General features: G+C 46.4%; 1 protein-coding gene across 1 annotated transcript; it reads right to left on the reverse strand.

Moving 5' to 3' along the window:
* Nucleotides 1-12,520: 12,520 nt before the first annotated feature.
* SKP1 (S-phase kinase associated protein 1) lies at nucleotides 12,521-38,888 on the reverse strand. The gene is made up of 6 exons (XM_069763840.1): nucleotides 38,570-38,888; nucleotides 19,793-19,889; nucleotides 19,403-19,476; nucleotides 16,949-17,092; nucleotides 16,423-16,563; nucleotides 12,521-13,693 (listed from the first exon to the last, which is right to left on the reverse strand). The coding sequence occupies exons 2-6, from the start codon at nucleotides 19,887-19,889 to the stop codon at nucleotides 13,658-13,660; spliced, it is 492 nt and encodes a 163-aa protein (XP_069619941.1). The 5' UTR covers nucleotides 38,570-38,888; the 3' UTR covers nucleotides 12,521-13,657.
* Nucleotides 38,889-72,089: the final 33,201 nt, after the last annotated feature.

A 72,089-nucleotide genomic window follows, 5' to 3' on the forward strand; every position in this document is an offset into this window, starting at 1 on the left:
CCCCCATGGAATCTATTGCCCATAATTATAAGAAAAATAAGGGAGGAAGGAGCAAGAGTTCTGTTGATAGCCCCATTCTGGCCCAAGAGGCCATGGTTTTCGTGGCTCAAAGCAATGTCAATTACAGAGCCTTGGATTCTGCCTCAGACCAAGGACCTGCTCTCTCAAGGACCATTCCTCCACCCTCAGGTAAAGGGCATGAACTTGACTTGTCTGGAATTTGAGAGGCAGTTACTAAATCTTAGAGGGTTTTCTAGAGGGTTAATAGATACCCTCATGAGGAGTAGAAAGCCTTCTACTACCAGAATTTATGTTAGAGTCTGGAGAAAATTTCTTGAATTCCATACCGCACACCTTTCTTCTGAGGTTCCCATATTCTCAATATTAGAGTTTCTTCAGAAGGGTCTGGAGTTAGGGCTCTCTGTAAGCATTCTGAAGGTTCAGATTTCAGCTCTAGGAGCTCTCTTTAATTATATTGCAGGCGACAGGTGGATATCCCATTTTATATCGGCATGTGAGCGATCAAAACCAATCAATATACCGCAGGTCCCACAGTGGGATCTAACTCTAGTCCTAGATGCATTAACACAGAGCCCTTTCGAGCCTCTTCATACAGCCTCATTGAAAAATGTTTCATTAAACACGGTATTGTTAGTAGCATTAGTATCTGCTAGGAGAGTGAGTGATCTCCAGGCCTTATCAATAGAGCCTCCATTTTTATCTGTAACATCTGAATAATTTTAAAAACGGACCCATCCTATCTTCCTAAAGTAGCCACTAGTTTTCATAGATCCCAGGAGATCTTCCTACCTACTTTTTATAGAGACCACTCAACTCCAGAAGTGAGACTTCATACCCTAGATCAGTGGTCCCCAACTCCAGGCCTCGAGGGCCGCCAACAGTGCAGGTTTTCAGGATTTCTTTAGTATTACATAGGTGGTAATGTGATCATCTGCACAGGTGATGATTCCAACCCCTGTGGAATACTAAAGAAATCCTGAAAACCTGCACTGTTGGCGGCCCTCGAGGCCTGGAGTTGGGGACCACTGTTCCAAGCTATGGAAGAGGTTTTGTTCTTATGTGGAGCAATCTATTTTGAATGCCGCCCACCCAGACAATCCCAGAATATTGGACTTTCTCCAGAGAGAATTTGAGATGGGCCTGAGGCCTAGTACACTAAATGTACAAGTCTCTGCCCTTAGCACCTTTATGGACTTCACTTTAGAGGACCACTCTTTGGTGGCAAGGTTCCCTCGAGCCATTACTAGGTTAATACCCACAGTCATAGAGACGGTTCCACCATGGGACCTAAACCTTGTGTTAGGTACGTTGTGCAGATTTCCCTTTGAGCCCCAGGAGGAATCCAGCATCAAGTTTCTCTCTATGAAGACTGCGTTCCTGGTGGCGGTCACCTTGGCGAAACATTTGGGTGAATTACTGGCACTGCCAGTTAGGAATCCCTATTTGCAGATCCTAGAGCAGTGGTCCCCAACTCCAGGCCTCGAGGGCCGCCAACAGTGCAGGTTTTCAGGATTTCTTTAGTATTCCACAGGGGTTGGAATCATCACCTGTGCAGATGATCACATTACCACCTATGTAATACTAAAGAAATCCTGAAAACCTGCACTGTTGGCGGCCCTCGAGGCCTGGAGTTGGGGACCACTGTCCTAGAGGATCGGTTAATATTTAGGCTTGACTCGTCCTTTTTGCCGAAGGTAGTGTTGGAGACAAATTTGAGCCAAGAGACTGTTCTCCCATCTTTTTGTCATCTCCCAAAAAATTAGAAAGAAAGGCTGTTTCACACACTAGATGTGAGGAGGGCAGTGATGCGCTATGTAGAGGTCACAGCTACTTGGAGGCAGGACTCAAATCTATTCATTCAATATGCAGGAAAGAATAAGGTTAAAAAAAGCATTGAAACTAACTTTGTCTAGGTGGATTACATCAACCATAGTACTAGCATACGAGACGGAGAAAAAAGATCCCATGCTTAAAATTAAAGCCCACTCCACAAGGGTGATTTCTGTATCCCGGGCCGAAAGAGCAGGGGTTTCCATAGACTAGATTTGCAGGGCTGCAACTTGGTCTAATATAACGATCTTTTGTAAACACTACAAGCTAGATGTGATGTCAGATCAGCAATTAGCTTACGGACGAAAGGTCATACAGGCAGTGGTCCCACCCTAGAATTCCTATTTATTGGTATTTTTCCTGTCATTCTGTCATGAGGGACGTCCTGGGTAAAATAGAAATTAGACCAACCAGAAATTGTATTTCCTGGATTCCATATTGACAGAAACATTACATTCCCTCCCCATAATTCTGAAACTGATGTGACATTAACATTTGTGTGTAAGAGATCAATAAAATAGTTGCATCCATCCTGTTGTAGTGATTGGTAAAAGACACCCGGGATGAGGTGGAAGGGGGGGGGGGGGCTTTTTACCTCTTGTGTGTTTTCTGTCCCTAGAGGATAAATAGGACTACCTCTTGTCATGATGGACTCCTGGAAATACACTTACCGGTAGGTTTAATTTTCATGGAAAAAAAATAATTTTTAATTGTCACAGCCTAATGTATAAAATTAAGTAGTAACTCTGGAATACTTCAACGGATCCCGATGCTTCTGAGATTGTTTTCTCTTGACATTGTACTTTATGATGGTGGTAGAATTTCTTCGATATGATTTGCGTTTATTTGCGGGAAAAAAAATGGGAATTTGGTGAAAATCTTAAAAATTTCACAATTTTCAAACTTTTTATGCCCTTAAATCAGTCATATCGCACAAAATAGTTAATAAGTAACATTTCCCACATGTCTACTTTACACATCACAATTTTGGAAAGAAATTTTTTTTTGTTAGGAAGGTTATGAGGGTTAAAAGCTGACCAGCGATTTTTCATTTTTTTAACAAATTTTACAAAACCATTTTTTTTTAGGGACCATCTCACATTAGAAGTCACTTTGAGGGCTCTATATGAAAGAAAATACCCAAAAGTGTCACCATTCTAAAAACTGCACCCCTCAAGGTGCACAAAACCACATTCAAGGGAACCTGTCACCCCCAAAATCGAAGATGAGCTAAGCCCACCGGCATCAGGGGCTTATCTACAGCATTCTGTAATACTGTAGATAAGCCCCCGATGTATCCTGAAAGATGAGAAATAGAGGTTATATTATACTCACCCAGGGGCGGTCCTGCTGCGGTCCGGTCCGATGGGCGTCGCGGTCCGGGGCCTCCTATCTTCATAGGATGACGTCCTCTTCTTGTCTTCATGCTGCGGCTTCGGCACAAGCATACTTTGTCTGCTCTGTTGAGGGCAGAGCAAAGTACTGCAGTGCGCAGGCGCCGGGAAAGGTCAGAGGCCCGGCGCCTGCGCACTGCAGTACTTTGCTCTGCCTCAACAGGACAGACAAAGTACGCCTGAGCTGGAGCCGCAGCATGAAGACAAGAGGACGTCATCGTAAGAAGATGGGAGGCCCCGGACAGCGATGCCCACCGGATCGGACCGCCCCCCTCCCCAGGTGAGTACAATCTAACCTCTTTTTCTCATCTTTCAAGATACATCGGGGGCTTATCTACAGCATTACAGAATGCTGTAGATAATCCCCTAAGGCCGGTGGGCTTAGCTCATCTTTGATTTTGGGGGTGACAAGTTCCCTTTAATGGAATGTAGAAGTAAAAAATTAACATTTCACTTTTTCCACAAAAATGTTTCTTCATCGTCATATTTTCCATTTTCACAAGGGTAACAGGAGAAATTTCACAACAAATTTTTTGGTGCATTTTCTTCTGAGTACGCCAATACCACATATGTGAGGGAAAGCTATTGTTTGTGCGCACGGCAGGGCTCGGAAGGGAAGGAGCACCATTTGACTTTCGGAACAAAAAATTGGCTGGAATCGATAGCGGACACCATGTCGCGTTTGGAGAGCCCCTGACGTGCCTAAACAGGGGAAACCCCCAACAATTGACCCCATTTTGGAAACTAGACCCCCAAGGAACTTATCTAGATGTGTGGTGAGCACTTTGAACCCCCAAGTGCTTCACAGAAGTTAATAACGTAGAGCCCTGAAAATAAAAATACCGGATTACTTACCTGTAATGCTCTTTTATAGAGCCCACGACAGCACCCACTAGAGCAGTGGTCCCCAACTCCAGGCCTCGAGGGCCGCCAACAGTGCAGGTTTTCAGGATTTCTTTAGTATTACATAGGTGGTAATGTGATCATCTGCACAGGTGATGATTCCAACCCCTGTGGAATACTAAGGAAATCCTGAAAACCTGCACTGTTGGCGGCCCTCGAGGCCTGGAGTTGGGGACCACTGGCTTGGAATATATCGTTGACATCAAGGGATACCTACTCGCCTGCATGGTAGTCACTGTATGATAACCCCCTGAAGCTTAAGATTTTCCACTCAGGATCCAGGCTGTCAGGTGAGAAAACAAGGGTCTTGGTGCCAGAGGGGACCCTGGGACAGCAGGTTGCATCTGTCTGGAAGGGGAACCGGATCCTTCAAGGCACACTGGAAACCAACTTCTCTTGGGACAGAAGGGGGCTACCAATATCACTGTGGCCTGTTCTCCGATTTTCCTCAGGACCCTCGGTATGAGGGGAAAAGGGGGGAATGTATACAGAAGACCTACTCAACTCTGAGATAGGACATCTATGCCTTCTGGGTTGTCCCTTTGGAGAAGAACCTTGCCACCTTCGCGTTCTTACAGGTCGCAAACAGGTCTATACGCGGTGTTCCCCATCTCTGGGTCAACTGGTGGAATACTTCCGGGTTCAATTTCCACTCGGAGGACCAGTTTTTGGCTAAGTTCACACTTTGCGGATTCCACTGCAGATTTTTCCGCAGCTGAATTCCAAAATCCGCAGTGAAAACCCGTTGCGGTTTTTACTGCGGATTTATCGCGGTTTTTACTGCAGATTCTTATGCGGATTTTCATCTGCAGTTTCCTATTGGAGCAGGTGAAAATCCGCAGAAAAGTGACATGCTGCGGAATGTAATCCGCAGCGTTTCCGCGCGTTTTTTTCCGCAGCATGTGCACAGCGTTTTTTGTTTCCCATAGGTTTGCATTGTACTGTAAACTCATGGGAAACTGCTGCGGATCCACAGCGGTCAAATCCGCAGCAAAATCCGCAAAGTGTGAACATAGCCTTACTCTGCCGAGAAAATCCGCTGTTATGTTATAGGAGCATTTCAAGTGCACCGCGGAGATGGACCAAACGCTCTTTTCTTCATTTTTGTAAAGATTTGAGGGACTGAGGAAAGGCCAAATGGAAGGCACGTAAACTGGAAATGGTGGCCCAAACCCTGATGGTCTAAAACGAACCTCCGATATTGGCGGTAGTCTGGGTGAATTAGCACGTGATAGCATGCATCTTTCAGGTCTGAAGTGAACATGGCGTTGCCTCTCTCTATTAACTGGATGCTTGATTTTATCGTCTCCATTTTGAATCTTCTCTACCTGACCCACTGATTCAGGGGCTTTAGATTTATGATGCTCTGATATTTGCCGAAGGCTTTTTTATTGAGAACATGGAGGTGTAGCGACCCTGACCTCTCTCAAACAGGTACTGGCTCAACTGCCCCCAATTCTAAGAGGTTCCTGACATCTGACCAGAGCCTGTTTTGCGCAGAGAGGGACTGGTGGTGCAAAAACAATGGGGTGGGAGATAGAAGTCTATCCAGTAACCTTCCCCTATGGTCCGCAAGATCCACTGGTTGTCAGTTATCGCTCTCCATTCTCCCAGGAAAAACTGTAATCTCCCTCCTACCTTCCTAACGTCAAGACCTTCTATGTGAGCTAGATGAGAACTGGATGGATATACCCTTACCTCCCTTTGGGTAACTCCACATGCCTGATTTTCCCTTCCTCTTATATTCCTGCCTAGGGGACTGACAGGGCCTACGATAGTAACAGAATCTCTTGGCTTTTTCCTCCGGGAACCCCTTCTTGACATCAGCGACCCCCTCTAAAATGTCGTCCAGTACGGGACTGAAGACATGTGTACCTAAGAAGTGGATGGCACAGAGCTCGCTTTTAGACTCCCCTGACCATGTTTTAAGCCAGATGGCCTGCTGCACTGAGTTAAAAAGAGAACATTACTCCTAGCTGCAAACCTCAGACTCCACTGAAGTATCAGCCATAAACTGCTTCAACATTTTTAACATAGGGAGGGACTCTGATATAACCGCTCTAGAGGTGTTAGATTTGATCAGAGTAGACAGCTCCAAAATATAAAGACTAAGATAAACCATATAGGGTTTCCAAAAGCAAAAATCATGTAAATACCCAGAAACTAGAAATATCTTTATTATTAAAACCAAAGGCAAACCATACCACCGGTAGTGACCAAACAAAAGAACAAAAAGTGTTCAACCCAATAAAATCTAAATGGTAACGCTAGAAATCCCTGGATAGGAACCTGGATACTCCCACAATTTCTTTGGCTGAGAAGGAATTGTTCCAGATTTGATGTTTAAAATCCAGGCAGCGGACATGTCTAATAAGTTCCAAGAAAAGGGCTATCCGAGACGCGTCATAGATACAGCGTTTAATTTAGCAAAAAAAGCGGAACGACAGAGCTTGCTACAGAAACGTGCCCTGTTTGTGTTCATTTTGTTTTTATGTCTTTTTGGGTTCTAGTGGGTCCTGCAGTCTGTGGGTAGAGGGTCTCACTGCAGGGTTTGGTAGGACCCTAGGGTCAGCCATCGTGGAGCGGGGGCACGATAAGGCTCCCCCCTAGGGTGTCAACCTCCGCTGACAGGTAGGGCGTAACCAGGTTCCTATCCAGGGATTTCTAGCGTTACCCTTTAGATTTTATTGGGTGAACACTTTTTGTTTGGTCATTACCGGTGGTATGGTTTGCCTTTGGTTTTAATAATAAATATATTTCTAGTTTCTGGGTATTTACACATGGATCTAGCTACCGAGGTGGCTGCTATATTGGTCTTAATAACCGCCGCCGAAGACTCCCAACCCCTCTTCAACAGTCCTTCTACTTTCCTATCCATGGCGTCCCGCAGGCAGGAAGAGTCCTCAAAAACGGCATAGAGGTCTTCTTTGCCACCTTGGCAATAGGAACGTCCACTTTGGGGATTTTCTCCCACTCCGTGATTTCCACTGGGTCAAAAGGGAGACGGGCCTTAAGTCCCAGGGGATGAACAAGAGCTTTTCTGGATCTTCCCATTCTTCCTGGATTAGAGCTCTAATGTGCTGGTTGACCAAGAACACTTCCTTTGCCTTCTCAGTCCCCCAAACATCTCATCCTGGATTGTGTGAGGGACCTCCGTCTTTTCAATTTTCATAGTCGCTCTTACAGCTTTCAATGTCCTCCATATTTTCGAGTGAGAAAAAAAAAAAAAATAATAATATACTACTTCCTCTCCTCCGACAGCCTCTGGGAAAAAAATTTCTTCTCCGTCCTCAGCATCTTTCTCTGAGTAGTATGAGTATGGGTACGGTTCCTCCAAGGACTCCTCCATCTCCCATCTGGCTCTCTTGTGACATGAGGTGCTTAGATCTGGCTGCGGCGGCACGAGACTGGCAACGGTGCTCTGGACCTCTTCCCTAATTATGTCCCGCATATCCGTTAAGAAGGACGCTTGTTCTTCTTTCATGAATTTTGCAAAACACTCCGCACATAACTGCTTTTTGTAGGACTCTGCTAATTTAGGGTTGCATGGTGGGCATCTCCTCATTCTTTTCCAATAAGAGGAGCCAGATCTTAAGGGAGTTCCTGTATCCTAATTCAAAAGACGGAATATTTGTATTCTTACTGAGTGACCAGTAACCTGTGGTGAAGCAGGCGCTATAAGGTTACTTACACTGGCCAAGTACTGCTTGGCTGGTGCTTCTGAGCGGGGCAGATTAACCTCCATGGTTCTGAATGTGCACACCACACCATTCTGTGAGTACCCTTTTAAAGGGTCTTACCTTGTCCAGGTGGCCTTCAGGTTAGCCCCATAGTCCTTCCATGCATTCCTGGTTGGAACTGTGCCTCCCCGATCAGAAGTGCCCCTCTAAACCAGAAGTTCGCATCCTCAAAAGGTGTCCCCCGGCAGGAAGTGCATTCCACGCTGGAACACACGCTCGCTTGTGCGACCAGAAGTCCACAGCCGACGTCAGTATGGAACGGAGAGCCCTCCGGAGAGGGAAGTGCCAATGTCGGGAGCTCCCCTACTCCACAGACAAGCTGAGGAATTCCCCGGCCAGTGAGGTATCAGCGATGGAGCCTCTTGCCAGCAGGAAGGGAAGAGATCCAGTCCCATATGGTCCCGCTGAGCCCCTGTAGGTATATCGTGCTCCTCTTGCGTGCCCTGAACTGCTAGGGACAGGAAAAACACTGGGGGTGAGGTAGAAGGGGGGGGGGGGTGTTTAAACTCGTGTGCTTTCAGTCCCTAAAGGATAAACAGGACTACCTCCTGTTGTGCTGCCAGGAGGGACATCCTGGGGAAATATTGCTTTAGCCTCAAATTTTTGAAAAGTAGAAACCACAATTCATTGTGCTATTTTCCTTAATATGCAGGTACCCCATTTGTTGTCAGAAACCACTGTTTGGGCACATGGCAGGGCTCAGAGGTGGAGGAGCTCCCTTTGACTTTTGGAGTGCAATTCTTGCGTGAATGGATTGCATTCGCCATGTCATTAACATAGTCCCTGAGAATGTTATACTATTGGCAGTGAAGACATTTTCGCCACTAAAATGTTGTTTCAGGGCTCTAGCAGGGGACACTTAAGAGATGTATTCAGCTGATAACAGCGAGAGCAGGCGCCAGTTGATGGGAGCATTCATGAGTCGCCGCCTGCGCTATAAATAAATTAAAAAAAGGTTAGGGGTGTGGTTAGGGTTACCGTTAGAATTAGGGTTAGGGGTGTGTTTGGATTAGGGTTTCAGTTATAATTGGGGGGTTTCCACTGTTTAGGCACATCAGGGGCTCTAGAAACGCGACATGGTGTCAGATCTCAATTCCAGTCAATTCTGCGATGAAAAAGTAAAACAGTGCTCCTTCCCTTCCGAGCTCTCCCGTGTGCCCAAACAGGAGTTTACCCCAACATAGGGGGTATCAGCGTACTCAGGACAAATTGGACAACAACTTTTGGGGTCCAATTTCTCCTGTTACCCTTGGGAAAATACAAAACTGAGGGCTAAAAAATTTGTGGGAAAAAAAAAGTTTTATTTTCACGGCTCTGCGTTATAAACTGTAGTGAAACACTTGGGGGCTCAAAGTTCTCACAACACATCTAGATAAGTTCGTGGGAGGTCTAGTTTCCAATATGGGGTCACTTGTGGGGGTTTTCTACTGTTTAAGTACATTAGGGGCTCTGCAAACGCAATGTGACACCTGCAGACCATTCCATCTAAGTCTGCATTCCAAATGGCGCTCCTTCCCTTCCGAGCCCTCCCATGCGCCCAAACGGTGGTTCCCCCCCCCCACATAAGGGGTATCAGCGCACTCAGGACAAATTGGACAACAACCTTTGGGGTCCAATTTCTCCTGTTACCCTCAGGAAAATACAAAACTAGGGGCTAAAAAATATTTTTTGTGGGAAAAAAAATTGTGTTTTATTTTTACAGCTCTGCATTATAAACTTCTGTGAAGCTCTTGGTGGGTCAAAGTGCTCACCACACATCTAGATAAGTTCCTTAGGGGGTCTATTTTCCAAAATGGTGTCACTTGTGGGGGGTTTCAATGTTTAGGCACATCAGTAGCTCTCCAAACGCAACATGGCGTCCCATCTCAATTTCTGTCAATTTTGCATTGAAAAGTCAAATGGCGCTCCTTTGCTTCCGAGCTCCGTCATGCGCCCAAACAGTGGTTTACCCCCACATATGGGGTATCGGCGTACTCAGGACAAATTGTACAACAACGTTTGGGGTCCATTTTCTCCTGTTACCCTTGGTAAAATAAAAAATTTGAGCGGAAGTAAATTGTGTGAAAAAAAGTTAAATGTTCATTTTTATTTTAACATTCCAAAAATTCCTGTGAAACACCTGAAGGGTTAATAAACTTCTTGAATGTGGTTTTGAGAACCTTGAGGGGTGCAGTTTTTAGAATGGTGTCACACTTGGGTATTTTCTATCACATAGACTCCTCAAAATGACTTCAAATGAGATGTGGTCCCTAAAATAAAATGGTGTAAAAAATGAGAAATTGCTGGTCAACTTTTAACCCTTATAACTCCTTAAAACAAAAAAATTTTGGTTCCAAAATTGTGCTGATGTAAAGTAGACATGTTGGAAATGTTACTTATTAAGTATTGTGTGACATCTCTGATTTAATTGCATAAAAATTCAAAGTTGGAAAATTGCGAAATTTTCTAAATTTTCGCCAAATTTCCGTTTTTTTCACATATAAACGCAGGTAATAGCAAAGGAATTTTACGACTATCATGAAGTACAATATGTCACGAGAAAACAATGTCAGAATCACCGGGATCCGTTGAAGCGTTCCAGAGTTATAACCTCATAAAGGGACAATGGTCAGAATTGTAAAAATTGGCCCGGTCCATAACGTGCAAACCACCCATGGGGGTAAAGGGGTTAAGCATTTGTATGGTTCTATTACTATACTGAAGCTCACAACCACATTCAATACAAGAAAGAACACAGGAGCAGTTTAGGAATTGTTTGATTTGTTTGAAACTGTAGAAGGCACAGTTGTTTTCTGGATGCCAATGCTAGTACAGTATGAGCACCTTGGGGTGTTACATTTGAATAAACTAGTATGTTTTTGAAAGGTGATCTTTTTATCTTTTAAAACAATCAGCTTCTTTCGAAACAGTACTAGTTTATTCAATATTTACTAAAGATTAACTTCTAAGATTTCTTACTTTTTTGAAAGTTACTCCTGATTTTTCAGGTAATTTAGGACAGGGAAAAGTAAGTCTAACTTTTGGTAAAGATTAATTATCTAAACCTTGCATCTTTCATGGACTTTGAAAATCAGGTCTTCTGTTGAAAAGGGAACTAGAAATATTAATGGCTACATTGATTTATTACACTTTAAAATGCATTGTGGCAAAACTATCCATCACCCGAAAGAGCAGTTAATTCTGTGAAAATGACACTTTATAAAAAATGAAGACCCACTTATTGGTATTTAGACATTATGCAGAAACTTTGGGCTTCTGGGTCAGTAACCTCCCGAATAAGGAATGTCATCTTTTTAAAAATGTATAGTTTTGGTCTGGTATTTTAGATCACCTTGGAATGTAGTTTCAAATGCCCCCAAAACACGTTTGTGAAACTTGGTGTAAAGATTCCCACATCTTTACAGCTATGACCCAGGTCAGCACAGACTTATCTTGGCAGAAGCCAGGCTGATCAGTGTGAACATTGGCTTGCTTATCAATGCTGTAAATGTCCACATTTGTTTCTCTCTGCAAGGTTTCCCAACTAAAACAGTATAATAAAAAATCATACATACTTCACAAACAGCTCTAAGTCATGCCCCATTTTTCCTTTGTTGTCTTCCATATTTAAAAAAGGTTTTCCACTACTAATGACTACCCCTGCCCAAATGCTGCGGTCCCCAATGTGATAAAATATAAAAATAAAATAAAAAAACACCTCATCTCCCACACCAACAGCCTTCCAGTAATGTCAGCACCATGATTCACATGACAATGGCTGCAGTGCACACGTGGCATGAAAAGTCGCGTCCTGCCGCTGATGTTAAACTTTGCTCCAACTCCCCTCAGGCATAACGACAGCCGATGGAAGTGTGGCTTAACATCAACCGAGTGCCAGGAAACTTCGCTGGAACAGCCCCAGTGCAAGTAATGTTGTAAAGAGTGGGAGAGGAAAAAAATAAAAAAAAAAATAAAGACCCTCTCCAAAGCCATGGGACAATGTTTACATCTAGGTATTGCAGCAGAGGCTCTAGGGCAGTGGTGTAAACCTATGGCACATGTGAGAGGGGGCGCACAGAACATCACCTCCGCACGATCAGGGCGAGGAGCCCAGCGACACACACTAGCCCCTACTTCAGCTGGATGCGCATCCTCAGACACACATCCAGCTGAAGTGTATTGCAGCACACGAACTTGCAATTCATGCTCCCGGCCGGAGGCCAGCAGCCGACATCAGCGTGCACTTGACGTCATGCGTTCCACATCACTTGGATGCTGAAGTCAGCTGCTGGGCTCAGAAGATAACACGGCGTGAGAAAGGAAGGAAGGCGAGGAGAAGTGTGCATTTTGTTTTGTTTTTCTATGCGTTGAACAACCACAGCGCTGGCAGGATGGGGGCCATATTCCTATCTGCAATATGGTACCCCTGCTCCTGTCTGATCTGTTGCCCCGCATGCTCTCTGTACAAGGTTTTTCTAAACTAAAACCTCAGTATTCAGACTAAATTCCCATGTTGTCACTTTGCAATAAGAGAGTGTTTTGGTTTGCAGTTTGGGCACGGTCTCTAAAAGGTTCGCCATCACTGAATTGCTTTTAGTAGAGAAAACTTAAAAACAAACAAAAAAAAAAAAAAAACAGCATTGGACAACAACATCCTTTAAATCTGATTTATTAGGAAAGTTTAAACCTGCTCTTTAATACAGATTAAAAAGTATAATGAACACTGAAAACAACACAACATATGCATATATAGAAGCTAGAGGAGGTTGCACAGATCTGTTAGGTGGAGGTGCGGAGCCTGATCAGCATGTCATTGTCAGCTTCACAGGAGTAAATTAAGTAACTGAGCACGTCACTTAAGCTTTTCTAGCCAAGCTCCCAATTCATAAATCTTCCAACAAAGAGCAGAAACGTTAGCATTTGTCTTCAAATTGCAGTCTATGGGAAACTTTGTAATATACCAGCATAGCAGAACATTTCTTTAGACAGTATTCCCATATCTTGTCAGTGGGTTCTAGTGCTGCATTCCCAGCAATGGTTTGTGTCATAAGGGCTCCGCCTGCACCCGAATCTGCAGGAACCTGCAGCTAGCGTCGTCACTTGAATGGATCGGTGCTGCAGTTCCCTGCACAGCCAGGTGGCTCGGTGTATGGACAGCGTAGGGGCCGCAGCACTACAGCCTCGCGATATACCATCAGGTTTAACATGGGAATACCTGTTAATAGGGTTATAATTTCCACTCTAACGAGCAAAAGAAGTCAGTCCAAACTGGTATTTTCCCAAAAGCACCAGCAAAAAGTTAAATAAATAAACTGACAACTGATGTGAAGGCCAATGTGTCTAAGCAAATTTACTAAAAATGAAAAAACAGCAGCACTCCTGCAAACTCCATTCACATCTGGTGATATGTGGTCTAATGAAGATCCACTGTTGTGTTCCCTGCTGTGGCGTCATGCAGCTCAGACCTGCTCCGCCGCTTACATCATGGCCGCATATAGTGGAGCAGTCCGCAATCTCTTGGCGAGGAGAGCATCGCATCTTCTGTCTTCACAGCACACAGATCAGAGTCATTATAGTTTATAGGAAGTCACAACAGAATACAATGGTAAAAACACAGTTTAAGGAGAGGAATTGTTACTCAAAAAAGAAAAAATATTTATATAGGACACAACATGCAGCAAAACGCCCTGCTGCTAATATGAGAAGCTGCTGAATTGTCTATTATAAACAGAGCAGTGCAACTATTTGGAACGATTCTTACAGTGTTCTAGTGACGAGAGGCACAGCGGTTCATTTCTCTTCACACCACTGGTTCTCTTTGCGTACCTAAAACAGAAAGAGCGTAATGGCATTAAATAAATTATTAAAATGCTCATGGGATGCAATTACAAAAGCTAGTGTTTGCTCTCAGGGGCTCATCTGATCAGACCATCATGAGATGCACCATTACCAACGGTTTCAGAGAGCCACAGTACCATTTACAGCCACTACACAGTATGGCGCTCTGTGCACCATGCCCCCTTACTCATGTGATCGGTAGAGGTTTTGGGAGTCCAATCTTCACTAATCTGGTACTGACCTAAATGGTAAAGGCTTGGAACACCCCTTTATCAGCAATACATCAGTATACACCATAATCTTTAATACAATGGACCCTTTGCACCAACACAAGTACATGCTGCTCCAATGTACTCAACCAAATCACTGTTTCACTTAAAGGGGTTTTCCCACAAACAAAAATACATTTTAAATTAGATTTTAAGCAACACATCTTAGAATAATAAATAAATAAATTGTTCCTGTGCTGAGATAATGGGCAGCACAGTGGCTCAGTGGTTAGCACTGCAGCCTTGGGTTCAAACCCCACCAAGGACAACATCTGCAAGTTGTCCCTGTGTTTGCGTGGGTTTCCTCTGCGTTCTCCAGTTTCCTCCCACATTCCAAAGACATACTGATAGCAGAGGTGTCAAACTGCATTCCTCAAGGGCTGCAAACAGGTCATGTTTTCAGGATTTCCTTGTACTGCACAGGTGATAATTTAATCACCTACACACATAATGATTACAGCACCTTGTGCAAAGCTAAGGAAATCTTGAAAACACGCATGGTTTGCGGCCCTCAAGGAATGCAGTTTGACACCCTGTTGATAGGGATTCTAGATTGTGAGCCCCATCGGGGACAGCGATGATAATGTGTACAAACTAAACATATCCAATCCCTTTCCACTTCAACTCAAAAATATTTCACGAATCTGTTCATTCCTCAACATGAATCAGTAAAAACCCTAGTCCATGCCCCCATCATCTCTCGCCTTGACTACTGCAACCTCCTGCTCTGTGGCCTCCCCTCGAACACTCTCGCACCCCTCCAATCTATTCTAAACTTTGCTGCCCGACTAATCCACCTGTCCCCCCGCTATTCCCCGGCCTCTCCCCTCTGTCAATCCCTTCACTGGCTCCCCATTGCCCAGAGACTCCACTACAAAACCCTAACCATGACATACAAAGCCATCCACAACCTGTCTCCTCCATACATCTGTGACCTCCTCTCCCGGTACTTTCCTGCACGCAACCTTCGATCCTCACAAGATCTCCTACGCTACTCCCCTCTTATCTCCTCTTCCCACAATCGAATACAAGATTTCTCTCGCGTATCACCCCTAATCTGGAACCCTCTACCACAACACAGACTCTCGCCTACCATCGAAACCTTCAAAAAGAACCTGAAGACCCACCTCTTCCGACAAGCTTACAACCTGCAGTAACCACCGATCGACTAAACCGCTGCATGACCAGCTCTACCCTCGCCTACTGTATTCTCACCCATCCCTTGTCCCATTGTGAGCCCTGGCGGGCAGGGTCCTCTCTCCTCCTGTACCAGTTATGACTTGTAGTGTTTAAGATTGTACTTGTTTTTATTATGTTCACCCCTGCTCACATGTAAAGCACCATGGAATAAATGGTGCTATAATAATAAATAATAATAAAGATCCTCATCATCCTCCTGGGAGGGAAGGACGCGAAAGAGTATACAGACAGCATCATGGGATCACAGCTGATTGTTTTGTAAACTAAAGCATTTTCCTGACTTTTTAAAAAATGTTTTACCGCAAAGAAAAAATAGTTTGTGATTCACTGCTGTAATATCTGCATTTTTTCTTTTGCTTCCTCCTGCCCAGGAGCTGTGGTATGATCAGACCATGATCCTGCACAGGCAGACAAAGCCATTACATAGCACACTTTTATAAGATTCTCAGCACAGGGACTTTTTTTTTTTTTTTTTTAAAGACATCCAATTGTGGAAGTTATTATTCTAAGATCTATTGAGTAAAGTCACTTTGTTAGTGGGGAAAACCCCCTTTAAATATGCTAGCCTTGTTTTTCACAGAACAGATACGGATTATAGTGTATGGAGCCATTCACAAACCTGAGTAATTTGGTCTAACAGGAAGAACACAAACAGAATTGTGAAGACTGTGGCCGATCAATGGTAGCGGATTAGCTGCAGTGGTCATGTGACTGTTACAAGACTGGCAGGCAATGCAAGGCTGAATATTTCTATGCTATACAGCAGTGAAGGAACATCAATAAGGACATAAATAAGGACTTGACCAGCTTCTTTAATGTGCCGAAGAAGCGCAGAAATTATTGTTTCACGGGAGAAAAATCAATGCTAAAAACAGATAGGGACCAAAACTGAAAGAAAATTGAAATCAAGACGCTAATGAAAAACTGTCAATATTCTTCTTGTACCCCCCCAAAAAAAAAAAAAAAAAAAAATCCAGATTACATGTCAATCCTTTACTTCCTCCTGTAATAAATGCCATGCAGCTGTTGGAAGCCTATTTAACCCCCTTGATCTATTAAAATTTTACTCCATGATAACTACGATAAAGCTTTTGTAACCTAGGAATAAAGCCATTAAGAACCAAGTCTTTAAGTGCTACTTTTTCTGGCTCTATGAAAAGGCGGCTTTATTGGTTGGGGCAGAGCTCTTTAGCCATGGGCATCACATAATGCCTCACTGTAATCTCACTATATTCACAAACAAGTTACCTGTGCCTCTTCCTCTTCAGTAAAGTCGTTTTTAATATTAAAGGTCTTCCGAATTTCTTCTGGCGTCTTGCCTTTAATCATGTTTGCCACGGTTTTGCATGTTACATCAAGCAGTCCTTTAATATCCAAATAGTTGGCAGCCTGGAAAAAAAAAAAAAATAGTAACTCAGAATACGTTATACGGCAAAATCTTTACCCAAGTCTTCTGCTACACGACCTCGGTAAATACACGAGGGAGGACTGTTCTGAACTTTAATCTCTTGCGCAGAAAGAGCATCTAGAAAGACATCCTCATTCTGGAATTTGCAGAAGTCACTTTTCACAAAATTTCTCCAAAGATTTCAGATGAGAAAAGGGGGTCCCAATGGGGGACACTTTGATTTATCTATCAACATGGGACCCTTTTAATAAGCTGGGGTCATCGAAAGCAGAGAACTCCTTTACTTACTAAGTTGTTATATTTCATCATAGTTGGCATCCAAGACATGGCATCAAAATCTCAAAAATGCAGGCAAAGATTACTCACCAGGATAAGTTCAAATAGAGTTCCTTGGTCTACTTTAAGAAATTCCTGGTCCCATACAGGAATATCATCTGTCCTCTTCTCCTTGTTCTCATCATCCTCGGGTGGGGGAGGGTCATCTTTGTGATGGGTGCACCATTGGATAACCTGCAAACAGTACAAAATAAGCGACTCAAAATGATGAAGCATAAATTGCTGAGCTGACAAAAAAAAAAAAAAAACACCCAGCGTTCCCTCTTACAAAACAGATGACACTTTCCCCACAGTCAGGGAGCCTAGTGGGGATAAAAATCCAGCAACGGCAGGTCTCATTTTAGCAAGTGCATCCTACACAATGGGGCCATTTCCAACTAATTGCAGCCTGTGTGCTGATCCATGTCTTAAATACCCAGACTGTTGTATGCCCGGATTATAGTGACCCCCCACCACAACACATGCACTTCTGGCATTGAACATAATGGTGGCACAAACTGACCCACAGAAGCTCAGCTGGAGACACGGATCCGTACAAACAGAACCGTGTGAGAATCACTTATCACAGCTCACACTACAATCTCTGAGTGAATCATGGAGATATCTAAACTTGATCATATAAAGTGAAGGTTCCAGGCTCAGCGAAAACTAAAGGTACCGTTACACTAAACGACTTACCAACGATCACGGCCAGGTCGTATCATTGGTAAGTCGTTGTGTGGTCGCTGGGGAGCTGTCACACAGACAGCTCTCTCCAGCGACCAACGATCAGGGGAAAGACTTCGGCATTGTTGAAACTGTCTTCAACGATGCCGAAGTCCCCCTGCAGCACCCGGGTAACCAGGGTAAACAGGTTACTAAGTGCAGGGCCGCGCTTAGTAACCCGATATTTACCCTGGTTACCATTGTAAAAGTAAAAAAAAAAAAACAAAAAAAAAACAAACAGTACATGCTCACATTTTAATGTCTGTCACATCCCCCGGCGTCCACAGGGTTAAAACTGCTTTCGGCAGGAGCGCTGCTAATGCACGCGCTCCGGCCGAGAGCTTCCCTGCACTGACTGTCAGCGTCGGTCGTAAAGCAGAGCAGTGCACAGCGGTGACGTCACCGCTGTGCTCTGCTTTACGGCCGGCGCTGACAGTCAGTGCAGGGAAGCTGACGGCAGGGGATGTGACAGACATCGGAATGTGAGCATGTACTTTTTTTTTTTTTTTTAACTTTTACAATGGTAACCAGGGTAAATATCGGGTTACTAAGCGCGGCCCTGCGCTTAGTAACCCGATATTTACCCTGGATACAATGACAGTGGGTGATCAGCGACCAAAAAAAAGATCCTGATCATTCCCCACGACCAACGATCTCCCAGCAGGGGCCTGATCGTTGGTCGCTGTCACACATAACGAGATCGTTAGCGGGATCGTTGCTACGTCACAAAAAGCGTGACGTTGCAACGATATAGTTAACGAAATCATTGTGTGAAGGTACCTTTAGGAGAGACAAGATTCTGGATGTGGTGTCATTGCTAACATAAGCCTGAGCCAATACTTTCGTTTTTTGATCTTCGCCCCCCACTCATCTTATTCCAACAGCCATAACTTACATTTTTCGGACAACAGACACATGAGTGCTTGTTGTAAGTTGAATGAATTGTAATTTTGAAGGATACAGTACCATTTATTTTACCATACAATGTACCGGAGAAATATTCTAAGAATATAATATATATGTGTTTGTGTTGCCAAGTGGAAAGGAGACATTGTCAGAGTGGTCACGTGAGAAATCCTTCTGTGATCATGCTGTTAAGGTTCCTAACCTCAATGGGAATTCATTAAGGTGAAAACTGTGGGCGTACACTTTTTCCACGATTGGACGGCGACACAGCGGGCAAAAAGTACACGCACACAGAGCAGAACAAAATTAAGGCACCCAGCAGAATAAGAAAATTTATACATTACATGACAGTGATTTTGGTGCGCTCTGTCCATAAAAATTATATATAACAAAAAATAAATAAAAATTGATTTACATTCCTACAACCATGTGCAAAAAATGATGCTCCTCTAAGTGGAAAGATTTTCTGTGCTGTATTCACCAGCCAGGTGAAAAATGTTCTTATGGTCTCGTCGGGGTACAAGTGTCGGCAGACCTTTTCCATGTGCATAGTAGAGGGAACGATTCTTAATCAGATACATGGCCACTGTGAATTATGCAGATATATTTTCTTTACAATTGGATATATGCTACTGTACGTCTAGCCTTTCTTCTGAGCAGAGATCTGATGGCTCGGACATACTGTACTCTTGTTTTATACCCGTCAGGTTTTTAAGCGATGTCTTAATGGAGCCCTGGTGTGGATCAATATCACCACACAGATCTATATAGAATATAATAAAGGTTTCAAAAATGGCCCACACACTTAGACACTTATGGGCCACTACAAAGATTATATTTGAGGTCTCTAGTGAACGCAATAGTAACATTTACCTTTTTGAGAATCGCTGCATTAACATTAGGAAGTGGCACAGGATCATCATCCCCCTCATCATCCATGCCCAGATCTGAAGAAAGAGCGGAAAGATCAAGTCATTTGAAAGATACAATGCAGATCACTTACAGAACCATTCAGATGTATACGTTTGGTGCGTTTCTCCTCTGCAATACTTCGGGGAAACTGCCATACAAATATAGTATTTTATATAAGAGGCCTGGATTTATTTTTTCATAACAGGACAAAAAATAAATAAATAAATCACATGGTAATAGAAAGCATCATATGATTTATAGTGAACGATGCTGCAGTATCGGCATCTTTTTCCACGAGCCACGATACACCAGATGAGTACAGATAGCTAGCATGACATGCTCTGAACTCACCTTCCAGCATGGTCTTGATGGTGACAGATTGCTTTGCAATTTCTACATCTACTTCGAAGATCTCACCATCAGAGCTCTGCAATTTTATTGAAGGCATCTGTGGAACAAGAGTCACAAGTTATGGTTTCCTGGAACTGAAAGCAATTATTACTACTCTGATTGGCTCTATCCAACAAAAGTAAGATGAATCAAAAACTAAAAAGTTTCTGTGAATAAGTCAGCTTTCTAGATTCTCTAGTCCACGTGTCTACTCCTCATGGGCCAAAGTTCTCACACCACTAATATTATGGGGCCCACAAGGTCTGGACACAGGAGGACCAGACAACCTCCATAAAAATAAATCTGCCGTGAGATTTTCGTTTGCCCAATGTAGAACTATTACCCTGCAATATCACACATCATCTGTTGATGCAAAAGGATTCTATGAGAACATAACTTATTCCATCCATGAAAACTGAAAAGCAGAAATGAACTTGACACCTTCTGGTTCAGCTCTTTTACTTGCACAGCCCATTAACAAGTGCAGAGAACAATCCAGCAGAAATCTATGGGATTAGTTCTGGCATCAATAGATGGGCAATACATGCTGTCTCCCCCACCATTCTCCTGGCATCAACATGCAGCATGAGCATCACAAGACTGCTACAACCTTTGACAAGACCTCACATTTTGTCTGAGCATAAATAATGCTTTTTTTCTGTTTTTTTTATTTTATTTTTACACCACCCTTGGGGCTTTCAAAAGGGGTATTGGTATGTAGTTGGACAACCCCTCTAAAACGTTTCAATAGAAAACACTGGCCCTGCTCTTAGGCCAGCGTCAGTGAGTTTTACGGACGTATGAGCGCAGAAAATAAGTCCGTAAAACTCACAAAACAAACGTCCCAATTATTCTCTATGCCCCTGCTCCTATCTGCCGTATTTTACTGATCAGTATTATACGGCTTTCTACGGCTGTAGAAAATCGCAGCATGCTGCGTTTGTCACCGTATTGCGCAAATAAAACGCCAATGAAAGTCTATGGAAGCCCCAAAAATACGGATTACACACGGACCAGCAGTGTGACTTGCGAGAAATACGCAGCGGTGTTAGAGAGAAAAGCCGGCAATTCAGTGCGGTGTACAGTAAAATCACACTGACAGCTTACATTAGAATAGGTGTGTATGTATATATATCAGTGAGACACATATATGTATATATATTATTATTTCATCCAGCGCTAGATAGCTTTAAAGCCGGTAATTCAATTACCGACTTTTGCTTTCTCCTTCCTAAACCCGACATGATATGAGACCTGGTTTATATACAGTAAACCATCTCATATCCCCATTTTTTTTGCATATTCCACACTACTAATGTTAGTAGTGTGTATGTGCAAAATTTGGCCGTTTTAGCTATTAAATTAAAGGGTTAAATGGCGGAAAAAATTGGCGTGGGCTCCCGTGCAATTTTCTCCGCCAGAGTAGTAAAGTCAGTGACTGAGGGCAGATATTAATAGCCTGGAGAGGGTCCATGGATATTGCCGCCGCCCCCCCCCCCCCCCCCCTGGCTAAGAACATCTGCCCCCAGCCCCCCAGAAAAAGGCACATCTGTAAGATGCGCCTATTCTGGCACTTGGCCACTCTCTTCCCATTCCCGTGTAGCGGTGGGATATGGGGTAATGAAGGATTAATGCCACCTTGCTATTGTAAGGTGACATTAAGCCTAATTAATAATGGAGAGGCATCAATTATGACACCTATCCATTATTAATTCAATACTAGTGTCACCTTGCTTTCCTAGAAAGCTCCCAGGCTCGAGTTCATATGAGGACAACCAGCAGAGGGCGCCCTCTTATGAACGCGAGCCTGGGAGCTTTCTAGGAAAGTTCCCACGATCTAGGGACAACCAGCATAGGGCGCCTCACCGCAAATGAAGGTAAATATAGGTCATTGACCTACTTTACCTTCATTCTCCGGGGTTTTGCAGCCAGGAGCAGCTGCATTAGTGGAGCTCGTGGCTGCAAAATATTTTAACCCCTTTAGATGGATTTACATCGTTGGACGTTACAGATCTTCGGAAGGTATGGATATTGTTGGTTTATTTTTATTTTTTTTAAATTACAGATCGAGGGTCTTCAGGTGAGTGGATTGAGCGTAGAATAAAATATTACAACAACCTTTGTGATTTTTTTCATTAAAATAATTTTTAATAATGTGTTTTTTTAACCCTTTACTAGTATTGAATTAATAATGGATAGGTGTCATAATTGACGCCTCTCCATTATTAATTTGGCTTAATGTCACCTTACAATAGCAAGGTGGCATTAATCCTTCATTACCCCATATCCCACCGCTACATGGGAATGGGAAGAGTGGCCAAGTGCCAGAATAGGCGCATCTTACAGATGTGCCTTTTCTGGGGTGGCTGGCGGCAGGTGTTTTTAGCCAGGGGGGTGGGGGGGCAATAACCGTGGAACCTCTCCAGGCTATTAATATCTGCCCTCAGTCACTGGCTTTACTACTCTGGCGGAGAAAATTGTGCGGGAGCCCACGCCAATTTTTCCCGTTATTTAACCCTTTAATTTAATAGCTAGAATGGCCAAATTTTGCATATACACACTACTAACATTAGTAGTGTGGAATATGCAAAAAAAAAAGGGGATATGAATTACCGGCTTTATAGCCATCTCGCGCTGTATGAAGATATATATATATTTATTTGGTATATGGTCTCCATCCTGTCATGTGCTGCACCCATCCTGCGTCCCCCATCCTGTCATGTGCTGCACCCATCCTGCGTCCCCCATCCTGTCATGTGCTGCACCCATCCTGCGTCCCCCATCCTGTCATGTGCTGCACCCATCCTGCGTCCCCCATCCTGTCATGTGCTGCACCCATCCTGCGTCCCCCGTCCCCCATCCTGTCATGTGCTGCACCCATCCTGCGTCCCCCATCCTGCGTCCCCCATCCTGTCATGTGCTGCACCCATCCTGCGTCCCCCATCCTGTCATGTGCTGCACCCATCCTGCGTCCCCCATCCTGTCATGTGCTGCACCCATCCTGCGTCCCCCATCCTGTCATGTGCTGCACCCATCCGGCGTCCCGCGTCCCCCATCCTGTCATGTGCTGCACCCATCCTGCGTCCCCCATCCTGCGTCCCCCATCCTGTCATGTGCTGCACCCATCCTGCGTCCCCCATCCTGTCATGTGCTGCACCCATCCTGCGTCCCCCATCCTGTCATGTGCTGCACCCATCCTGCGTCCCCATCCTGTCATGTGCTGCACCCATCCTGCGTCCCCATCCTGTCATGTGCTGCACCCATCCTGCGTCCCCATCCTGCGTCCCCATCCTGTCATCTGCGTCCCCCATCCTGTCACCTGCGTCCCCCATCCTGCGTCCCCCATCCTGCGTCCCCCATCCTGCGTCCCCCATCCTGTCATGTGCTGCACCCATCCGGGGGCCTGAGCAGGCGGGGACACCGGCGCGCTGTGGGGGTCAGGTGCCGGTATCGCCGCCAGCTCAGGCCCCCCAGCACTTACTATATTCACCTGTCCGGCGTTCCATCACTGGGCGCCGCCATCTTCCCGGTCTCCTGGCTGTGACTGTTCAGTCAGAGGGCGGCGCCAGCGCGCATTAAGCGCGTCATCGCGCCCTCTGAACTGAAGGTCACAGGCCGAAGACCGGGAAGATGGCGGCGCTCAGCGATGGAACGCCGGACAGGTGAATATAGGCGATACTCACCCTCCTGGCGGTCCCTGCTTCTCTGTTGGAGATCGCGGTGTGCGTTCAGTGTGAACGCATACCGCTATCTCCCGGGAGCGTCACTGTTAGGCCCAGACTGCGCCGGTGCTTGCGCCTGCGCAGTCTATAAAGGCTTCGGACAGAGTGACGCTCCCAGCGTTATATTATAGAGAATGTCAAATGGGAGGGACATTGACAAATGGATGTGGCCTGAATAGGGTGTCATCCAGTATGTCAGAGTGCAAAACCACATTGTAACAGAGACTATCTATCAATAGAATATATAGTTGGAGATACATCTCACAACTGAAATAGATGTACCGCAGCATAGGGATTAAAAAACTGAAAGTGGCTGGGCGCCTGGCGTTGAGAGACGCATCTTGCCACATTCAAGATGGCGTCCCGGCGCTGACGAGCGGCGAGTGCGCATGCGCCAAGAGAAACTGACTAGGGAAGGGCTGGGATTGGCCGGCAGCCTATGACAGAGAAATGACGCAGTGACATGCGCAGTAGAGGAGAGAAGACGCCGAGAATGGTAGATGTAGCGTCCTTCATGTGGTTTTGACCGATGTATGGTGGGGTAAGGAATATAAACAAACATAAGATATATTATGAGAGAGATGTCTATTGAAAAGAAATATGTATGAAATGATCAAAACAATAGTGAAGATGTTGGAGCTTATTAGCACTTTGGCACTATGCACTTTATGAGATATGGATTGCACATATGAGATTTTTTTTACACAATTGTTGATCTATGTATGTATACATGTATTTATGCTTAATGACCAATGAAATATGCAAATGTATGTAGATTATGCCTATAAAAGCACCATTGTTAATGACACTCACTGCTTGAAAAAGGCTCAGTGTGAGCCGAAACGTCGCACAGAGATGTGGGTTCAATAAAAGTCACATTCTTACCTGCATGAGGATTTGGAGTGCTGCCTTCATTTGCTGATATATTGGAGATATATACATACACACATATACATACATACACACAGTATATATGTTTTGGTTTTTTTTTTTTTTTTTTTTTTTTTTTTTACACATGGATCCCTTGTATAAGCCGTATGTCGGTTTTGCAAACCTGCGAGAAAATCTTGCAGTACGGATGCCATACGGATTACATACGGAGGATGCCATGCGCAAAAAACGCTGACACACACTGCCTACGGAGGAGCTACGGACCACTATTTTGGGGACTTTTCAGCGTATTACGGCCGTAATATAAGGACCGTATTTTCATACGCTGAGTGTGACTCCAGCCTTACACACATTGGCAATATCCTTCACACACGTTCAGAGGCTTTTGTCAGATATGAAAGCGCTAGACTTGGATACAAAACCAACTCTGATTCACCCAGCAGGACAAAAGTAAAAAGCGTCACACCCCAGCGATTACCAAAATATGTCTTTTCCATGCATGGTCATAGGATATTACAGGCATGAAGCTACAGCTGGTTCAGGTGTAATCAGACTTCATCCAGCCATCACTTCATCCATGGTTAGATGGAGAGGTTACACATGAAACAGCTGCAGCGTCCTATCGCCGTTATACCTTATGACCATGAATCCAATATTTATTTTTCATGCATCAGTGGCGAGTGACGCTTTCTGCTTTTGTCCTGCTGGAAAATCAAGCCCTTTAACCACAACATACAATGGGGCAGATTTACTATGCCATGCCTGGTGTACCACTTAGTCAAAGTGATACAAATATGGCAGATTTAGGGTCTCTAACTTGTGATTCTCAGATGTATCACAGTGGTTCATGCAGTTTATCTAGTCACACATTGACTAGTCTGAGGCTAGACCATATAGCAGTTGGCTTATTTTGGCCTAAGGTCACAGTTACGGCAAACTGGCACAATTTGAGCAGACAGGATTCCAATTTAAGCCCCGCTCCTGTCACAGGCCACAGCCCATTAGTTACATGGAAAAATGTGTCCAAAACAAATCTAATGAAGGCCCCCCCACCATTTTTACAAAAATTAGGATCAGAATTTTTAGAGCACATAGCTTATTCAGCCCCAGCGAGTGCCCAATCCAATGGCAGGGGACAGATCCGTTCTGCAGGTTAGGTTTCATCTAATGAGAAAAGTGGTAAAAAAAAAAGTGCAAAGTTAATAGTGTTCCCCTCTTATAAAGAGTTGCAAGTTATCTGATAAGTGTGGTAACAAAGTAAAGCCATCTGATACTAGCGTGATGGGCGGGGAAGGGGGTAAAGGTGATTGTTTTATACAGCTGGTCACACATGGCATCAGAAGAGGAAGAAATACACTGACGCCCACACAGGATACCAGGCCAATAGTCTGGAGTTCACAGAGCATGCCATTGTCACAGAAATAACATACACCCTGCAGGTGCCGAATACACCTACATATGGACAACACGGTGCGACCTGCGGCAGAAGGGGCAGCAAAATCCTACTACAGTGACATACAGCTGTGAGTCTAGCACTGGCACGGATTACAGTTGTAGCAGCCAACAGCCCACTATCCTGTGACTGACCGCTACCTGGTGCAGAAACAGTATCTATTCATATCATTGCCTTTTAATGTTTTCATTTCCTGTTCTTCCAGATGTCACCGTATCCCAGAATTCCAAGCGGAGGACGTTCACCAACCGCCATATTGGGACACCCAAGTGATGGGTGTCTCAATATGGAAACTGCTGCTGGTACCAACCTATTGCGCGGTACCACCAGCGGAACAGTCACACCACACACACACACTTGCACAGTACCAACAGTGGAAACACTGTCGCGAACACGCCGCCGGGATCAGACGAATGATTCACTGACTGCCGCCATCTTGTACAGGAGGGGCGCATGCGCAGTTTTAATGTGACCGCTGCTATCTGTCTGCACAAAGATGGCGGCGGTCTGATTTACTGCTCCTGCATGAATTCCGCGCAGATGCAGTGAATCATTTGGCTGATCCCGGCGGCAGATGTGTGACGTGTCTACAGGCAGAGGAAGTCGGGCATATTAAAGGGGTTTTCCCACGAACAAAAGTTCATTTTAAAAATTGACTGTCTGACGGTGTACGGAGCATACCACATCTCCTGGGCAGGGGAGGAAGCAAAAGACAATACTGACATTACAGCAGGGGATCACAGAGGATTCATTTTGTGGGGTAAAATATTTCACTGACTGTTTTTAAAAAATATTTTACCTCACAAAATGTATCCTCTGCGATCTCCTGCTGTAATGTCAGTATTGTCTTTTGCTTCTTCCTCCCCTGCCCAAAACCCCTTTAAAAAGCAAATATATCTACTATATAAAGGTGTGTGTGTGTGTGTGTGTGTGTGTGTGTGTGTGTGTGTGTGTGTGTGTGTGTGTGTGTGTGTGTGTGTGTGTGTGTGTGTGTGTGTGTGTGTGTGTGGACCCCGAGAGCGTCATAGGCTATATTGTGAGGCGAAATTTTAACCCCGCGTGTTCCAATTCACCAAACAATTTTGCCCCTATCTACATAATGGGGAAAAAAGTGAAAGGAAAAGTGTTGGAGGCGTCACAGCTACAGAAACAAAATTTTGCACAGTCACACATCTGGACCCTGAGAGCATCATAGGCTATGTTGTGAGGTGAAATTTTAACTCCGCGCTTTCCAATTCACCAAACTATTTTTCCCCTATCTACATAATGGGGAAAAAGTGAAAGGAAAAGTGTTGGAGGCAAATTGACAGCTGCCAGATGTGAACAAGAGGGACTTAAAGAATGAGAGCGATGGCGCCAAAGAGTATATACCGTACAGTTGCTAAGGTAGGACCCCGACATGGGATACTCACCACACGGGGATATGAACACACACACAAAATGCGCCACACACTACCACGTGCTTGAACACATATACCACCCTCAGCACACATTTCACCACACATACGCCAACCTCGCCACATAAAAGTCGAAACACAAAAGTCGCCGCTCAAAACTCACCACGCGCAAAACTCGCCACATGCAAAAAATAGGCTCACGCAAAACTCGCCACAAGTGCAAAACTCACCTCATGGAAAACTCGCCACACGCAAAACTTGCACATGTGGAAAAATTGCCATATGCACAAAATTTGCAACACATGCAAAAGTTGCCTCACACAAAACTTGCACATACTCAAAAGGCACCAGACATAAAACTCACCACGCGCAAAACTCGCCATGCGCAAAACTTGCTGCACACAACTTACTACACTAACCTGTCACATGCAACTCGACACAAAAAGTTGCTACACGCATGTTGCCACACAAAACTCAACACACAACTTGACAAACGAAACTCGCCCTAAAACACACACACAAGTCTGGTATTAGCCTTCAAAAATAAAATTCTGATTAATAAGCAGACAAACTACAAGAGCAACAAATGTACCATATAGGAAATACGGCAGCTGTCAGTCACATGACCTGTCTATTATGTGTATGTGTGAGCTAATATATACTGCCAGGGGGAGGGCTTCCTGTTGGCTAGGGATTTATCAGGCTGCCAATTTATCTTACAAATACTGAGGTAAAAATACTGAGCAAATAACGTGTTAACGAGGTCTAATACAGGAGATCACACAGGTATATACTATATACAGGGGAGATGACACAGATATATACTATATACAGGAGAGATGACACAGGTATATACTATATAAAGGAGATGACATACAGGTATATACTATATACAGGAGGAGATGACATACAGGTCCTTCTCAAAAAATTAGCATATAGTGTTAAATTTCATTATTTACCATAATGTAATGATTACAATTAAACTTTCATATATTATAGATTCATTATCCACCAACTGAAATTTGTCAGATCTTTTATTGTTTTAATACTGATGATTTTGGCATACAACTCCTGATAACCCAAAAAACCTGTCTCAATAAATTAGCATATTTCACCCATCCAATCAAATAAAAGTGTTTTTTAATAACAAACAAAAAACCATCAAATAATAATGTTCAGTTATGCACTCAATACTTGGTCGGGAATCCTTTGGCAGAAATGACTGCTTCAATGCGGCGTGGCATGGAGGCAATCAGCCTGTGACACTGCTGAGATGTTATGGAGGCCCAGGATGCTTCAATAGCGGCCTTAAGCTCATCCAGAGTGTTGGGTCTTGCGTCTCTCAACTTTCTCTTCACAATATCCCACAGATTCTCTATGGGGTTCAGGTCAGGAGAGTTGGCAGGCCAATTGAGCACAGTAATACCATGGTCAGTAAACCATTTACCAGTGGTTTTGGCACTGTGAGCAGGTGCCAGGTCGTGCTGAAAAATGAAATCTTCATCTCCATAAAGCATTTCAGCCGATGGAAGCATGAAGTGCTCCAAAATCTCCTGATAGCTAGCTGCATTGACCCTGCCCTTGATGAAACACAGTGGACCAACACCATCACTGACTGTGGGTACTTGACACTGGACTTCAGGCATTTTGGCATTTCCTTCTCCCCAGTCTTCCTCCAGACTCTGGCACTTTGATTTCCGAATGACATGCAAAATTTGCTTTCATCAGAAAAAAGTACTTGGGACCACTTAGCAACAGTCCAGTGCTGCTTCTCTGTAGCCCAGGTCAGGCGCCTCTGCCACTGTTTATGGTTCAAAAGTGGCTTTACCTGGGGAATGCGGCACCTGTAGCCCATTTCCTGCACACGCCTGTGCACGATGGCTATGGATGTTTCCACACCAGACTCAGTCCACTGCTTCCTCAGGTTCCCCAAGGTCTGGAATCAGTCCTTCTCCACAATCTTCCTCAGGGTCCGGTCTCCTCTTCTCGTTGTACAGCGTTTTCTGCCACATTGTTTCCTTCCAACAGACTTACCATTGAGGTGCCTTGATACAGCACTCTGGGAACAGCCTATTTGTTGAGAAATTTCTTTCTGGGTCTTACCCTCTTGCTTGAGGGTGTCAATGATGGCCTTCTTGACATCTGTCAGGTCGCTAGTCTTACCCATGATGGGGGTTTTGAGTAATGAACCAGGCAGGGAGTTTATAAAAGCCTCAGGTATCTTTTGCATGTGTTTAGAGTTAATTAGTTGATTCAGAAGATTAAGGTAATAGGTCGTTTAGAGAACCTTTTCTTGATATGCTAATTTATTGAGACAAGTTTTTTGGGTTATCAGGAGTTGTATGCCAAAATCATCAGTATTAAAACAATAAAAAGACCTGACAAATTTCAGTTGGTGGATAATGAATCTATAATATATGAAAGTTTAATTGTAATCATTACATTATGGTAAATAATGAAATTTAACACTATATGCTAATTTTTTGAGAAGGACCTGTACAGGTATATACTATATACAGGAGGAGATGACACAGATATATACTATATACAGGAGGAGATGACATACAGGTATATACTATATATAGAAGGAGATGACATACAGGTATATACTATATATAGGAGGAGATGACATACAGGTATATACTATATATAGGAGGAGATGACATACAGGTATATACTATATACAGGGGAGATGACAGCAGGTATATACTATATACAGGGGAGATGACATACAGGTATATACTATATACAGGAGATGACATACAGGTGTATACTATATATAAGGGAGATGACAAACGTGTATACTGAGGTGAAAATGAGAGGTGTGAGGTGAAAATGAAAAGGTGTGAGTTGAAAATGAAAAGGTGTGAGTGCAAAATGAGAGGAGTGAGGGAAAATAGTGTAGTGATCGGAAAATGACAGATGTGAGGTCGAAATGACAAGTGTTAGGCGGGAATGAGAGGAGTGAGGGAGAAAATTAAAGATGTGATTGGGAAAATGAGAGGCGTAATGGGAAAATAAGAGAAGTGACGTGCTATAACTAACCACAGATATTTACTATGCCCAGGCAACGCCGGGCTCTTCAGCTAGTCTATTATATAAAGCTGAATGTGTATGTATGTATGTATGTATGTATGTATGTATGTATGTATGTATGTATGTATGTATGTATGTATGTATGCATGTATGCATGTATGTGATTGGCATCTGCACAGTCGCAGGTACAGCCACAAAATTTTGCACAGTCACATGTCTGGACCCCGAGAGCGTCACAGGCTATGTTGTGAGGTGAAATTTTAACCCCGCGCTTTCCAATTCACCAAACAATTTTGCCCCTATCTACATAATGGGGAAAAAGTGAAAGGAAAAGTGTTGGAGGCAAATTGACAGCTGCCAGATGTGAACAAGGGGGACTTAAAGAATGAGAGCGATGGCGCCAAAGAGTATATACCGTACAGTTGCTAAGGTGGGGCCCCGACATGGGATACTCACCATACACGGGGATATGAACACACACAAAAGGCGCCACAAACTACCACGTGCTTGAACACATACCACCCTCAGCACACATTTCACCACACACGCCAACCTCGCCACATAAGTCGAAACACAAAAGTTGCCGCTCAAAATTTGCCAAGCGCAAAACTCGCCACATGCAAAACTAGGCTCACGCAAAACTCGCCACACGTGCAAAACTCATCTCATGGAAAACTCGCCACACGCAAAACTTGCACACGCGGAAAAATTGTCACATGCACAAAAGTTGCAACACATGCAAAAGTTGCCTCACAAAACTTGCACATACTCAAAACGCACCACACAAAACTCGCCATGCGCAAAACTTGCTGCACACAACTTGCAACACTAACCTGTCACATGCAACTCGACAAAAAGTTGCTACACATATCGCCACACAAAACTCATCTCACAGAAGTCGCTACATGCATGTCGCCACATGCAACTGAACACACAACTTGACACATGAAACTCGCCCTAAAACACACACAAGTCTGGTATTATCCTTCAAAAATAAAAATCTGATTAATAAGCAGACAACCTACAGGAACAACAAATGTACCATATAGGTAATACGGCAGCTGTCAGTCACATGACCTGTCTATTATGTGTATGTGTGAGCTAATATATACTGCCAGGGGGAGGGCTTCCTGTTGGCTGGGGATTTATCAGGCTGCCAATTTAGCTTACAAATACTGAGGTAAAAATGAGCAAATAAAGTGTGAACGTGGTCTAATACAGGAGGAGATGACACACAGATATATACTATATACAGGAGGAGATGACACAGGTATATACTATATACAGGAGGAGATGACACACGTATATACTATATACAGGAGGAGATGACATACAGGTATATGCTATATAAAAGAGGAGATGACACATAGGTATAGAGGAGGAGAGGACAATACAGCAGGTATATACTATATACAGGGGAGATGACATACAGGTATATACTATATGCAGATGACACAGGTATATACTATATATAGGAGGAAATGACAGGTATATAGTATATACAGAAGAGATGACATACAGGTATATAATATATACAGGAGGAGATGACACATGGGTATATACAATATACAGGAGGAGATGACGTACAGCAGGTGTATACTATTTACAGGGGAGATGGCATACAGGTATATACTATATACAAGAGAAGACATACAGGTGTATATTATATGTAAGGGAGATAAACATGTATATACTGAGGTGAAAATGAGGGGTGTGAGGTGAAAATGAAAAGGTGTGAGTGCAAAATGAGAGGAGTGAGGGAAAATAGTGGAGTGATCGGAAAATGACAGGTGTGAGGTCGAAATGACAAGTGTTAGGGGGGAATGAGAGGAGTGAGGGGGAAAATGAGAGGCATGATGGGAAAATAAGAGACGGGAGGTGCTATAACTAACCACAGATATTTACTATGCCCAGGCAACGCCGGGCTCTTCAGCTAGTCTATATATATTATATTTATTGGAAAAAATTAATCTCAGAATTGATGTATAATACCTTTTGAAAGTTTTCCTGCCTAGTAATACAACTAATATTTTCGGCCTCCAGCTTCGCTACTAATTTTAAAGGGAACCTGTCACCCCCAAAATAAAAGGCGAGTTAAGCCCACCCGCATCAGGGGCTTATCTACAGCATTCTGTAATGCTATAGATAAGCCCCCGATGTATCCTGAAAGATGAGAAAAACAGGTTAGATTATACTCACCCAGGGGCGGTCCCAGTCCGGTTCTGGTCCGATGGGCATCGCGGTCCGGTCCCGGGCCTCCCATCTTCATAGGATGACGTCCTCTTCTGGTCTTCACGCCGCGGCTCCGGCACAGGCGTACTTTGTCTGCCCTGTTGACGGCAGAGCAAAGTACTGCGGTGAGCAGGCGCTGGGCCTCTCGGACCTTTCCCGGCGCACTGCAGTACTTTGCTCTGTCCTCAACAAGACAGACAAATTACGCCTGCGCCAGAGCCACAGCGTGAATGCAAGAAGCGGACGTCATTGTAAGAAGATGGGAGGCCCTGGACTGGACCACGATGCCCATCGGATCGGACCGCCCAGGTAGGCGAGTATAATCTAACCTCTCTTTCTCATCTTTTAGGATACATCAGGGGCTTGTCTACAGCATTCCAGAATGCTGTAGATAAGCCCCTGATGCCGGTGGGCTTAAGGTACCTTCACACATAACGATATTGTTAAAGGGAACCTGTCACCCCGTTTTTTGAGATTGAGATATAAATACTGTTAAATAGGGCCTGTGCTGTGCGTTACTATGGTGTATGTAGTGTACCCCGATTCCCCATGTATGCCGAGAAATACATTACCAAAGTCGGCGTTTTCGCCTGTCAATCAGGCTGGTCTGGTCAGGTGGGCGTGTTCACAGCGTTCTTTTCTTCCCCAGGTTTCCGTTGGTGGCGTAGTGGTGTGCGCATGTCCAAGGTCCGGATTCCCTGTGCCCACGTGAAGACACAGCGCGCGATCTGCGCTGTCATTCCTTTCATCGGTGCGGGCGGCCATCTTCCTGGGGACGCGCGTGCGCAGATGTAGTGCTCTGCTGCACGGGGCTTCAGGAAAATGGCCGCGGGATGCCGCGCGTGCGCAGAAGAGATCGCGGCGGCCATTTTCCCAAAGCCGAGATGCAAACTCGGCTTTGGGAAAATGGCCGCCGCGATCTCTTCTGCGCACGCGCGGCATCCCGCGGCCATTTTCCTGAAGCCCCGTGCAGCAGAGCACTACATCTGCGCACGCGCGGCCCCAGGAAGATGGCCGCCCGCACCGATGAAAGGAATGACAGCGCAGATCGCGCGCTGTGTCTTCACGTGGGCACAGGGAATCCGGACCTTGGACATGCGCACACCACTACGCCACCAACGGAAACCTGGGGAAGAAAAGAACGCTGTGAACACGCCCACCTGACCAGACCAGCCTGATTGACAGGCGAAAACGCCGACTTTGGTAATGTATTTCTCGGCATACATGGGGAATCAGGGTACACTACATACACTATAGTAACGCACAGCGCAGGCCCTATTTAACAGTATTTATATCTCAATCTCAAAAAACGGGGTGACAGGTTCCCTTTAACGATATCGTTGCTTTTTGTGACGTAGCAACGATATCGTTAATAAAATCGTTATGTGTGACAGCGACCAACGATCAGGCCCCTGCTGGGAGATCGTTGGTCGCTGAAGAAAGTCCAGAACTTTATTTCGTCGCTGGATCTCCCGTGGACATCGCTGGATCGGCGTGTGTGACACCGATCCAGCGATGTCTTCACTGGTAACCAGGGTAAACATCGGGTAACTAAGCGCAGGGCCACGCTTAGTAACCCGATGTTTACCCTGGTGACCATCCTAAAAGTAAAAAAAAAAAAAACAGTACATACTTACCTAATGCTGTCTGTCCCCCGGCGCTGTGCTCTGCACTCCTCCTGTACTGGCTGTGAGCGTCGGTCAGCCGGAAAGCAGAGCGGCGACGTCACCGCTCTGCTTTCGGGCCGCTGTGCTCACACAGACAGTACAGGAGGAGTGCAGAGCACAGCGCTGGAGGACAGACAGCGGTAGGTAAGTATGTAGTGTTTGTTTTTTTTACTTTTAGGATGGTAACCAGGGTAAACATCGGGTTACTAAGCGCGGCCCTGCGCTTAGTTACCCGATGTTTACCCTGGTTACCGGCATCGTTGGTCGCTGGAGAGCGGTCTGTGTGACAGCTCTCCAGCGACGCTGCAGCGATACGGATCGTTGTCGGTATCGCTGCAGCGTCGCTTAATGTGAAGGGGTATTGTAAGCTCTCACGAGCAGGGTCGTCTTATTTTGCTTTAATTATTGTATTGTTAACGTTGTTACTTATGACTTTTGTGTTTGAAACTGTTAAACTGTAAAGCGCTGCGGAATATGTTGGCGCTATATAAAGATTATTATTATTAAGGGGCCTTAAGCTCACCTTCCATTTTGGGGGTGACAGGTTCCCTTTAATATCAGGCTTATATAGACTTATCAGAGTAGGTGTCCCTGCTTCACCAGGTGGAACACCTATGTAATGTATATGTAGTTTATGCTGTAGTCAGGTGAGCAGATTTACTTAAGAGTTATAATAAATCCAGAAGCCCACAAGATATCGCATGCCTCCAATTACCTAGTGTGTGAGAGCCGAAGCTTCTACAAGGACACACAGTGAAACCAACTGTGTGTCCCAACAGCTGCAGGAACAGGAGACTAATCTGAGATGACTTGAGGATTTTGTATGAAAAGCGGCGGTGCTCATAAACATCTGGGCACTCTACCTGGCACTTATCGCTGGGCCCCATGCCCCAAGTGTGACATACGACATCAATATAGATTGTAAGTTCTTATGATGAGAAACTTGTGTTCCCCTCAAGCAGCCACATAACTGGATAGCACCAGGTGGACATTTATGTAGCAGGCTCAAGAGCTGAGCCTGGATCTAATGGCAGGGGCCAAAACACTCCACCTGACACATTTAACCATTTAGATGCCATTGTCAAGCGCTGACAGTGGCATTCAAGCAGTCTGGTTGCCAATATATGCGTTTACTGGCACCATCGCCCTTCCCCCTCATAGAAGAACATCAATTTCATTACATACTAATATTACAGGATATATTTCAAGCAATCAAGCAGGATTATGTCCTATAAATTGCCTCTCCAGCAGTATTTTCTTATTGCAGTGCTAGAGTGGAGTCACTAATGTAAGTTCCCTGCCCCTAGTATTCTACTTGGCAGCCGCTATCTGCAGCTTTCCCGATGCTGCTCTGGTCCCAATCAGCCATCTTGTGACGGACAGGGAGTTGGAGTAACAAGCCCTCAATGGAAGTTGCCCGTAGACATTAAAAAGTAAATACCTGCCAGATGTTTGTTCCACATATTTGTCATCTTCAGACATAGCCCGCCGTGTCACTGAGAACAGTGGGACTACTTAATTCCTACACACACTTTCCAGGACAGGGGCAAACAATAGCGTCAGCTAAGGGTACCGTCACACAGTGCAATTTTCATCGCTACGACGGTACGATCCGTGACGCTCCAGCGTCGTAACAATATCGCTCCAGCGTCGTAGACTGCTGTCACACTTTGCAATCTACGACGCTGGAGCGATAATTTCATGACGTATGTGCGATGTAGAAGCCGTTGGTTACTATGCACACATCGTATACGATATATGTTACACCATGCAATCATGCCGCCACAGCGGGACACTAGACGACGAAAGAAAGTTTCAAACGATCTGCTACGACGTACGATTCTCAGCGGGGTCCCTGATCGCAGGAGCGTGTCAGACACTGCGATCTCGTAACTATATCGCTCGAACGTCACGAATCGTGCCGTCGTAGCGATCAAAATTGCACTGTGTGACGGTACCCTAAGATTATAACTTGCCATTATAAGCTATGAGGGAGGAAAGTGATACAGTCAAGGAGGAGGGGGGGAGCAGGGGAGGAAAGTAATACAGTCACGGAGGAGGGGAGGAAAGTAATACAGTCACGGAGGAGGGGAGGAAAGTAATACAGTCACGGAGGAGGGGAGGAAAGTAATACAGTCACGGAGGAGGGGAGGAAAGTAATACAGTCACGGAGGGGAGGGGAGGAAAGTAATACAGTCACGGAGGGGAGGGGAGGAAAGTAATACAGTCACGGAGGGGAGGGGAGGAAAGTAATACAGTCACGGAGGGGAGGGGAGGAAAGTAATACAGTCACGGAGGGGGGGGGGGGGAGGAAAGTAATACAGTCATGGAGGGGGCAGGAAGGAAAGTAATACAGTTATGGCGGGGGGGGGGAGGAGGAATAATACAGTCATGAAAGGGGGGAGGAAGGAAAGTAATACAGTCATGGCGGGGGGAGGAATAATACAACTATAACAACTATATAAGTCATCCCCTGACCTTACCCCCGCTGTACTACAGAACGCCACTGACTGTCTGTCCGCAGTCTCCAACATCATGTCCGCTCTATCTGAAACTCAACCTCTCCAAAACTGAACTTCTTCTGCTCCCACCATCTACTAACCTCCCTAAATCTGACATTTCCCTCTCCGTGGATGGCACCATAATAACACCCCGGCAGCAGGCGCGCTGTCTGGGTGTTATGTTTGACTCCGATCTCTCCTTCACCTCCCATATACAATCTCTTGCCCGCTCGTGCCGCTTACACCTAAAGAACATCTCTAGAATCCGCCCTTTTCTCACCATGGAGACAACTAAAACCCTCACTGTCGCCCTGATCCACTCCCGCCTGGACTACTGCAACACTATTAATTGGCCTCCCCCGCACTCTACTTTCCCCTCTCCAGTCCATCCTTAATGCAGCAGCCAGGGTCGTCCATCTGGCTAATCGTTACTTGGACGCGTCCGCTCTTCGCCAGTCGTTACACTGGCTGCCCATTCATTACAGGATACAATTCAAAGTACTTGTTCTCACCCACAAAGCTCTCCACAGTGCGGCACCCCCTTACATCTCCTCCCTCATTTCTGTCTATCAGCCTAACAGACCACTGCGCTCTGCAAATGACTTTCGACTAACCTCTGCACTAATCCGTACCTTCCACTCCCGAATCCAAGACTTCTCCCGTGCTGCGCCAATCCTCTGGAATGCTCTACCCCAAGATATTAGGACCATCCATAATTTGCATAGTTTTAGGCGCTCGCTCAAAACACATTTGTTCAGAGCGGCCTATCACGTTCACTAATCAAAGTCATTTTATGTTTGTGTGTGTGTGTAGCCCATTCACTACTTCCATCTATCCCCAACCCCTGAAGATGGCTGGACCATGATTGTAAATACACACCTGTACTTTGTATCTCCCCCACCTGATTGTAGATTGTAAGCTCTCACGAGCAGGGTCGTCTTATTTTGCTTTAATTATTGTATTGTTAACGTTGTTACTTATGACTTTTGTGTCTGAAACTGTTAAACTGTAAAGTGCTGCGGAATATGTTGGCGCTATATAAATAAAGATTATTATTACAGTCATGGAGGGGAGGGGAGGAAAGTAATACAGTCATGGAGGGGAGGGGAGGAAAGTAATACAGTCATGGAGGGGAGGGGAGGAAAGTAATACAGTCATGGAGGGGAGGGGAGGAAAGTAATACAGTCATGGAGGGGAGGGGAGGAAAGTAATACAGTCATGGAGGGGGGGGAGGAGGAAAGTAATACAGTCATGGAGGGGGGGGGGAGGAGGAAAGTAATACAGTCATGGAGGGGGGGGGGAGGAGGAAAGTAATACAGTCATGGAGGGGGGGGGAGGAGGAAAGTAATACAGTCATGGAGGGGGGGGAGGAGGAAAGTAATACAGTCATGGAGGGGAGGAGGAAAGTAATACAGTCATGGAGGGGGGGGGGGAAGTAATACAGTCATGGAGGGGGGAGGAAAGTAATACAGTCATGGCGGGGGGGGGGGGGGGAAGTAATACAGTCATGGAGGGGGGGGGGGAAGTAATACAGTCATGGCGGGGGGAGGAATAATACAGTTATGGAAGGGGGGGGAGCAAAAGTTACAGCTGGCCCAGCACTGAGGGGGTTATCACGGGGCTACAGGCGGACGGCAGGGGCATCACCGCCCGGGGCAGGAGTCGGCACATCCAGTGTAGCGTCACCCAGGAGAGCAGCCCCAGGGCAGGCTGCTCGGTGACACAGGCCCGCCGCCCGTCTGCGTCTATGAGCCGCGGCCCCGGAGAAGGAGCGCAGCCTCTGCCACTCTCCACACACGACGTTACTAGGAGGAATGTTCTCCTCAGCCAGGAACTCACCGTGCTCGTCCACAGATAACAGACACAAGGCCTCACCGCTGCCTGCCGGCCACACTACTCCACCTCCTAGGGAGCTGCGTCACCCGAGCCAGGCGGCAGCGATAGGCGGGACTTTTGTAACGAGCGATGTCCTGTGTGCTAGAGCTAAATAACTGTTGTACGCTGTGTCTCCAGGAACGCGGGAGCTTCTGGGTAACAAACAGCAATATTGGCCTCCAAGAAAATGGCGGCGAAACCGGATATGGCAGATGAATCTGGGGCACTTTCCTTGTGCGTCTTTGGGATTCTACACTGCATGCGCCAAGGCAGAATGCTGTACAGATGACAGCCAATAAGGAGGAAGGACGCCTATTACGTAAAGGAATTCCAGCCAATGAAGGCGCGGCGCCAACTAGTATCCAGGGAAGCAGCTCGGTTCTCGCCTGGCAACTGTCGTCAGGAGTCCGAGCATTGTCTCTGACAACGGCAGAAGCCGGAGACACAGAGGGCCAAGCGGGAGCAGCGTTAACTCTTTACTGGCCAGCCAATCGTGGTTGGTAGGAGCCATAGCTGTTGTGTCCCTGCTGTGGCCGCACGAGGCGCAGTTCTGTGCACCACAAATTGCATTATTCTGTAGCAGCCATTGATTTACTTTTTTTTTCGGACACGAATATTGAAAAAAAGCTATTATGTTTTTCTTACTAGTTTACACTGTTCACGTGTCACACAACATAGTCCACGGAATCACGTGTCACACAACATAGTCTGCGGGATCACATGTCACAGGACATAATCTGGGGGATCACGTGTCACACGACATAGTCCGCGGAATCACGTGTCACAGGACATAGTCCGCGGGATCACGTGTCACACAACATAGTCCACGGAATCACGTGTCACAGGACATAGTCCGCGGGATCACGTCACAGGACATAGTCCGCGGGATCACGTGTCACACAACATAGTCTGCGGGATCACACGTCACAGGACATAGTCTGCGGGATCACGTGTCACTTCTAATAGTCTGCAGGATCACGTGTCACAGGACATAATCCGTGGAACCATGTGTCACACAACATATTCCGCGGGATCACACGTCACAGGACATAGTCCGCGGGATCAAGTGTCACAGGACATAGTCCGTGGGATCACGTGTCACAGGACATAGTCCGCGGAATCACGCGTCACAGGACATAGTCTGCTGGATCATGTGTCACTCCTAATAGTGGGATCACGTGTCACAGGACATAGTCCGCGGGATCACACGTCACAGGACATAGTCCGCGGGATCACGTGTCACAGGACATAGTCCGCGGGATCACGTGTCACAGGACATAGTCCGTGGGATCACGTGTCACAGGACATAGTCCGCGGAATCACGCGTCACAGGACATAGTCCGCGGAATCACGCGTCACAGGACATAGTCTGCTGGATCATGTGTCACTCCTAATAGTGGGATCACGTGTCACAGGACATAGTCTGCGGGATCACGTGTCACAGGACATAGTCTGCGGGATCACGTGTCACAGGACATAGTCTGCGGAATCACGTGTCACACAACATAGTTCGCGGAATCACGTGTCACAGGACATAGTCTGCTGAATCACGTGTCACACAACATAGTCCGCGGAATCACGCGTCACAGGACATAGTCTGCTGGATCATGTGTCACTCCTAATAGTGGGATCACGTGTCACAGGACATAGTCTGCGGGATCACGTGTCACAGGACATAGTCTGCGGAATCACGTGTCACACAACATAGTTCGCGGAATCACGTGTCACAGGACATAGTCTGCTGGATCACGTGTCACTCCTAATAGTGGGATCACGTGTCACAGGACATAGTCTGCGGGATCACGTGTCACAGGACATAGTCTGCGGGATCACGTGTCACACGACATAGTCCGCGGAATCACGTGTCACACAACATAGTCTGCGGGATCACACGTCACAGGACATAGTCTGCGGGATCACGTGTCACTTCTAATAGTCTGCAGGATCACATGTCACAGGACATAATCCGTGGAACCATGTGTCACACAACATATTCCGCGGGATCACACGTCACAGGACATAGTCCGCGGGATCATGTGTCACTTCTAATATTCCGCGGGATCACGTGTCACAGGATATAGTCCGCAGAATCACGTGTCACACAACATAGTCCACGAAATCACGCGTCACAGGACATAGTCTGCTGGATCACGTGTCACTCCTAATAGTCAGTGGGATCACGTGTCACACCTAATCAGGGCCGGCTCCAGGTTTTTGAGGGCCCCGGGCGAAAGAGTCTCAGTGCCCTCCCTCCCCCCACTTTATTGAACACATACTGCGATTCATCATGCACAGATACAGGAGAGAAATATAGGTATAGTACAATGCCAGATTTCACTTCTTAGGCCGGAGTCACACATGCGAGAAACACGTCCGTGTCTCGCATGTGAAATCCAAGCTCTGGCGCCGGCACTTCGGAGCGGAGCGTGCGGCCGCATAGGAACACATGGAGCCGCACGCTCTGCTCCACAGTGCCGGCGCCAGAGCTTGGATTTCACATGCGAGACACGGACGTGTTTCTCGCATGTGTGACTCCGGCCTTACATGAGTGATAGCTATTGTGAATTCTACAATACCATACAGAAGAGGGGCTTTATATAACGCAACCCCTTATATGCCAATTTTTGTGACCTACTCCCTCTTCCTCAGTTACCAGTAGGCATTTTATTGTTAGTTGAACTTGCTGCAAAGAAAAAACTGCATACATTGAATATGACAATTTTTGTAATGGAAAACTTTTTTGACTAAACATTATAAAGTATTAACGTAGAACATTTGTAAAAGTGCAAAATGGGTAGTATATAGCACAGCCACATAGTATATAGAACAGCCACATAGTATATAGCACAGCCACGTAGTATATAGCACAGCCACATAGTATATAACACAGCCCACGTAGTATATAACACAGCCCACGTAGTATATAGCACAGCCACTTTGTATATAGCACAGCCATGTAGTATATAGCACAGCCACATAGTATATAGCACAGCCATGTAGTACATAACAGAGCAACGTAGTATATAGCACAGCCACATAGTATATAGCACAGCCACATAGTATATAGCACAGTCACATAGTTTATAGCACAGCCACGTAGTATATTGCACCGCCACGTAGTATATAGCATAGCCAATGTAGTTTATAGCCTAGCCCATGTAGTATATAGCACAGCCTACGTAGTATATTGCGCAGTCACATAGCATATTTCACAGCCACGCAGTATATAGCACAGCCACGTAGTATATAGCACAGCCACATAGCATATAGCACAGCCCACGTAGTATATAGCACAGCCCACATAGTATATAGCACAGCCACGTAGTATATAGCACAGCCACGTAGTATATAGTGGAGCGCCCCCAGATGCAGGGCCGCGGGTTACTCGGTACCGGTCCTCTCTGTCTCGGTTCTAAGGTTGTCACGGTGGCTGGACCTGGTCCGTGACCCTGTTAAGGGGCGTCCAATAAAAGAGGTGATGAAAGTCGGCTAAAGTTTCGTGACGCCACCTGTGGTATTCGGTCAGGTCGACCGATGCTGCTTGGGGTCCACTGGGGTGATGTGATGGCAGCTAGATGGTTTACCTTCCCACAGGTGAAGTATATCCCCAGGGCTTCCCAGTAGTGTAGGTGGCGATGGTGTGAGGTGCAGTCAATAACGAGGACACAGGGTTGCAGTCTCTTTACCTTTTACTGAAGACTTCAGGATCCGCAATCCAGAGCACTGTTAACAGGGCTGTCTGAGACCGGCCGGTCCGAAGGCATATCCAGAGTTCCCTTTGCAGGTGGAAATCAGTGCCTACCACTAGCGCCTGTGTGTTGTAGTTCTTCCCTGCTGAGCATTCGGGATAGTCCTCACAACTTCTGTTCTCGTTCTTTCTCTTTCTCTCTCTCCGTTCCCCAAGTTTATCTGGATAGGACGCACTCGTTTGACGGGAAGGCTCGGAGCTATTCTGGGACCCTAGAGACGCCCCTCTCCACGCTTGCCCCCTATGTCTGCTTAGGTGATGTATGGTAGACAGCCAACCTATAATCAACTGTCATGCGGTATTTGAAGTAAGGCATAGAGTCAGTTACTTCCTTGGTGTTCCGGTCACCGGCTTTGCGCCTCAGTAGGATGTTGCTGTTCTCGGGGCACGACTCCTACTGGCTCTCCTTTGTGCTTTGATCTCAGTTCTCACTTTCCACAATATCCTTCTCTTCGTGCCCTTCCTTAGGATACCGCCGCAAGGTAGTGCAGGCATGGTTCTGTTGCTTTCTATTCGTTCTGCTAGGCCCCTGTCAGGAACCCACCCCTGACAGGTCCTCCCTGGACTCTCCCAGGCTGCGTTCTGTTCTAACTTCCTATCCAGCCCCTAGTTTTACCAGTGTGAGGAGTGGCCTAATACATAGTGCCTTTTGCTCCCCCTAGTGGCCAGAGTGTGAAGTGTAATGTGTGCTTGTGATACCTGGTCAGGTGAACTCCTTTAGTGCAATCAGACATAACATCACTCCCCTTAGTGGCAGAGCGACATTACTGCAACGACCAGGACTCTGGGGCGCTGCATATACCATGACCCACATAGTATATAGCACAGCCACATAGCATATAACAGCCCACGTAGCGTATACCACAGCCCACGTAGTATATAGCACAGCCCACGTAGTATATAGCACAGCCACGTAGCATATCATAGCCCACGTAGCATATAACACAGCCATGTATTATATAGCAGCCACGTAGTATATAACACATCCATGTAGTATATAGCACAGCCACATAGTATATAACACAGCCCACGTAGTATATAGCACAGCCACCTAGTATATAGCACAGCCCACCTAGTATATAGCACAGCCAAGTAGTTTATAACACAGCCACGTAGTATATAGCAGTGTGGTCACCATATGCTTGTTAAAAAAAGAATTAAAATAAAATATAGTTATATACTCACCTTCTGGTGGCCCCCGGATCCAGCCCAGGCCTTAGCGATGCTCCCGCCAGCTCCCGTTCCAAGTGATGCTTTGCGACAATGACGTGATGACGTAGCGGTCTCGTGTGATCCTACGTCATCTGGAGTCATTTCGCAAGATATCACTGGGAACAGGAGCTTCTGGGAGCATTGCGAGAATCGGGAAGGCTGCAGGGGCCACCAGAAGGTGAGAAAAGCACGATTTTTTATTTTTTTAATTATTTTTAACATTATATCTTTTTGCCATTGATGCTGCATAGGCAGCATCAATAGTAAAAAGTTGGTCACACTTGTCAAAATGGACCCCCCCATCTCGCTAGGGCCCCGGCACTTGCCCGGGTGTGTCGGGTGCTGACGCCGGCCCTGCTCCTAATAGTCCGTGGGGTCACGTGTCACATGACATAGTCCGCGGGATCATGTGTCACACAACATAGTCCGCTGGATCACGTGTCACTCCTAACAGTCCGCGGGATCACGTGTCACACGACATAGTTGCTGGATCACATGTCACTCCTAATAGTCAGCTGGATCATGTGTCTCTCCTAATAGTCTGCAGGATCACGTGTTACTCCTGATAGTCCTCGGGATCACGTGTCACACAACAAAGTCTGTGGGGTCACATGTCACACCTAATAGTCCGTGGGATCACTTGTCAAACCTAATAGTCTGCGGGATCACATGTCACACCTAATAGTCCGCGGGGTCACGTGTCACACGACATAGTCCGTGGGGTCATTTGTCACACGACCTATTCCCCTGGATCACGTGTCATACGACATAGTCCGCGGGGTCACGTGTCACATGACATAGTCCACGGGGTCACATGTCACACGACATAGTCCACAGGGTCACGTTTCACATGACATAGTCCGCGGGGTCACATGTCACATGACATAGTCCGTGGGGTCACTTGTCACACAACATAGTCCCCTGGATCACGTGTCAAACGACATATTCCGCGGGGGTCACGTGTCACATGACATAGTCTGCGGGATCACGTGTCACACGACATAGTCTGCGGGGTTACGTGTCACACGACATAGTCTGCGGTGTTGTGGTGAAGCGATAGGCAAATAATGTTTCGGCCAACCCGTGGCCTTGATCACAATATCGTCAAATAGAAATTGTTGTTAAGGTAAGAATACTGCGTGGCTGGGGAATCTTATAGAGGACGCAGTTGTGTAAACCAAACTAGTATGGTCTAAGCGCTCAACTTGCCAGTGCAATGTAAACGTAGCCCCAGTTGGGAATGAATTTATAGGATTGAAGAGTATGGCTGTCTTGCATATAGAATCAGGTCTACAGGTAAGGTTGTGTGGTCCCTGTGTAGTTTGATGTATCCCAGAGGGAACAGGGGAAGATAGCGATCCGTGTCCCTTCGTTTCCTGCACGTGGAGCAAGCGTTGGTGGCCAAGTGGAAGGAGCCGACACCATATGTGTCAAGGCAGTGAGGAGGCTTGTCACATATGGTGTCGGCTCCTTCCACTTGGTCACCAACCCTTGCTCCACGTGCAGGAAACGAAGGGACACAGATCGCTATCTTCCCCTGTTCCCTCTGGGATCAGGGCCGCCATCAGGGCATTACAGCCGTGACTGGCGTATGGGGCCTGATGGGCAGAGGGGGCCCGCATCGGGCCCCGTCTCATCTGCCCATCGGGCCCGGGCCCCAGCGGCAGGCTTCAGACAGTACACTGAACCTGCGTCTGAGATGCAGGTTCAGTGTCCTCTGTTGCTTGGCAACAGTTAAAGCCGCCAGCCAATCGGAGGCTGGCAGCGACGTCAGCGCGCACGGACGTCATTCGCCGGCGACTCCGCACTGAAATGCCTGCGATGGACGTCGGCGCTGGAGCCCGGCCAGGTAAGGAGAAAGGTTTTTGTTTTTTTACTGAATGCGGCAAGCCCGGGGCATGATAAAGACAAGAGGGCAGGATGGGAGACACAGGGGCTTGATGGAGACACGGGGGCAGGAATGTGAGATGGGGCAGGAATGAAAACACAGGGAGCAGGAATGTGAGACACGGGGCAAGAATGTGAGACACGGGGCAGGAATGTGAGACACGGGGCAGGAATGTGAGACACAAGGCAGAAATATGAGACACGGGGCAGGAATGTGAGACACGGGGCAGGAATGTGAGACACGGGGCAGGAGTGCAAACACGGGGCAGAATTTGTGACACGGGGTAGAATGTGTGACACGGGGGCAGGATGGAGACAAATGGGGCAGGAATATAGGGCAGGATGGAGACAGATGGGGCAGGATGGAGACATGGGGCAGGATGGAGACAAATGGGGCAGGAATATAGGGCAGGATGGAGGCAGATGGGGCAGGAAGGAGACAGATGGGGCAGGATGGAGACAGATGGGGCAGGGATATGGGGCAGGATGGAGACATGGGGCAGGAATATAGGGCAGGATGGAGACAGATGGGGCAGGAATATGGGGCAGGATGGAGACAGATGGGGCAGGATGGAGACAGATGGGGCAGGAATATGGGGCAGGATGGAGACAGATGGGGCAGGATGGAGACAGATGGGGCAGGAATATGGGGCAGGATGGAGACAGATGAGGCAGGGATATGGGGCAGGATGGAGACATGGGGCAGGATGGAGACAAATGGGGCAGGAATATAGGGCAGGATGGAGACAGAAGGGGCAGGAATATGGGGCAGGATGGAGACAGATGGGGCAGGAATATGGGGCAGGATGGAGACAGATGGGGCATGTTATGACCTGGTGGTTAGGACAATAATGGACCTGGTGGTTAAGAGCACCCGGAAAGACCTAATAGTTACAATGATACAGGACAAGCTCTGGGAAGTGGGAACTCTGCTGACCGCAATCCCTAATCCTATCACACACACTAGAAATAGCCGTGGATTGCTCCTAATGCTCCCTATGCAACTCGTCACAGCCTCAGAACTAGCTAGCCCTAAAGGTAGAAAAATAAAGCCTACCTTGCCTCAGAGAAATTCCCCAAAGGAAAAGGCAGCCCCCCACATATATTGACTGTGAGTTAAGAGGAAAATCACAAAGAGATGAAATAGATTTTAGCAAAGAGAGGCCCGACTTACTGAACAGACAGAGGATAGGAAAGGTATCTTTGCGGTCAGCACAAAAAACTACAAAAAACCACCCAGAGTGCGCAAAAGACCTCTGCACCGACTCACTGTGCGGAGGCGCCACTCTGCATCCCAGAGCTTCCAGCAAGCAAGACAAAATCAAAATAGCAGGCTGGACAGAAAAATAGCAAGTAAATAACTAGCAGGAACTTAGCTTCTGCTGGAGTAGACAGGTCACCAGAACGATCCAGGAGCGAACTAGACCAATACTAGAACATTGACAGCTGGCATGGAGCAATGATCTAAGTGGAGTTAAATAGAGCAGCCAGCCAACGAATTAACCTCGTCACCTGTGGGAGGAAACTCAGAAGCAGCAGCTCCACTCACAGCCACCAGAGGAAGTCCATGGACAGAACTATCCGATGTACCATTCATGACCACAGGAGGGAGCTTGACAACAGAATTCCCAACAGGGCAAGATTGAGACAGATGGTGCAGGATGGATACGATGGAGACAGATGGGGCGGCAGGATCATGGGACAGATGGGGCAGGATCATGGGACAGATGGGGAGATCATATGGGGGCAGAATGTGAGAACATATGGCTGGAGCCAGGAATGAGATACACGGGCCAGGATGGGGGATATTATTACCATAGGGGCTAATTAAGGGATATTATTACTGCAGTGGTGTATTTATTTTATTTTTTGAGGATACTGTTTTAAATGTGGGGGGGGGGGGGGCGGTCGTGTTACTGTGTAGCGTGATACTATGTCGCCTTTTTTTCTTCATCTGGTGTAGTGTAGAAGTTGTGGAAAAAACTAAGCAATGTGTTCTGCAAGAAGAGCTCTAAATAACTGTGTTATTTGCTGCAGAGACAAGTCCTGGCTGGAAGACATGATGGCGGTCTGTGCTGAATGAGGATGGAAAGCGAGGCTGAAGGACTTCATCTAGAGACGTCACTAATGAGTCAGTGTGTTACCTGTACACGGACACTGCATACTAAGTACAGATCTCCTGTGTATAATGGCACATATGGTGATATTAGTATTGTGGGGGTTTTTGTATTAATGATCAGTATTGCAGTATTCAGTCACTATGTGGTGGTAATATGTGGTCTGGTCATGGTGCGATGGTATTTGCCCCTTGTATGTGCTATTATTCGGTCACTGTGGTGGTAATATGTGGTCTGGTCATGGTGTGGTGGCATTTGTTCCCTGTATGTGTTATTATTGACCACCATGTGGTGGTAATATGTGATTTGGACATGATGTGATATTTGCTCCTTGTATGTGGTATTATTCGGTCACTGTTGTGGTAATATGGTGTCTGGTTATGGTGTGGTGGTATTTGTCCCTTGTATGTGATATTAGTGGTCATTTTAAAAATTGAAAAATAAATAAAAATTTACCTAAATTGTACTGCATATTTTAACAAATTTTTAATAGGTTACAGTAGCATAGGGCCCGGCCAAAAGAGTCTGCCGAGTCGTGGTGGCAGATTAGAAAAATCTATTGGCGAAAACAAAAGCTGCTGTTTCGTATATGTGTGATCTGGTGATGGGAACTGTTAATGTGTGATAGGTGAGAAGTGGAGTTTTTCCAAGAGAGATCGGTGGGGCTGTGGACAGTTCGAGGGGTGGAGGTGGAGCTGGGGTGGAGCCTGGGCGGAGTCTCAATGGGGCCCCAAAAATTTTGCCAGTATGGGGCCCCGAAATTCCTAGTGGCAGCCCTGCTGCCAGGTCCTGACTGCAGCCCATACAGTCTTGCCAACTCACTGGTGAAGACACTAGACTGTACAGGCTCCTTCCAGGTATATATAATTGTAGATACAGACTGTACAGGCTCCTGTCAGGTATATATTATTGTAGATACAGACTGTACAGGCTCCTGTCAGGTATATATTATTGTAGATATAGACTGTACGGGCTCCTGTCAGGTATATATTATTGTAGATACAGACTGTACGGGCTCCTGTCAGGTATACATTATTGTAGATACAGACTGTACGGGCTCCTGTCAGATATATATGACGAGGATACCACCAATATGCCCCAAATTGGTACTTCATCAACCCTTGGGCCTAGCAACAAGCGAATGGCAACAAGACAGTACACCAAAAATGAAACATCGGGAGGAGGGATTGCCCAGGCGGGTACACAGGGGGGCATACAGGTATTAAATTTGTCAACACATGTATTTACGGAGGACCAGTTGGATGTCCTTACTAGGGGTCTGACTTTCTCTCCTACTAACGCCTTCAATTATTTTGCAGCATTGAAAGACCTTCACCTACTTGCTCGCAAGCTTGTCCTCAAGAAGCTCCATACTAGAAAAGAGTCTGTGGAAGAGATGAGTGATATTGAGAGGGAAACACTCCGTAATTTGGAGGATTTGCTTGAGGAACAATGTGCACCTAATTCAAGTAAGTTCCTGTTATGATCAGGTGATTCAGAACCACTGTGGACCTTGTAGTTCAGAGCACACAAAGTGACCTGACAGTTACCAATAACATAGGACGAGCTCTGAGACGTGGGAACTCTGCTGACCGCAATCCCTAATCCTATCAAACCACACTAGAGGTAGCCGTGGAGCGCTCCTGACCAGTCCTAGGCGCCTCGGGCACAGCCTGAGAAACTAGCTAGCCCTAAGATAGAAAAATAAGCCTACCTTGCCTCAGAGAAATTCCCCAAAGGAAAAGGCAGCCCCCCACATATAATGACTGTGAGTTGAGATGAAAATACAAACACAGAGATGAAATACATTTTAGCAAAGTGAGGCCCAACTTACTGAACAGACCGAAGATAGGAAAGATAGCTTTGCGGTCAACACAAAACCCTACAAACAACCACGCAGAGGGCGCAAAAAGACCCTCCGTACCGACTAACGGTACGGAGGTGCTTCCTCTGCGTCCCAGAGCTTCCAGCAAGCGAGAAAAACCAATATAGCAAGCTAGACAGAAAATATAGCAAACAAAAATAACACAAGCAAAACTTAGCTTATGCAGGATAGACAGGCCACAAAAACGATCCAGGAGAGAGCAAGACCAATACTGGAACATTGACTGGAGGCTAGGAGCAAAGCACTAGGTGGAGTTAAATAGAGCAGCACCTAACGACTTCACCTCGTCACCTGAGGAAGGAAACTCAGAAGCCGCAGTACCACTCATGACCACAGGAGGGAGCTTGACCACAGAATTCACAACAGGTCACCGAACCCTCACCAGAGCCCCCAGGCCGACCAGGATGAGCCATATGATAGGCACGAACCAGATCGGCAGCATGGACATCAGAGGCAAAGACCCAGGAATTATCTTCCTGACCATAACCTTTCCACTTAACCAGATACTGGAGTTTCCGTCTCGAAACACGAGAATCCAAAATCTTCTCCACTATATACTCCAACTCCCCCTCAACCAAAAGCGGGGCAGGAGGATCAACGGATGGAACCACAGGTGCCACGTATCTCCGCAACAATGACCTATGGAATACGTTATGGATGGAAAAAGAGGCTGGAAGAGTCAAACGAAAAGACACATGATTAAGAACCTCAGAAATCCTATACGGACCAATGAAACGAGGCTTAAACTTAGGAGAGGAAACTTTCATAGGAATATAACGAGATGACAACCAAACCAAATCCCCAACACGAAGTCGGGGACCCACACAGCGCCGGCGGTTAGCGAAACGTTGAGCCTTCTCCTGGGACAAAGTCAAATTGTCCACTACATGAGTCCAAATCTGCTGCAACCTGTCCACCACAGTATCCACACCAGGACAGTCCGAAGACTCAACCTGCCCCGAAGAGAAACGAGGATGGAACCCAGAACTGCAGAAAAACGGCGAAACCAGAGTAGCCGAGCTGGCCCGATTATTAAGGGCGAACTCAGCCAAAGGCAAAAAGGACACCCAATCATCCTGATCAGCAGAAACAAAACATCTCAGATATGTTTCCAAGGTCTGATTGGTTCGTTCAGTCTGGCCATTTGTCTGAGGATGGAAAGCCGAGGAAAAAGACAAATCAATGCCCATCCTAGCACAAAAGGCTCGCCAAAACCTCGAAACAAACTGGGAACCTCTGTCAGAAACGATGTTCTCTGGAATGCCATGTAAACGAACCACATGCTGGAAGAACAATGGCACCAAATCAGAGGAGGAAGGCAATTTAGACAAGGGTACCAAATGGACCATCTTAGAGAAGCGATCACAAACCACCCAAATGACCGACATTTTTTGAGAGACGGGGAGATCCGAAATAAAATCCATAGAGATATGTGTCCAAGGCCTCTTCGGGACCGGCAAGGGCAAAAGCAACCCACTGGCACGAGAACAGCAGGGCTTAGCCCGAGCACAAATCCCACAGGACTGCACAAAAGAACGCACATCCCGCGACAGAGACGGCCACCAAAATGATCTAGCCACCAAATCTCTGGTACCAAATATTCCAGGATGACCAGCCAACACCGAACAATGAACCTCAGAGATAACTCTATTCGTCCACCTATCAGGGACAAACAGTTTCTCCGCTGGGCGAGACGTCTAGGACCAACGTAGGCACGTTCCCTGGCTATTGTTATTTGTGTGTTCAGGTTTAGGGTAGCGGTCAGCTCAGGTTCCATCACCCTAGAGCTCGTTGGTGCTTGTCCTTTTGTGATTCTCTGCCATTGGAATCATGACAGTATAGCCGGCCAAAATGTTTGGGCTGAAGTAGGAGGAAAAGTAGTCTGAGGAAGTTTTTTTTTTTTTTCTCTCCTCTGAGGTTGCTGCCTAGCCTTAATTGCTGCCTGGCTGATTTTTTTTTTTTTCCTCCTCTTAATCCTTGAATGGCTCTGACCTTAGCTGTTTATCATGGACGTCCAGAGTTTAGCTTCCAGCTTGAATAATCTTGCTGCTAAGGTTCAAAATATACAAGATTTTGTTGTACATGCTCCTATGTCTGAACCTAGAATTCCTATTCCAGAGTTCTTTGCTGGAGATAGATCTAGTTTTCTGAATTTTAGGAACAATTGCAAGCTGTTCCTTTCTTTGAAATCTCGCTCTTCTGGAGACCCTGCTCAGCAGGTTAAGATTATTATATCTTTCCTGCGGGGTGACCCTCAAAATTGGGCATTTGCATTGGCACCAGGGGATCCTGCGTTGCTTAATGTGGATGCGTTTTTTCTGGCATTGGGTTTGCTCTATGAGGAACCTAACCAGGAGATTCAGGCTGAAAAAGCTTTATTAGCTCTCTCTCAGGGGCAAGATGAAGCAGAAATATATTGTCAAAAATTTCGGAAATGGTCAGTGCTTGCTCAGTGGAATGAGTGCGCCCTGGCTGCAAAGTTCAGAGATGGCCTTTCTGAGGCCATTAAAGATGTTATGGTGGGGTTCCCTGCGCTTACGGGTCTGAATGAGTCTATGACTATGGCTATTCAGATTGATCGGCGTTTACGGGAGCGCAAACCTGTGCACCATTTGGCGGTGTCTTCTGAACAGGCACTTGAGACAATGCAATGTGATAGAGTTCAGTCTAGAAGTGAACGGCAAAACTATAGGCGGAAAAATGGGTTGTGCTTTTATTGTGGTGATTCAGCTCATGTTATATCAGCATGCTCTAAACGCACAAAAAAGGTTGATAAGTCTGTTGCCATTGGTACGTTACAGTCTAAGTTCATTCTGTCTGTGACTCTGATTTGCTCATTATCATCCATTTCCGTCGATGCCTATGTAGATTCAGGCGCTGCCCTGAGTCTTATGGATTGGTCATTTGCCAAGCGATGTGGGTTTAGTCTTGAGCCTCTGGAAGTCCCTATTCCTTTGAAGGGAATTGACTCTACACCTTTGGCTATGAATAAACCTCAGTACTGGACACAAGTGACCATGCGTATGACTCCCGTTCATCAGGAGGTGATTCGCTTCCTGGTATTGTATAATTTACATGATGTTCTAGTACTTGGTCTGCCATGGTTACAAACTCATAATCCAGTCCTTGACTGGAAAACAATGTCTGTGTTAAGCTGGGGATGTCAGGGGGTTCATGATGATGCACCTCCGATTTCTATCGCTTCATCTACTCCTTCTGAGGTTCCTGTATTTTTGTCTGATTATCGGGATGTTTTTGAGGAGCCTAAGCTCAGTTCGCTTCCTCCTCACAGGAATTGCGATTGTGCTATAGATTTAATTCCTGGTAGTAAATTTCCTAAAGGTCGTTTGTTCAATCTGTCAGTGCCAGAGCATACTGCTATGCGGGATTATGTTAAGGAGTCCTTGGAAAAGGGACATATCCGTCCATCTTCGTCCCCTTTGGGAGCAGGTTTTTTTTTCGTGGCCAAGAAAGATGGGTCCTTGAGGCCTTGTATAGATTATCGTCTTTTGAATAAGATTACCGTAAAATATCAGTATCCTTTGCCTTTGTTGACTGATTTGTTTGCTCGCATTAAGGGGGCTAAATGGTTCACTAAGATTGATCTTCGGGGTGTGTATAATCTTATACGAATAAAGCAAGGTGATGAGTGGAAAACCGCATTTAATACGCCTGAGGGCCATTTTGAGTATTTGGTAATGCCTTTCGGACTTTCTAATGCTCCTTCAGTCTTCCAGTCCTTTATGCACGATATTTTCCGTGAATATCTGGATAAATTTATGATTGTGTATTTGGATGATATTTTGGTTTTTTCTGATGACTGGGAGTCTCATGTTCAGCAGGTCAGGAAGGTGTTTCAGGTCCTGCGGGCTAATTCCTTGTTTGTAAAGGGCTCAAAGTGTCTCTTTGGAGTCCAGAAGATTTCTTTCTTGGGGTATATTTTTTCCCCTTCTACTATTGAGATGGATCCCGTCAAGGTTCGGGCTATTTGTGACTGGACGCAGCCTACATCTCTTAAGAGTCTGCAGAAGTTCTTGGGCTTTGCTAATTTCTATCGTCGTTTTATAACTAATTTTTCTAGTGTTGTTAAGCCTTTGACGGATTTGACTAAGAAGGGTGCTGATGTTGCTGATTGGTCTCCTGCGGCTGTGGAGGCCTTTCAGGAACTTAAACGCCGGTTTTCTTCTGCTCCTGTGTTGCGTCAGCCTGATGTTTCGCTTCCTTTCCAGGTTGAGGTTGATGCTTCCGAGATTGGAGCAGGGGCGGTTTTGTCGCAGAGAGGCTCCGATTGCTCGGTGATAAAGCCATGTGCGTTCTTTTCTAGGAAGTTTTCGCCCGCTGAGCGGAATTATGATGTGGGTAATCGGGAACTTTTGGCCATGAAGTGGGCATTTGAGGAGTGGCGTCATTGGCTGGAGGGTGCTAGACATCGTGTGGTGGTCTTGACTGATCACAAAAATCTGATTTACCTTGAGTCTGCCAGGCGTCTGAATCCTAGACAGGCTCGTTGGTCACTGTTTTTCTCTCGTTTCAATTTTGTGGTTTCATACCTGCCAGGTTCAAAGAATGTGAAGGCGGATGCTCTTTCTAGGAGTTTTGTGCCTGACTCCCCTGGAAATTCTGAGCCCACTGGTATCCTTAGGGATGGGGTGATTTTGTCGGCCGTCTTCCCAGACTTGCGACGTGCTTTGCAGGAGTTTCAGGCGGGTAAACCTGATCGTTGTCCGCCTGAGAGACTGTTTGTTCCGGATAGTTGGACCAGTAGAGTCATCTCCGAGGTCCATTCTTCTGCGTTGGCAGGTCATCCTGGAATATTTGGTACTAGAGACTTGGTGGCCAGGTCTTTTTGGTGGCCTTCCTTGTCGAGGGATGTGCGTTCTTTTGTGCAGTCTTGTGAGGTTTGTGCTCGGGCTAAGCCTTGCTGTTCTCGAGCCAGTGGATTGTTGTCACCTTTGCCTATCCCGAAGAGGCCTTGGACGCACATTTCCATGGACTTTATTTCGGATCTCCCTGTCTCTCAAAAAATGTCCGTCATCTGGGTTGTGTGTGACCGCTTTTCTAACATGGTTCATCTTGTACCCTTGCCTAAGTTGCCTTCCACCTCTGAGTTGGTCCCTCTGTTTTTCCAGAACGTGGTTCGTTTGCATGGGATTCCGGAGAACATCGTTTCTGACAGGGGATCCCAGTTTGTGTCTAGATTTTGGCGGACGTTCTGTGCTAAGATGGGCATTGATTTGTCCTTTTCGTCTGCATTCCACCCTCAGACGAATGGCCAGACGGAGCGAACTAATCAGACCTTGGAAACTTATTTGAGGTGTTTTATTTCTGCTGATCAGGATGACTGGGTTACCTTTTTGCCGCTGGCCGAGTTTGCCCTTAACCCCTTTACCCCCAAGGGTGGTTTGCACGTTATGGACCGGGTCAATTTTTACAATTCTGACCACTGTCCCTTTATGAGGTTATAACTCTGGAACGCTTCAACGGATCCCGGTGATTCTGACATTGTTTTCTCGTGACATATTGTACTTCATGATAGTGGTAAAATTTCTTTGATATTACCTGCGTTTATTTGTGAAAAAAATGGAAATTTGGCGAAAATTTTGAAAATTTCGCAATTTTCCAACTTTGAATTTTTATGCAATTAAATCACAGAGATATGTCACACAAAATACTTAATAAGTAACATTTCCCACATGTCTACTTTACATCAGCACAATTTTGGAACCAAAATTTTTTTTTGTTAGGGAGTTATAAGGGTTAAAAGTTGACCAGCAATTTCTCATTTTTACAACACCATTTTATTTTAGGGACCACATCTCATTTTAAGTCATTTTGAGGGGTCTATATGATAGAAAATACCCAAGTTTGACACCATTCTAAAAACTACACCCCTCAAGGTGCTCAAAACCACATTCAAGAAGTTTATTAACCCTTCAGGTGCTTCACAGGAATTTTTGGAATGTTTAAATAAAAATGAACATTTAACTTTTTTTCACAAAAAATTTACTTCAGCTCCAATTTGTTTTATTTTACCAAGGGTAACAGGAGAAAATGGACCCCAAAAGTTGTTGTACAATTTGTCCTGAGTACGCTGATACCCCATATGTGGGGGTTAACCACAGTTTGTGCACATGGCAGAGCTCGGAAGGGAAGGAGCGCCATTTGACTTTTCAATGCAAAATTGACTGGAATTGAGATGGGACGCCATGTTGCGTTTGGAGAGCCACTGATGTGGCTAAACATTGAAACCCCCCACAAGTGACACCATTTTGGAAAGTAGACCCCCTAAGGAACTTATCTAGAGGTGTGGTGAGCACTTTGACCCACCAAGTGCTTCACAGAAGTTTATAATGCAGAACCGTAAAAATAAAAAATCATTTTTTTTCACAAACATTATCTTTTCGCCCCCAATTTTTTATTTTCCCAATGGTAAGAGAAGAAATTGGACCACAAAAGTTGTGGCACAATTTGTCCTGAGTACTCTGATACCCCATATGTGGGGGTAAACCATTGTTTGGGCGCATGGGAGAGCTCGGAAGGGAAGGAGCGCCGTTTGACCTTTCAATGCAAAATTGACAGGAATTGAGATGAGACGCCATGTTGCGTTTGGAGAGCCACTGATGTGCCTAAACATTGAAACCCCCCACAAGTGACACCATTTTGGAAAGTAGACCCCCTAAGGAACTTATCTAGAGGTGTGGTGAGCACTTTGACCCACCAAGTGCTTCACAGAAGTTTATAATGCAGAACCGTAAAAATAAAAAATCATTTTTTTTCACAAACATTATCTTTTTGCCCCCAATTTTTTATTTTCCCAATGGTAAGAGAAGAAATTGGACCACAAAAGTTGTGGCACAATTTGTCCTGAGTACTCTGATACCCCATATGTGGGGGTAAACCATTGTTTGGGCGCATGGGAGAGCTCGGAAGGGAAGGAGCGCCGTTTGACCTTTCAATGCAAAATTGACAGGAATTGAGATGAGACGCCATGTTGCGTTTGGAGAGCCACTGATGTGCCTAAACATTGAAACCCCCCACAAGTGACACCATTTTGGAAAGTAGACCCCCTAAGGAACTTATCTAGAGGTGTGGTGAGCACTTTGACCCACCAAGTGCTTCACAGAAGTTTATAATGCAGAACCGTAAAAATAAAAAATCATTTTTTTTTCACAAAAATTATCTTTTCGCCCCCAATTTTTTATTTTCCCAATGGTAAGAGAAGAAATTGGACCACAAAAGTTGTGGCACAATTTGTCCTGAGTACTCTGATACCCCATATGTGGGGGTAAACCATTGTTTGGGCGCATGGGAGAGCTCAGAAAGGAAGGAGCGCCGTTTGACCTTTCAATGCAAAATTGATAGGAATTGAGATTGGACGCCATGTTGCGTTTGGAGAGCCACTGATGTACCTAAACATTGAAACCCCCCACAAGTGACACCATTTTGAAAAGTAGACCCCCTAAGGAACTTATCTAGATGTGTGGTGAGCACTTTGACCCAATAAGAGCTTCACAGAAGTTTATAATGCAGAGCCGTAAAAATAAAACAAAATTTTTTTCCCACAAAAATAATTTTTTAGCCCCCAGTTTTGTATTTTCCTGAGGGTAACAGGAGAAATTGGACCCCAAAAGTTGTTGTGCAATTTGTCCTGAGTGCGCTGATACCCTATATGTGGGGGAGAACCAGCGTTTGGGCGCATGGGAGGGCTCGGAAGGGAAGGAGCGCCATTTGGAATACAGACTTAGATGGAATGGTCTGCAGGCGTCACATTGTGTTTGCAGAGCCCCTAATGTACCTAAACAGTAGAAACCCCCCACAAGTGACCCCATATTGGAAACTAGACCCCCTAAGGAACTTATTTAGATGTGTTGTGAGAACTTTGAGCCCCCAAGTATTTCACTACAGTTTATAACGCAGAGCCGTGAAAATAAAATAAAAAATTTCCCCTCAAAATTATTTTTTAGCCCCCAGTTTTGTATTTTCTCGAGGGTAAAAGGAGAAATTGGACCCCAAAAGTTGTTGTCCAATTTGTCCTGAGTGCGTTGATACCCCATATGTGGGGTGAACCAGCGTTTGGGCGCATGGGAGGGCTCGGAAGGGAAGGAGCGCCATTTGGAATGCAGACTTAGATGGAATGGTCTGCAGGCGTCACATTGCGTTTGCGGAGCCCCTAATATACCTAAACAGTAGAAACCCCCACAAGTGACCCCATGTTGGAAACTAGACCCCCCCACGAACTTATCTAGATGTGTTGTGAGAACTTTGAGCCCCCAAGTGTTTCACTACAGTTTATAACGCAGAGCCGTGAAAATAAAAAATCTCTTTTTTTCCCACAAAAATTATTTTTTAGCCCCCAGTTTTGTATTTTCCCAAGGGTAACAGGAGAAATTGGACCCCAAAAGTTGTTGTCCAATTTATCCTGAGTACGCTGATACCCCATATGTTGGGGTAAACTCCTGTTTGGGCACACGGGAGAGCTCGGAAGGGAAGGAGCACTGTTTTACTTTTTCAATGCAGAATTGGATAGAATTGAGATCGGTCGCCATGTCGCGTTTGGAGATCCCCCTGATGTGCCTAAACAGTGGAAACCCCCCAATTATAACTGAAACCCTAATCCAAACACACCCCTAACCCTAATCCCAACGGTAACCCTAACCACACCTCTAACCCAGACACACCCCTAATCCTAATCCCAATCGCAAATGTAATCCAAACCCTAACCCTAACTTTAGCCCCAACCCTAACTGTAGCCTTAACCCTAACCCTAGCCCTTACCCTAACCCTAACCCTAGCCCTAACCCTAGCCCCAACCCTAACCCTAGCCCTAACCCTAGCCCTAACCCAAGCCCTAACCCTAGCCCTAACCCTAGTCCCAACCCTAACCCTAGCCCTAACCCTAGCCCCAACCCTAACCCTAGCCCTAACCCTAACCCTAGCCCAAGCCCCAACCCTAACCCTAACCCTAGTCCCAACCCTAGCCCTAACCCTAGCCCAAGCCCCAACCCTAACCCTAACCCTAGTCCCAACCCTAGCCCTAACCCTAGCCCTAGCCCTAACCCTAGCCCTAGCCCTAACCCTAGCCCTAACCCTAGCCCTAACCCTAATGGGAAAATGGAAATAAATACATTTTTTTCATTTACTTTTATAGCGGGTTTTTTAGCGGATTTTTATGATTGGCAGCTGTCACACACTGAAAGACGCTTTTTATTGCAAAAAATATTTTTTGCGTTACCACATTTTGAGAGCTATAATTTTTCTATATTTTGGTCCACAGAGTCATGTGAGGTCTTGTTTTTTGCGGGACGAGTGGACGTTTTTATTGGTAACATTTTCGGGCACGTGACATTTTTTGATCGCTTTTTATTCCGATTTTTGTGAGGCAGAATGACCAAAAACCAGCTATTCATGAATTTCTTTTGGGGGAGGCGTTTATACCGTTCCGCGTTTGGTAAAATTGATAAAGCAGTTTTATTCTTCGGGTCAGTACGATTACAGCGACACCTCATTTATATCATTTTTTTATGTTTTGGCGCTTTTATACGATAAAAACTATTTTATAGAAAAAATAATTATTTTGGCATCGCTTTATTCTCAGGACTATAACTTTTTTATTTTTTTGCTGATGATGCTGTATGGCGGCTCGTTTTTTGCGGGACAAGATGACGTTTTCAGCGGTACCTTGGTTATTTATATCTGTCTTTTTGATCGCGTGTTATTCCACTTTTTGTTTGGTGGTATGATAATAAAGCGTTGTTTTTTGCCTGGGTTTTTTTTTTTTTTTCTTACGGTGTTTACTGAAGGGGTTAACTAGTGGGCCAGTTTTATAGGTGGGGTCGTTACGGACGCGGCGATACTAAATATGTGTACTTTTATTGTTTTGTTTTTTTATTTAGATAAAGAAATGTATTTATGGGAATAATATTTTTTTTTTTTTTCATTATTTAGGATTTTTTTTTTTTTTTTTTTTTTTTACACACTTGGAAATTTTTTTTTTTACTTTTTTACTTTGCCCCAGGGGGGGACAATACAGATCGGTGATCTGCCAGTTTGCACAGCACTCTGACAGATCACCGATCTGTCTGAGAGCAGTGCAGCGTTACCAAGTGCCTGCTCTGAGCAGGCACTTGGTAAGCCACCTCCCTCCCTGCAGGACCCGGATCCGCGGCCATTTTGGATCCGGGACTTACTGCAGGGAGGGAGGTAGGAGACCCCCGGAGCAACGCGATCACATCGCGTTGCTGCGGGGGTCTCAGGGAAGCCCGCAGGGAGCCCCCTCCCTGCGCGATGCTTCCCTGCACCGCCGGCACATCGCGATCATCTTTGATCGCGGTGTGCCGGGGGTTAGTGTGCCGGGGGCGGTCCGTGACCGCTCCTGGCACATAGTGCCGGATGTCAGCTGCGATAAGCAGCTGACACCCGGCCGCGATCGGCGGCGCTCCCCCCGTGAGCGCGGCCGATCGCGCTGGACGTAATATTCCGTCCTTGGGAATTAAGGCCCACCCCACATGGACGGAATATTACGTCCAATGGCAGAAAGGGGTTAATAATCGGGCTAGTTCTGCTACCTTGGTTTCTCCTTTCTTTTGTAATTCGGGGTTTCATCCTCGTTTTTCCTCTGGTCAGGTGGAGCCTTCTGATTGTCCTGGAGTGGACATGGTGGTGGATAGGTTGCATCAGATTTGGAGTCATGTGGTGGACAATTTGAAGTTGTCCCAGGAGAAGGCTCAGCAGTTTGCTAATCGCCGTCGCCGCGTGGGTCCTCGACTTCGTGTTGGGGACTTGGTGTGGTTGAAGTCTCGTTTTGTTCCTATGAAGGTCTCGTCTCCTAAGTTCAAGCCTCGGTTCATCAGTCCTTATAGGATCTTGGAAATTCTTAACCCTGTATCGTTTCGTTTGGATCTCCCGGCATCGTTTGCTATTCATAATGTGTTCCATCGGTCGTTGTTGCGGAGGTATGAGGTACCTGTTGTTCCTTCGCCTGTGCCTCCTGCTCCGGTGCTGGTGGAGGGAGAATTGGAGTATGTTGTGGAGAAGATCTTGGATTCTCGTGTTTCCAGACGGAAACTCCAATATTTGGTCAAGTGGAAGGGTTATGGTCAGGAGGATAATTCTTGGGTGGTTGCCTCTGATGTTCATGCTGATGATTTGGTCCGCGCTTTTCATAGGGCTCATCCTGGTCGCCCTGGTGGTTCTCGTGAGGGTTCGGTGACCCCTCCTCAAGGGGGGGGTACTGTTGTGAGTTCTGTTTTTGGGCTCCCTCTGGTGGTTACTGATGGTACTGGGTGATTTGTGTTCTGCTGTCTCTGGTGTCCACCTGTTCTATTAGGATTTGGGAGTTTCCTATTTAACCGGGCTTTCTTGTCATTTCCCCGCCGGCTATCAAGGTTATCAGAGTGTTTTGTTACCTCAGCTTCTGGCTTCAGTAATCTTCAGGACAAGCTAAGTTTTTGATTTTCTTGTTCCACGTTTTGCTTTATTTTTGTCTTGTCCAGCTTGCATATAATTGTTTCTTTGCTGCTGGTTGCTCTAGTGGGCTGTAATTGCTCCTCATGTTCCATGAGTTGGAACATGAGTTCAAGTAATTACAGGATGGTTTTTTTGAAGGGTTTTTTGCTGACCGCGCAGTTTACTTTTGTATCCTCTGCTATCTAGTTTTAGCGGGCCTCATTTTGCTGAATCTGTTTTCATACTGTGTATGTGCCTTCCTCTCATTTCACCGTCATTATATGTGGGGGGCTGCTATTTCTGTGGGGTATTTCTCTGGAGGCAAGAGAGGTCTGTGTTTCTTCTAATAGGGGAAGTTAGATCTTCGGCTGGGGCGAGACGTCTAGGACCAACGTAGGCACGTTCCCCGGCTATTGTTATTTGTGTGTTCAGGTTTAGGGTCGCGGTCAGCTCAGGTTCCATCACCCTAGAGCTCGTTGGTGCTTGTCCTTTTGTGATTCCCTGCCATTGGAATCATGACAATATGGCAAACAAAATAACACCAGCAAAACTTAGCTTATGCAGGATAGACAGGCCACAGGAACGATCCAGGAGAGAGCAAGACCAATACTGGAACATTGACTGGAGGCTAGGAGCAAAGCACTAGGTGGAGTTAAATAGAGCAGCACCTAACGACTTCACCTCGTCACCTGAGGAAGGAAACTCAGAAGCCGCAGTACCACTCATGACCACAGGAGGGAGCTTGACCACAGAATTCACAACAGGTCACCGAACCCTCACCAGAGCCCCCAGGCCAACCAGGATGAGCCATATGATAGGCACGAACCAGATCGGCAGCATGGACATCAGAGGCAAAGACCCAGGAATTATCTTCCTGACCATAACCTTTCCACTTAACCAGATACTGGAGTTTCCGTCTCGAAACACGAGAATCCAAAATCTTCTCCACTATATACTCCAACTCCCCCTCAACCAAAAGCGGGGCAGGAGGATCAACGGATGGAACCACAGGTGCCACGTATCTCCGCAACAATGACCTATGGAATACGTTATGGATGGAAAAAGAGGCTGGAAGAGTCAAACGAAAAGACACAGGATTAAGAACCTCAGAAATCCTATACGGACCAATGAAACGAGGCTTAAACTTAAGAGAGGAAACTTTCATAGGAATATAACGAGATGACAACCAAACCAAATCCCCAACACGAAGTCGGGGACCCACACAGCGCCGGCGGTTAGCGAAACGTTGAGCCTTCTCCTGGGACAAAGTCAAATATTCCACTACATGAGTCCAAATCTGCTGCAACCTGTCCACCACAGTATCCACACCAGGACAGTCCGAAGACTCAACCTGCCCCGAAGAGAAACGAGGATGGAACCCAGAACTGCAGAAAAACGGCGAAACCAAAGTAGCCGAACTGGCCCGATTATTAAGGGCGAACTCAGCCAAAGGCAAAAAGGACACCCAATCATCCTGATCAGCAGAAACAAAACATCTCAGATATGTTTCCAAGGTCTGATTGGTTCGTTCAGTCTGGCCATTTGTCTGAGGATGGAAAGCCGAGGAAAAAGACAAATCAATGCCCATCCTAGCACAAAAGGCTCGCCAAAACCTCGAAACAAACTGGGAACCTCTGTCAGAAACGATGTTCTCTGGAATGCCATGTAAACGAACCACATGCTGGAAGAACAATGGCACCAAATCAGAGGAGGAAGGCAATTTAGACAAGGGTACCAAATGGACCATCTTAGAGAAGCGATCACAAACCACCCAAATGACCGACATTTTTTGAGAGACGGGGAGATCCGAAATAAAATCCATAGAGATATGTGTCCAAGGCCTCTTCGGGACCGGCAAGGGCAAAAGCAACCCACTGGCACGAGAACAGCAGGGCTTAGCCCGAGCACAAATCCCACAGGACTGCACAAAAGTACGCACATCCCACGAGAGAGATGGCCACCAAAAGGATCTAGCCACTAAATCTCTGGTACCAAAGATTCCAGGATGACCAGCCAACACCGAACAATGAACCTCAGAGATAACTCTATTCGTCCACCTATCAGGGACAAACAGTTTCTCCGCTGGGCAACGGTCAGGTCTATTAGCCTGAAATTTTTGCAGCACCCGCCGCAAATCAGGGGAGATGGCAGACAAAATTACCCCCTCTTTGAGAATACCCGCCGGCTCAGGCAAACCCAGAGAGTCGGGCACAAAACTCCTAGACAGGGCATCCGCCTTCACATTTTTAGAGCCCTGAAGGTACGAAACCACAAAGTCAAAACGGGAGAAAAACAGCGACCAACGAGCCTGTCTAGGATTCAACCGTTTGGCAGACTCGAGATAAGTCAAGTTCTTGTGATCAGTCAAGACCACCACGCGATGCTTAGCTCTTTCAAGCCAATGACGCCACTCCTCGAATGCCCACTTCATGGCTAGCAACTCTCGATTGCCAACATCATAATTTCGCTCAGCAGGCGAAAACTTCCTGGAAAAGAAGGCGCATGGTTTCATCACTGAGCAATCAGAACTTCTTTGCGACAAAACAGCCCCTGCTCCAATCTCAGAAGCATCAACCTCGACCTGGAACGGGAGCGAAACATCTGGTTGGCACAACACAGGGGCAGAAGAAAAAAGACACTTCAACTCTTGGAAAGCTTCCACAGCAGCAGAAGACCAATTGACCACATCAGCACCCTTCTTGGTTAAATCAGTCAATGGTTTAGCAATACTAGAAAAATTATTGATGAAGCGACGATAAAAATTAGCAAAGCCCAGGAACTTTTGCAGACTCTTCAGAGATGTCGGCTGAGTCCAATCATAAATGGCCTGAACTTTAACAGGGTCCATCTCGATAGTAGAAGGAGAAAAAATGAACCCCAAAAATGAAACCTTCTGAACACCAAAGAGACACTTTGACCCCTTCACAAACAAAGAATTCACATGCAGGACCTGGAACACCATTCTGACCTGCTTCACATGAGACTCCCAATCATCCGAGAAGACCAAAATATCATCCAAGTATACAATCAGGAATTTATCCAGGTACTCTCGGAAGATGTCATGCATAAAGGACTGAAACACCGATGGAGCATTAGAAAGCCCGAATGGCATAACCAGGTACTCAAAATGGCCTTCGGGCGTATTAAATGCTGTTTTCCATTCATTGCCCCGTTTAATACGCACAAGATTATACGCACCACGAAGATCTATCTTAGTGAACCAACTGGCCCCCTTAGTCCGAGCAAACAAATCAGACAGCAGCGGCAAGGGATACTGAAATTTGACCGTGATTTTATTTAGAAGGCGGTAATCAATACAAGGTCTCAATGAACCATCCTTCTTGGCCACAAAAAAGAACCCTGCTCCCAATGGCGATGATGACGGGCGAATATGACCTTTCTCCAAGGATTCTTTCACGTAACTCCGCATAGCGGCGTGCTCAGGCACAGATAAATTAAACAGTCGACCCTTAGGAAACTTACTACCAGGAATCAAATCGATAGCACAATCACAATCCCTATGCGGAGGTAGGGCATTGGACTTGGGCTCATCAAATACATCCCGGTAATCAGACAAGAACTCTGGGACCTCAGAAGGGGTGGATGATGAGATAGACAGAAATGGGACATCACCATGTACCCCCTGACAACCCCAGCTGGACACAGACATTGATTTCCAATCTAATACTGGGTTATGGACTTGTAGCCATGGCAACCCCAACACGACCACATCATTCAGATTATGCAACACCAGAAAGCGAATATCCTCCTGATGCGCAGGAGCCATGCACATGGTCAGCTGGGTCCAGTCCTGAGGCTTATTCTTGGCCAAAGGCATAGCATCAATTCCTCTCAATGGAATAGGACACTGCAAGGGCTCCAAGAAAAACCCACAGCGCCTAGCATACTCCAAGTCCATCAAATTCAGGGCAGCGCCTGAATCCACAAATGCCATGACAGAATAGGATGACAAAGAACAGATCAAAGTAACGGACAAAAGAAATTTTGACTGTACCATACCAATGGTGGAAGACCTAGCGAACCGCTTAGTGCGCTTAGGACAATCGGAGATAGCATGAGTGGAATCACCACAGTAGAAACACAGCCCATTCTGATGTCTGTGTTCTTGCCGTTCAGCTCTGGTCAAAGTCCTATCGCACTGCATAGGCTCAGGTTTATACTCAGATACTACCGCCAAATGGTGCACAGTTTTACGCTTACGCAAGCGTCGACCGATCTGAATGGCCAAAGACATAGACTCATTCAGACCAGCAGGCATAGCAAATCCCACCATGACATCTTTAAGGGCTTCAGAGAGACCCTTTCTGAAAATTGCTGCCAGCGCACATTCATTCCATTGAGTGAGCACAGACCACTTCCTAAACTTCTGACAATATATCTCTACCTCATCCTGACCCTGACACAGAGCCAGCAAATTTTTCTCTGCCTGATCCACTGAATTAGGTTCATCATAGAGCAATCCGAGCGCCAGAAAAAACGCATCAGTATTACATAATGCAGGATCTCCTGGCGCAAGGGAAAATGCCCAGTCCTGAGGGTCGCCACGTAATAAAGAAATAATGATCTTAACTTGTTGAACTGGGTCACCAGAGGATCGGGGTTTCAAAGCCAGAAACAGTTTACAATTATTTTTAAAACTCAGAAACTTAGCTCTATCTCCAGAAAACAAATCAGGAATAGGAATTCTTGGTTCTAATATAGAATTCTGAACCACAAAGTCTTGAATATTTTGTACTCTTGCAGTGAGATGATCCACACATGAAGACAGACCTTTAATGTCCATCACTACACCTGTGTCCTGAACCACCCAAATGTCTAGGGGAAAAGAAAGACAAAACACAGTGCAAAGAAAAAAAAATGGTCTCAGAACTTCTCTTTTCCCTCTATTGAGAAGCATTAGTACTTTGGGCCTCCAGTACTGTTATGATCAGGTGATTCAGAACCACTGTGGACCTTGTAGTTCAGAGCACACAAAGTGACCTGACAGTTACCAATAACATAGGACGAGCTCTGAGACGTGGGAACTCTGCTGACCGCAATCCCTAATCCTATTAAACCATACTAGAGGTAGCCGTGGAGCGCTCCTGACCAGTCCTAGGCGCCTCGGGCACAGCCTGAGAAACTAGCTAGCCCTAAGATAGAAAAATAAGCCTACCTTGCCTCAGAGAAATTCCCCAAAGGAAAAGGCAGCCCCCCACATATAATGACTGTGAGTTGAGATGAAAATACAAACACAGAGATGAAATAGATTTTAGCAAAGTGAGGCCCAACTTACTGAACAGACCGAAGATAGGAAAGACAGCTTTGCGGTCAACACAAAACTCTACAAACAACCACGCAGAGGGCGCAAAAAGACCCTCCGTACCGACTAACGGTACGGAGGTGCTTCCTCTGCGTCCCAGAGCTTCCAGCAAGCGAGAAAAACCAATATAGCAAGCTAGACAGAAAATATAGCAAACAAAAATAACACAAGCAAAACTTAGCTTATGCAGGATAGACAGGCCACAAGAACGATCCAGGAGAGAGCAAGACCAACACTGGAACATTGACTGGAGGCCAGGAACAAAGAACTAGGTGGAGTTAAATAGAGCAGCACCTAACGACTTAACCTCGTCACCTGAGGAAGGAAACTCAGAAGCCGCAGCCCCACTCACATCCACCAAAGGAAGCTCATAGACAGAACCAGCTTAAGTACCACTCATGACCACAGGAGGGAGCTTGACCACAGAATTCACAACAAGTTCCCCCCTTCTGCCCGGCCTAGATCTACCAGATTTCCCCCCTTGTCTCTGTCCCCAGCGATTGAAATTTTTACAAAGTTGGTGGGTGATGATTTTAAGAATCTCTCTTCCCGGCGGACTTATGACAATCTCACTCATAAACAGTGGTCGGCTGTCAATCAATTACAATCCTTGAGAGATGTCGTCTTTAAGTCAGCATACAAGGGGGGGAATGTGGTGGTCTGGCCATGTGTGAAGTATGAGCGGAAGGCTTTTCGCCAGCTCAAAGATACGAGTACTTACCTCAGGCTATCCTCCAATCCCACATCCTCTTTTCTACGAGACTTACAGAATATCCTCATTAGGGCTCTTGAGGCCAATACTATTACAAAGCAGATATTTGATGGATTGATCGTCAGGTCCCCTAGGGTCCCGACTTTTTACCTGTTACCCAAGGTCCACAAGGATGCCCTTGACCCACCGGGTCGTCCTATTGTGTCTGGGTATGATGGTATTTGTCATCCTATTTGTCAATTCATTGATTACTACCTAAAGCCCTTAGTGGAAACTCTACCCTCGTATGTAAGAGACACCACGGACGTCCTGTCGAGGGTTGATGGCATCCTTGTGGACCCTGGCACCATTTTTGTGACAGTTGATGTCAAGAACTTATATACCAGCATTGACCACAGTCAGGGTTTGGACGCTGTTCGCCGCTTCCTGGGGAATTCCGACCTGGACGGCACTTTACGTGAGCTTATCCTTGAGCTGGTGGGCTACATCCTCACCCACAACTTCTTTGTCTTCAAGGACAATTTCTATCTTCAGAAGCGTGGCACAGCCATGGGCGCGGCGTGTGCGCCTTCGTACACCAATCTCTTCCTTGGCGCGTGGGACAAGGAGATCTTTGGTGACGGGGGCCCACCGTCCGCTGCCCATGTGCTGTTCTGGCATCGCTACATTGACGACATTTTGTTTTGGGGGGGGTCTGTCCACCAGCTCGAGGATTTTATGAGGAGTCTCAATGATAATTCGTGCAATATACGTCTTACGTATACCTTCAAAATGATAATTCGTGCAATATACGTCTTACGTATACCTTCAATACAACTACAGTCGATTTCCTGGACATCCGTCTGGAGGTCGATTCTGACCAGCGCATCCAGACGGATGTCTTCAGGAAACCCACGTGTTAACTCTTTATTGCACGCTACCTCTGCGCATTATCCAGCCACAGTTAGGGCCGTCCTGATCGGACAATTTCTCAGGATGCGGCGGATTTGTTCCTCCGAGGTTAGATTTGAACATCAGGCTGATGACCTAAAGAAAAGGTTCATAGCTCGCGGCTATAGCCGGAGGTCTATAAAAACTGGCTATGACTGTGCCAGACAAACCCCTCGGAGTTATCTATTATATTCTAACAAACGACGTTGTGCTGTGGGTGGTAGCGCACCTATTAGATTCATTTCCACCTACAATCACGAGTGGGAAAATATGCGCTCCATCCTCACAAAACATTGGTCTGTCCTCCAAACTGAACCCGCCCTGGCTGCCTCCCTGGGCAATCTTCCTCTCATGACCCCAAAAAGGTGTAAAAATCTAGCACAGCCCACGTAGTATATAGCACAGCCCACTTAGTATATAGCACAGCCACGTAGCATATCACAGCCCACGTAGCATATAACACAGCCATGTATTATATAGCAGCCACGTAGTATATAGCACAGCCATTTAGTATATAGCACAGCCACGTAGTATATAACACAGCCCATCTAGTATATAGCACAGCCCACCTAGTATATAGCACAGCCCACCTAGTATATAGCACAGCCAAGTAGTTTATAACACAGCCACATAGTATATAGGAGTGTGGGCACCATATGCCTGTTAAAAAAAGAATTAAAATAAAATATAGTTATATACTCACCTTCTGGTGGCCCCCGGATCCAGCCCAGGCCTTAGCGATGCTCCCGCCAGCTCCCGTTCCAAGTGATACAATGACGTGATGACGTAGCGGTCTCGTGTGATCCTACGTCATCTAGAGTTATTTTGCAAGACATCACTGGGAACAGGAGCTTCTGGGAGCATTGCGAGAATCGGGAAGGCTGCAGGGGCCACCGGAAGGTGAGAAAAGCACGATTTTTTATTTTTTTAATTATTTTTAACATTATATCTTTTTGCCATTGATGCTGCATAGGCAGCATCAATAGTAAAAAGTTGGTCACACTTGTCAAAATGGGCCCCCCCATCTCGCTAGGGCCCCGGCACTTGCCCGGGTGTGCCGGTTGCTGACGCCGGCCCTGCTCCTAATAGTCCATGGGGTCACGTGTCACACGACATAGTCCGCGGGATCATGTGTCACACAACATAGTCTGCTGGATCACGTGTCACTCCTAACAGTCCGCGGGATCACGTGTCACACGACATAGTTGCTGGATCACATGTCACTCCTAATAGTCAGCTGGATCATGTGTCTCTCCTAATAGTCTGCGGGATCACGTGTCACTCCTAATTGTCCTCGGGATCACGTGTCACACAACAAAGTCTGTGGGGTCACATGTCACACCGATTGGTCCGTGGGATCACTTGTCAAACCTAATAGTCTGCGGGATCACATGTCACACCTAATAGTCCGCGGGGTCACGTGTCACACGACATAGTCCGTGGGGTCATTTGTCACACGACATATTCCCCTGGATCACGTGTCATACGACATAGTCCGCGGGGTCACGTGTCACATGACATAGTCCACGGGGTCACATGTCACACGACATAGTCCACAGGGTCACGTTTCACATGACATAGTCCGCGGGGTCACATGTCACATGACATAGTCCGTGGGGTCACTTGTCACACGACATAGTCCCCTGGATCACGTGTCAAACGACATATTCCGCGTGGGTCACGTGTCCCATGACATAGTCTGCGGGATCACGTGTCACATGACATAGTCCATGGGGTCACATGTCACATGACATAGTCCACGGGGTCACATGTCACACGACATAGTCCGCGGGGTCACGTGTCACACCTAATAGTCCGTGGGGTCACGTGTCACGCGACATAGTCCGTGGGGACACTTGTCACACGACATAGTCCCCTGGATCACGTGTCATACGACATAGTCCGCGGGGTCACGTGTCACATGACATAGTCCACGGGGTCACATGTCACACGACATAGTCCACAGGGTCAAGTTTCACACGACATAGTCCGCGGGGTCACATGTCACACGACATAGTCCGTGGGGTCACTTGTCACACGACATAGTCCCCTGGATCACGTGTCAAACGACATATTCCGCGGGGGTCATGTGTCACATGACATAGTCTGCGGGATCACGTGTCACACGACATAGTCTGCGGGGTTACATGTCACACGACATAGTCTGCGGTGTTGTGGTGAAGCGATAGGCAAATAATGTTTCGGCCAACCCGTGGCCTTGATCACAATATCGTCAAATAGAAATTGTTGTTAAGGTAAGAATACTGCATGGCTGGGGAATCTTATAGAGGACGCAGTTGTGTAAACCAAACTAGTATGGTCTAAGCGCTCAACTTGCCAGTGCAATGTAAACGTAGCCCCAGCTGGGAATGAAATTATAGGATTGAAGAGTATGGCTGTCTTGCATATAGAATCAGGGCTACAGGTAAGGTTGTGTGGTCCCTGTGTAGTTTGATGTATCCCAGAGGGAACAGGGGAAGATAGCGATCCGTGTCCCTTCGTTTCCTGCACGTGGAGCAAGCGTTGGTGGCCAAGTGGAAGGAGCCGACACCATATGTGTCAAGGCAGTGAGGAGGCTTGTCACATATGGTGTCGGCTCCTTCCACTTGGTCACCAACCCTTGCTCCACGTGCAGGAAACGAAGGGACACGGATCGCTGTCTTCCCCTGTTCCCTCTGGGATCAGGGCCGCCATCAGGGCATTACGGCCGTGACTGGCGTATGGGGCCCGGTGGGCAGAGAGGGCCCGCATCGGGCCCCGTCTCATCTGCCCATCGGGCCCGGGTCCCAGCGGCAGGCTTCAGACAGTACACTGAACCTGCGTCTGAGATGCAGGTTCAGTGTCCTCTGTTGCTTGGCAACAGTTAAAGCCGCCAGCCAATCGGAGGCTGGCAGCGACGTCAGCGCGCACGGACGTCATTCGCCGGCGACTCCGCACTGAAATGCCTGCGATGGACGTCGGCGCTGGAGCCCGGCCAGGTAAGGAGAAAGGTTTTTGATTTTTTACTGAATGCGGCAAGCCCAGGGCATGATAAAGACAAGAGGGCAGGATGGGAGACACAGGGGCTTGATGGAGACACGGGGGCAGGAATGTGAGATGGGGAAGGAATGAAAACACAGGGAGCAGGAATGTGAGACACGGGGCAAGAATGTGAGACACGGGGCAGGAATGTGAGACACGGGGCAGGAATGTGAGACACGGGGCAGGAATGTGAGACACGAGGCAGAAATATGAGACACGGGGCAGGAATGTGAGACACGGGGCAGGAATGCAAACACGGGGCAGAATTTGTGACACGGGGTAGAATGTGTGACACGGGGCAGGATAGAGACAAATGGGGCAGGAATATAGGGCAGGATGGAGACAGATGGGGCAGGGATATGGGGCAGGATGGAGTCATGGGGCAGGATGGAGGCATTTGGCAGGATGGAGGCATGGGGCAGGATGGAGACAAATGGGGCAGGAATATAGGGCAGGATGGAGGCAGATGGGGCAGGATGGAGACAGATGGGGCAGGATGGAGACAGATGGGGCAGGGATATGGAGCAGGATGGAGACATGGGGCAGGAATATAAGGCAGGATGGAGACAGATGGGGCAGGAATATGGGGCAGGATGGAGACAGATGGGGCAGGATGGAGACAGATGGGGCAGGAATATGGGGCAGGATGGAGACAGATGGGGCAGGAATATGGGGCCGGATGGAGACAGATGAGGCAGGGATATGGGGCAGGATGGAGACATGGGGCAGGATGGAGACAAATGGGGCAAGAATATAGGGCAGGATTGGGACAGATGGGGCAGGAATATGGGGCAGGATGGAGACAGATGGGGCAGGAATATGGGGCAGGATGGAGACAGATGGGGCAAGATTGAGACAGATGGGGCAGGATGGATACGATGGAGACAGATGGGGCGGCAGGATCATGGGACAGATGGTGCAGGATCATGGGACAGATGGGGAGATCATTTGGGGGCAGAATGTGAGAACATATGGCTGGAGCCAGGAATGAGATACACGGGCCAGGATGGGGGATATTATTACCATAGGGGCTAATTAAGGGATATTATTACTGCAGTGATGTATTTATTTTATTTTTTGAGGATACTGTTTTAAATGTGGGGGGGGGGGCGGTCCTGTTACTGTGTAGCGTGATACTATGTCGCCTTTTTTTCTTCATCTGGTGTAGTGTAGAAGTTGTGGAAAAAATTAAGCAATGTGTTCT

Source organism: Ranitomeya imitator, chromosome 4, assembly GCF_032444005.1.
Source record: "Ranitomeya imitator isolate aRanImi1 chromosome 4, aRanImi1.pri, whole genome shotgun sequence".
Classification (NCBI taxonomy): Eukaryota; Metazoa; Chordata; class Amphibia; order Anura; family Dendrobatidae; genus Ranitomeya; species Ranitomeya imitator.

Coding starts and splice junctions, on each gene's coding strand:
- SKP1 (XM_069763840.1), bottom strand. CDS start 19,889: ATGCCTTCAATAAAATTGCAGAGCTCTGATGGTGAGATCTTCGAAGTA. Junction 17,093..19,402: donor ATGCAGCGATTCTCAAAAAG/GTAAATGTTACT, acceptor TACTGTTTGCAG/GTTATCCAATGGTGCACCCA. Junction 13,694..16,422: donor CTGAAGAGGAAGAGGCACAG/GTAACTTGTTTG, acceptor TTTCTGTTTTAG/GTACGCAAAGAGAACCAGTG.